A 72,089-nucleotide genomic window follows, 5' to 3' on the forward strand; every position below is an offset into this window, starting at 1 on the left:
AAGGAAAGCTCTTCCGATAGCAACATGTCATTTATAGAAAGTGAAGTCACTTTTCTTTCCTAATTCGTTAATTGTTATTTATTCTATAAATATGACATTTTTTCATGCATTTAAATCACACAACTCATTTTATATATGAACATAAGACCTTGGAATCATGAACATAATTCTCTTAACGCAAGAGCTCTTTTTCAATACTTAATTTATTTGTTTTCAATATTTTCTTCTTTTTGTTTTGTAGTCCAATGATATCCTTTAATCCCATGTTTTACTTACAAGTGCAACGATTCATTATAGTCCCACACCTACAATGAATCAACTAAGTAATTTAAAAAACTAAGGAAATGATTTGACTGAATTGGGCATGAAGTCTTTATAAGCCAAGATTTATGGGTTATTCTCATTACTCGTTCATTTACATTATATAAGGAGTCATTATAAGCCAATCTTTTTCTTTGTTTGCATAAGCCAATAACTATTAAAACTTCATACTTATCAAACAGTGAAAAATTGATATACTTATGCTTTTGCTTACATAGTTCACTTTGAACTTACATTTCTTCTTATTTCTTTCTTACTTTCTTAAAGAAATCTTTAACATTAAGATCATGTGAGCTAATATGAATTCCAGTGTCTACCAATACCGACAAGGGGTGGTTCATCGATCAAAGTAAATCTAGATCATGTGAGTTAATGATGTACCGTGGTTTCACGATATTTTCAATGCTTTTTTCTTTAAGTTTAGTGTGTGTGTAAGGCCTTTTTATATTGGTTTTAACGTAGTTTTCTCTTTGTTTGCAAGAAATCTATCCTTAAGGAGAACGTGGAAGAATTGTGCTGAAAATTGCAGAAGTGACGACCTACAGAGCCATCAACGGTTTGTCGTGACCTCGATGGTCCGTAGGTGGACACCGTCATACGAAGAAAAAGTCTGCAAAAGGAATTTGGGAATTCTGACTAAGAGTGGGGCTACAGAGGCTCTCGACAGACCATCCTTCACATCCATCAATGTTCACAGAAAGTAGCCCCAGTACGCATCTTCAAAAAATTCTTAGTACGGAGAAACGAAATCCATCAATGGACCGTTGTGCACGCAATGGACCATCATCCATGTCTATCGATGGTAATAGGAAGTTGCTGAAGAAAGCAGCAAAATAAGAAGTCAAGTATGGAACGACGGAGGGCCTCGACGGTCCGTCGTGACTTCGACGGTCCGTCGCTCCAGTCGTCGACTTAGAAGCATTTTAGGGTAGATTTTCCTTAAATATTTTTACCTTTTATGTTAAGACTTTGTCTATTATAAATACTTGTAAAAACCTCGTTTTGGGGTTACACTATTTTCGGTATTTTTAGATTTTATTGTTCTAGTTGTGAATTTGTGATTTTGGGAAATTATTCTATTTTTTGGAAATCGTTTGTTGCAAACTTATTGATTAATTCAAGTAATTTTGTGGATTTTCTTCTATATCATCAAAGAAAGTACACAAATTCTTATCAACTCAATATGAATTGTGCGATGGTTAACATGGGTAACTAAATCCATAGCTAGGATTGTGGGAACCATGGGTAATTAACAAGGTAAAAACTAGCTAAAATAATAATCTTAGAATAGTATTTTTCATATATTGATAATTCTTTCATTTAGAAGTCTTTTTAACGAGTGCATGGGTTAGAACTCGCCTTGTTGCTACTTACCGACACAAGGAGGTAGAAAATAAGAAAAGAATTATCAACATAGATTTATTATATAGTATCTAATAGGCTAATGTCGATTGGTGCGAAGTAAAAACTAAGACATACATCAATTATGATGCTTAATATGAGGTAAAGGTAAAGTTTATTAAAGCATACACACGTAGCCGGACCAAGGTTCAGGGTGAAATTTGCTAGTTGCCGGACCAAGGAATTAGGGATATATAACTTACCACTTTGTATGCAAGATACAAGGAATGGATTGTTATAGCTAGAATTACCGTGTTATGAACCTGTGGGGAATACTTAAGCCCTAGTTACTCTCATTACTTGATAAAACTCAAATCTTTAAACCTGTCACTTGTTTATTTAGAAATATCTAATTACATTAAATGCTTAAAAAAACCTGTTTGTTACATGTTTTTGGAAAGGACTTGACAAAATAGAAGTAATAATAGGTTTAAGTTAAGTCTAAATCATTTTCCTCGTGGGATCGACCCCAACCTCATAGTTGGGTTCTCTACTTGATACGACCGCTTATACTTCTTTTCGAGAATTAAACTTGAGATTATCAGTTAACATGAAATCCAGTGTCTGCCCCACATTGAGAAGGGGTGATTCACCGGCTAAAGTGAAACCAATTCCAGTGTCTTCTCCACACAAAAAAGAGATGGTTCACAAATAAAGTAAAACTGAATACTTTATTTGAGCATTAATCGACATAGATCATGTGAGCTAAACATGAAATTCAGTGTCTGGCCCCACACTGAAAAGGGGTGGCTCACCTGCCAAAGTGAAATCGAATACTACCTAGCTCTCTTAGGTGGAATCCACTAGCTAGTTCCTATGCTGGCAACATAGTTCAAAGACTAGGAGATTTCGGAGACTACTTATCCACGTTGGTGCTAGCCTTGTCTCATGAGGCTTACATGTGCTTGCACAAGCTCATTTGTAGTCTATCGGAAATAGGGAGAACTAGGGAGATGGACATTCGAAACAACCATTGGGAATAAGCCTAGTTTCAGATTTCTTGAATTCAAAACGTGTAAAAAGACTCTTGGGGAAAGGAATCCAAGAGAGAAAACTCATACCTAACTGTAGAATTGGATCTACAAAGATTACCTTTTACTTTGCACGAAAACCTTGTAGAATCCCTTTGAAATTGCCTAAGGAGAATTAAGAGAAATTTTCTATTTTTGTCACGTTTGTTTACTATTTTTCATTCGTCGTTTCTAGGTTTTAGGAACTGATATTGACTAATTCAACATAGGCTAATTGAGTTAATTAAATAAATCAATTAGCTAATTACCAAAACACTTCACCTAAATTGACTAAAAATAGGAGAGCATTTGACTTAGACAAATCTGAAATTTTTCTAAGGGTTTCGGCTTTGACATTGAATTTTCATTAATTAATTAAATTGATAATTTAAATTAATTATGTGACCTATGTTAATTACTAAAGTACCCCTAAGTCATTAGTACCATAATCAACCCCTTTGGACCATCCTAGGTTAGGTACTAGGATATTTCTTGAGTTAGTTACTAGGCTAGTGTCACCCGGTTAGGTCTTAGGATTTGGGCACACTAGTAAGTTAATTTCGGTTAGTCCTAGCTTACTTATCTAGTTAGGTAAGTTGTTTAGATCCTAGAGGTTGTTAGGAAGCTAGGACCCACATGGCTTTACCCGTGTGTGCGCTTGCCACGTAACCGCCCTAACCGAATTTGGTTGGGCTTGGTTGCTTGTCTATTGGCGCGTTAGCACATGTTCTTGCACATGTGTTGCTGAACATTTCTTTTCCAAGGACCCTCACTATGTATTTAGGCACTGTGTAATAAACATGACCATTTTAAATGATCATGTGCCATGGTACCTAGGCTTGACACTTGGATGACTCGTACCTAATGTGCTACGAATTCAATCTTTTAGCGTAGGATATTCATTGCAGGTACATTTCCTAAACAAGCTTGGACTAGCTAAATTGAAAATCAAGGTGAATTTTAAGTTACTTGTTAATACATAGAAATTGGGTAACACCCTTAAACCAATATTCTATAACATGCCCAATATTACTCAATATTGGGCATTGGGATGCCTTTGTACCCCAATGCATATTCATAAAACCTAATAGGATCTTCAGTAGACAAGTACATTTTCTGGAATGTTACAATTAAAGAAACACATTAACGTCTGGAAACCAGCAAAATTGAACTAGTTAAGGTCCCTGTGTTTGTTGAATGTTTGAAAGGGTCATATGAAATCCAAAACTTGTAAAAGACTTTAAATAGGTAAAATGTAGTATATAAGGTTAAAAAGTACAGTCACTACACCCCAAGGACTACCGTAAGGGTCCAAGGACCCGAACATGGGCGAGCAGTCTGCCAAAGCAGCATGCGCGCAGACAGGATGTTTTTGGCTACTGCACAACGTGCAGCCATCACGCAGGGATCCAAACTTGGCCTCGCGATGAGGGGCCTACACGTGGTCCACTACCTCAAACCGTACTTCAAAAATAAATTTTCAGAGTAACCCCGCGACGCAGCCACTTCCTAGATTCGTAAAAGATGTATTTTAAACATTTTGATTTCACAAAAACACCCATCTAAGTGAAGTGTATTTTGGGTAAATTAATGGGTGACTCTATAATGTATAAGGGTCATTGTTAGGTCAATTTTCACACCCAAATCAAGTATCAAAAGTAGAAAATTAAAATCACTCTCATGCCTTTCAAATTCTCTCTTCCCCTAAACCTCCATTGAAGACCATTAGAGCTTCAAGAAGAAGATCAAGCCTTCGAGTTTCCAACCCAATTTTGTGGATTTATCATCTGTAAGGTATGGTTTCTTTCACTGTTGGGATTCCTTTTCCCAAGAGGTCCCTCAAAAAGATGGTTTCTGAATCCTCCAAATCTAGGTTTTTCTTCTACACATGGGTCTTCTTTGGAAAATGAAATTATGAATCAATTATGATGAATTGTGATGAATTAATGTTGTTTAATTATATATTGATAGTTAATTTATTATTTCCTATTAGAATTCCCTAGACCCATGTCTCCCCCCCCCCACCCCAGTTTTATGAAAAGTTGAATTAGTAGGGTTAATTGTGAAGATGATGAACTAGTAGATTGACTGCATTATTGTTAATTTTGTAATTAGTTCTTTAATTTACCTTGTTTATGTAATTGATTATGTATTATTGGTAATGCAAGTATGAATGTTCTTAAAATGGCAATGACGTATGTTGATTGGTTCTTCTTGAATTCAATTACGAAGTATGAGTTAATTTGATAGCAATGCTTCGATGCCAATTGTGTGGTTGTGATATTGATGTTAGGTATTCCTCATCCTTAACGCTAAGACATGGAATTAGACATGAATTATGGATATATATTATGATATGAATATTATAGGATTGAAAGTAGTTCATCACTATTATAATAAAGTGTTAAGTGAAAGGTTTACTCACTTGTAAAGTGTTGTCGAAAGTGAAAGGATTGTCCTCACTTGTGATGACCTCTGAGCTAGATATGCTAAGATGTTTATAAATGGGTCTAGAAAAGACTAATGTGAACTTGTATGATGAAATAATATGATTACTAAATCGAATAATTTCCTAGCACTGAAATGGCATGTAAATGAGATAAAGGTCTCACATTTAGTATGTCCGGCCTCCCACATGGGTTTCCTCACGTTAGTAAGTTTGGATTCCCTAGTTATGTGTTGTCTCATGAGATGGAAACCTCTATTAATAGTTTACATACTTAACTTATTCATTTACTTTTCTAATAGGGAGATAAGTGCAATAACCAACACGAGACCGTGTGAGATACATCGAATCTGTTGTTCTACTCCCACACCGAAAAGAAAGGGTTAACACTTGCCTAAGGTGTAACCATTCAGAGGTAGCTAGCTAGGTGAATCCACTAAGCTAGAGTCCTATGTCGGCACATAGTTAAGGGTAAAAGAGATTGTTGATGGAAACCTCCACATTAATAAGTTAAGGTTTCCACCAACAATCTCTTTTACCCTTAACTATGTGCCGACATAGGACTCTATCTTGGTGGATTCACCTAGCTAGCTACCTCTGAATGGTTACACCTTATGCAAGTGTTAACCCTTTCTTTTCGGTGTGGGAGTAGAACAACAGATTCGATGTATCTCACATGATCTCATGTTGGTTATTGCACTTATCTCCCTAATATAAAAGTAAATGAATAACTTAAGTATGTAAACTATTAATAGGGTTGTCTTAAAGGCTACCACATAGGGTAAGGGAGTATGGGACTTCTCTTGTTCATTGCACATATGGGATCCTAAGGGATGGTTCTAGAAGTGTTCTTTTATGATTATGATTATGATTATGATTATAATATATGAGTAGTATTGATATAAGAAACATGTTATATATTAGAATATGTTGTATGTATGAAGTAGGTTGCCTAATGTGATACTTAGCTTTTGATAGGATTATGGGGCTTTATTCTTGGCATTGCACAAGTGTTGCTTGAGTTACTTATAAGTTGATATGATTATGAGGTTCCTTAATATGTCTATTGAATTTTTGGACATTATGCATGGCTTTGACTAAATTATGCCTTTTCTCATGCATTAATGATTTTTATGCATAGGGACAATACTTAGTACATGTGTTTTGTAATAACCCATATTTCTCCCTTTTCCCCTAAATATTTTAGATTTGGGCCATTTAGGAGATTTGTGGTCATTGAAGAAGAAAACTTGGCTCTTGCCTAAGTCAATTGATGAGTCCTCTTGAGTTTTGAAGATAGAACCACTCGTCAAGCCTTATTAGTGTTGTCTATGTTTTGATATAATTATTACATTCTCATGTTGAGACTTCATTGTAGCCTATATAGGCATATTGTAATAGACTAAGGGCTATACGCAAACTATTTAGACTCATTCTTTAGATTTTTAAATGTGAGACGAACTATTAGACTATGTTGTTGTTAAATGTTAAGTGAAAATCCAATGTAAGCTTCATAAGTGAGGGTTGAATGTAAACCCCATACGCGATATGCGAGAAGTGTAAGTATACTTTGTTATGTAGAAAAGTTTTAATTTTTTTGTATTTTCTTTACCTATGATGTGTTATGACGAACACTAAGGGCTTGTCTTAGTCCTCTTAGAGGACGACGACGCCGGTTGCGCTTAGGGGATACTTTGGGTCGTAGCAATGGTGTATCATATTGGGGTCGTGGTAGAGGTCGTTATTCCTCATCTAGAAAGTCAGGGTGGTGGTGGAGTAGGTCAAGGCTCATTCCATCGAAATCAGCCATAATAAGTCACCACATCCAGTATTTTTTCCCATAAAGGCTTTCATGGGCAGTCCTCATCAGGTATGATTGTTTCCTATCCTTCACCTTATCATTCACAATCTTTTATTTCATCTTCACCATTTAACTCTTAGAAGCACAACCTTTCTCTCCTGTTTGTCAAATTTGCGGGTTTCCTGGTCATTTGTCATTACAATGCACTAATAATTTATCCATGATTTTGTTGTCAATGATCTTCCTAATTATTTTGAGTCCACTATGTCTATTGACAAAGAAAATGACCATAGTTAGTATTTAGACTCAACTGTATCCACTCATATGACCCTTTCAGAAGGTAATTTCTTGATAAATCACCTTAAATTGGCTTTGATAATGTTTTGGTTAAAAATAGTATTTTTCTCAATATTGGTAACATTACATATGCTCAATTTCCATCTAAAACACGCCCCCTCCACTTATGCTCCATATTTCATGTTCCCCGTCTTCGTCATAATTTCCTTTCTGTCAAGAGGTTGTGTAAGGATAATAATTTTTTTATTTATATTTTTCAATTCTTATTTTGTTTCTATTAAGGACAAAGTTTAAGGTCATAATACACTAAGGGTAACATTTATCCATTACCCTCTTTATCATTGTATTCTTCTCATCAAGCTTTTGTTGCTCTACGTCAACCTGGTGATATTCAGCACTTAGTGGATCTCATACTTTAGATTGTCTTAGGAAAAATAATTCAATTATTTTGCTTAATTCCTTCAAGTAATCATTGTATACCTTTTCGATTAGTAGAATATAAACAATTATTATTGAATTCACTGGAACATTGTAGTTTTTTTCCTTTAGGTATTATTGATTCAGATGTTTGACAATCACCAGTTTTGTCAAACTTGGGATATAAATAGTGTTTTATTTTTATTTATGATTTCTCTAGATTTACGTGTCTTTACCCTATGAAAAATAAATATGTGGTTTTTGTAAATTTTTGTGCCTTTCAGAGGCTAGTGGAGAACAAATTTAACATCAAAATATGGACTTTTCAAAGTGGTAGAGGTGTTGAACTTGATAACATGACTATGCTTTCACACTTTTATAGCTCGAGTATTTCTTTTCATAAGTCTTTTTCGGAGATTCCTCAACAAAATGGGGTTGCTCAACAGAAACATACACACATTATTGAAATGGTGTCTACCTTTCTTTTAGGGGCTACTTTACCGTCTAATTTTTGGGTTGAAGTCACTTATCATGTTTTTTATACCATTAAAAGATTGTCAAGCCCTAATTTTCAAGGATTTTCTCATTTTCAAATACTTTTCCATCGCCCTCCTGGCAATAATTTTCTTCGAATCATTGGTTGTGAATGCTTTCCAAATATGTCATCTCGAGTATCTAACTATTTCCTTCACCATTCATTCCATTGTATTTTCCTTAGGTATGTTTCCAACTCTAAATGGTATTTCTGTCTAGATCCTAAAATAGGACGTGTATATGTAAGTTTTCATGTTGTCTTTCAAGAGTTAGTTTCATGTAACGCATTCAGTTGTTCTTGATAAATGTAAGACCCCAAAATGATATAGGGTTTCTAGAGCCTAACGTGTTCGTCTTAAGGTTCTAAGGTTCTAAAATGTCTTACAATATGGTTTAGACAAAGTGTGTAAAGTTTGAAGTGATTTGGAAGTCGAACGTCAAGGGACGACCAAAATGTTCGACGACTAGTAAGCTATGTGCCTCATGTGTAAATGCATGCTTATATTTGTGTCTCATGATATTTTAAAGTCTCTAAATGAGTTATGATGATGTTAAATGATTGTATATGAAGTTTTGTGAATTTTGGAGGTCAAACAACCAAGAACATCCAAGGCGTTCAAAAGATAGACATTAAGATGTTCAACGTGTGTCATGATGGGGCTTGGAAGGTTTGGACGTCTTATAGGTGTTTGTTTTTTATTAAATTTATATTTAAGGTGTATAACTTGTTAAGGTTCTTAATCACTTTGGAAACGTCTGGGTAAAACGTCTAAAGGGCCCCAAAAGAAGGACCCAAAGCTGCGTAAGACACTACCTTGGCATTGTCCATTGACGGACCCAACGACGGATTGTTGGTACCTCAACGTCCCGTCGAGCAGGTATGGTCGATGCATACATGAATTGGGAAGTTCTTAATCCAATTTTGGATAACTGTCAGGTGACGGAGGTGAGGCACGGCCCGTCATTGCCTCGACGCCCCATCCATAACCACGAGCGAGAAAGTGGCATGAGAGAATCATCGAATGTGGCCTGCAATTGATAGCATGTGTGCTGTTAATTAAAGGGGTGAATGGGAAATTCACCCCATATCCTAACCTGACTATAATAGGTTTATTTATCTTTTTTTTGGTGTATATAAGTCATCAAAATGTGATCACCCCATTCTAGAATCGTCTCACACGATTGAAGTCTTTCCCTCCAAAAATATTTCTCTTCAAACCTCCATTGTTTGTGAAGCTCAAGAACTGCTTGGAGCTGGGTTTTATATGGATGAATCATCAATTTTTAGAGGTTTTCAACTATACAAAGGTATGGTGATCTTAATCTCCAGTTATCTTTTCATCTAGAGAGCCATTCCCAAAAATTTCAAAGAAGAAAAAATATGATCAAAGTCCATCTTATTCAATCTGCCATGGGTTCTTTCTTAAACATATTTCAATGGCATAATATGAATGTATTGATGATTTTCTACCGATTTGGAAGTGGTTTTCAATCCAATTGCATGATGAACCCATGCTTCATCACCAAAATGATTTAGCCTTGCATGGGCTTAATGATCTTGATTTGTTATCGATTGAATTATAATTCTATTACGTTGAAATGGTGTATCTACTTTTATTTCCATCAATTTATCTGTGGATCCATGGATGAAGAATTGAACATGCCTAGCTTAGTATTCTATGAATTCACTAAAATGTGGCCCTTTTTATGAGTTAATGTTGAACTCAATTATGTTGTGGTTCTTGTTGCTACTGTTTTAGGTCAATATTATGGTTGAATTTTGGATATAAATCTTGTACGATCAAAATGAAGAAGGCTTGGTTCGAATTAATATAGGTTCTTCTAGTCTATAGAATTGTAACTTGTGATTTTAACGTTAGGTTAGTTGTTATTTGAATATATCTATAGCTTCTGCCTATAACGAAATATGAGGATGAAGCATATATGTTATGAACACAATATGGGTCAATTTATGATAAATTGAATAGGATTAACTGATGTAAACTTACCTTCCATGAAATCCTTACGTGAAGCATGTTTATGTCGACCTTAATGGAAATTGTAGTAGCGTCTCATCTAGATTATGATTTGATTAGCTACTGCATAGCATGTATTTTTATTGGTAGTAGATTATTGGTAGTATTGGCAAATTCTTCTATCCTATAGCGAATTGACAAGTCTAATGCCTATGTTGTAGCTTAATCTTGAAGTGCTTTAAGCATTATTTTTTTATGATTAAGTGTATTATTATATACTGACCTAGACTTATGCCTTTAATGAAATATAATTTACGATCAATGCAAGTGAATTGGATTAAATATGTATGTTCTTCCACTTCCTAGTACATGTGAGATGCCTTGTTTTATGTTATAGTATGATCTTGTAGCGACTTGTACATGGTTTATTCGATAATTAAACTACATTTAGCTACTTCCATATATATTAATTGTTGATGAACAAGGTCTATTGATCAATGATGATCAAAGGGTGAGAAATTGGTAAGAACGCTTATTTCTTCTACTTTCCTTATAGTATTGAAATTGAATAAACCTTTTATGGCATTTTGTGGTATTGTCCACTTATTTATCAATATATATATATATATATATATATGTTTACCATGGACATGAAGGAAAATTGATGAATATATGAGCATGTGCTTATGATGATACTATATGAAGCTTATGCCTACTTTCCTATTCTAGTTGTGATTTAGGTTGTACCACTATTGTGTAGGCATGTGTATATCCATGTTAGGATAAAGTACAGGTGCTGCTATTGATTAGTTAAAAATGGTTAATAATCCCTTACCTATGTACCCCTATGTCAATGCATGAATAGTACAAGTTAGGAGTCTAAAGTGTAATATGAAGTTGGCTTGTGTCCTATGTTATTGTGTGTTGTGTGGTTTATGATTGAAGGTATATTATGGTTTAATAGGGTATCTTCCTCAATATGTAGTTGATAGCCATTATATGATCATGTTGACCAATGTACACACACTCTCATTCACATGCATGCTACAATTAGTATAAGTCATGCTGTCTGAATGAAAGGTTATTCTCATATTCACTAATATATACTACTATGCATGTAAAGTATATGAATGTGAAGTATGTTATGTATTCCTTACTAGGATGTATTTATAGGTGTACTAGTATGGGCAAGGGTACATGACTTTGCCTATGCATTGCACATGTGTACCTTGATAAGATAGTTCTAGTTTTTGTTTCTATATGTATGAACATGTATGTATGAACTTGTGTGACATAATGTGTTATGTGAAAGTTTTGCTCACATATATGTATACACACACACATGTATCAAGATCTAGTCAAGAGAGGGGCCTTGAATGGTGTATTTATGTTTACCCTAAACTAGATGATGGTTTACATATATTCATGTGAATGGATTCTTTACATGATTTAGGTTGCTGAACTTCCATCTATGACCTATGAGTTGAGAATATGAGGGGATGACTCTCAAACCTATGATTTATGAAGTAAAAAAATATAATAAAGATTTTCAATGAAGGGAACTTAGCTTTGCACCGAGTGAGATTGAATATGAGTGTGTGTGCCTTCTTATGGTTGGAAGGTAGGTCACCATAAATCTCATGAGGTGGAGAACCACAATGCCTCAATGGTCATAAATCGGGTTTCTATAAGTGAATAACTACAATGCCTAATCTTGGCATAAAGAGGGTTTTCACATGTACCTCCAAGTTTGATAACTATGTCGCCACCATAGGATACTAGCTAAAGGATCCACCTAGAAATCTATGTCTCATTTGGATCTACTTAGGCCAGTAGACCTCCCTTTATCGGTGTGGGGTTTTAAGACACCGGATTCCATGTTTAGCATCACATGGTCTATGTTGGTTAAGGCTATAGTTTACCTATATTTATATGGAAAATGAAAGTTAAATAACTAGGACCCTAAATAGAATGACTTAAGAGAGGTTACTTAGGGTAGGATGAAGAAATGAACCCATCTAGACATTGCACAAGTTGCTCCTTAGGAAGTTCTATGAAGGTGTTCTAATGCATGTCACTATGTATGTGTTCCCTATGCATGACATTGTACTATTTTTCTACTTGTTATGATGATGTGCATGATATAAGTCTTTATGCATGATGTTAATCTTGTTAACTATATGATGAAGGTCTTGACTTAACTATGTTTATGTGGTATTATACTTCTATGATGGTATGTGTTGTCTTGTGTAGATCATATGCATGATTTTCCCTGTGGTCCTAAGGTTATGCATTGCACCAAGTATCCCCTAAAGGTTTACTTGGGAGACTAATGAATTAACAGAAATAGTTTAATGTAAATAGGAATGATCCCACTGTAAAGTGACCTCAAATTGGACTTAAATTCTATAAGTGCTTTTCTATGATGTTTGGACTTTTATTGTGTTTCTATAAAGAATGAAAATGATATATATGTTATTGATAATTATTTTATGATGATTTACTCAAAATTGCATGAAGTATGATTTCAAAGAAAATGTCCCTTTTAAATGCATGTTTTTGCATGGTTGTCATACTTAGTACATTCTTGTGCTAATCCCATTCTTCTCTACTTTTTACACAAACTGTAGGTTATGGATTCTTAAAGGATGTCTTGAATGGTCAAGAGCTTTATAGGTGATTTCTAAAGCTCAAGGAAAGGAATCCTTAAGTCTAAGGATGTCCTAATGTGTACTTCTTGTAAAGTCTATTAAATGTTGTATAGTTTTGTATCATGTTTTAAGGGTCGTGTCCCTAATTTATTCTAATGTTGTTGAGTCTAATATGGCAAAGAGACTTAAAGTTTATATATGTATATGACTTATATTTTATATGTAAATGAAGTAAAGTTTCTTGCATATGAGGTGCTATGAAAATTTTTAAATTTTCCGCTAAATTTTACTATGTTGATGCGATGAATGATAACTATGGGCTTGTAGAAGACCTCCGAGAGGTAAAGTATGCCATGTTGCCTCTAGAGGGTGCTCCCCAGTTGTGACAAATGTGGTATCAGAGCATGAGGTTTTTAAACGTTGATTAGGGTCCAGGAAGTCTCATATTGCCACGTCTAGTAGAGTCTTGTATCATTGGTGGTGAGTCGCGACGCATTAAATGGTACGAGAGGTTATAGGACGATAGATTTTCCCTTCTCAATCATTCTCATATCGTGCCATAGAAATTAACTCTATAAGATTCCTCTCTTATGTTTTCTTGTCTGGTGGTATTTTAGATGTGATTGCTTGGATAATATTGTCTCTATGCTTGAGGGATAAAAGGTGAGTTTAAATTGTTATCTTTGTTTTATGGTTTGAATGAGTATGTGCGAAGGTGACTTTTGGCTTATTTGATGATGTGATGCCAATAATGGCTATATATGAAACTTATGTGAAATAACATGTTACATTGAGAAATGTATGTCATGATATAGTTAAAGCATGTTAAAAGTTTTTATGGTTAAACTCAATTCTTTGGAATGTTTATATGACATTATATGTGGGTAGCCTAATACTAATATTTGAACTTGAGATGTACAGTGATTATTTATGGAAGTATGCTACCCTAAGAATATGTTTTTGAAAGTGTGCATTGTTTTCCTTTGTATATAAGTTGTACTTGATGAGTTGCTATTATAAATTGGAGTCCTTTGTAAAGACTTGATCCCAGTTGTCATGATAGTATGCATGCTTATTAAGGATGAGTTGGTAAAGCTTTATATCTTATATTGCCTTGCTTGTCCCCTCAATTGTCTAAATGTTGCATTTTTTGATATTTGGAAGCATGATCACTGTAAAGCTAGGCAACTTACTGTAACATTTTTGGAGAATCAACTAAATTGTTCTTTAATTTGATGTGGTTGAAATGTGTATAAAATTGATGCATATGAACATGATAATGAATGTGAAAAGGAGTTTTGCTATTTAGATTGAAGAATGAGAATCTTATGACATGATGAGTCGTAGAGTTATTTCTTAACTTCTTATTGTGTTATGAACCTCCTTGGTGTTTTCCTGAAATGATGTATGACCTTAGTATCTATTGCATTGTATGAAGACCTTATGTGAATTGAACAGTATGATCAAAATTGATGGTTGAGGATGATTTGCCTAAAATGATAAGGTTTAGAATGCCTTAGTGTTGCTAAATTGAATTAACGAAAATTCCCTCTAAAATAGTAATCACTTTAAGTGATGAAAATGAAGGTTGTGTAGTTAAGATCCTCTATAGGTTGGGTTAAGTTTCTCTTAATTGGGCTTACCCTAAGTGGGGGATTGTGATAGAGTAGTGAGGTTGTAGAAGTTGTCTACATTATCCTTCTATTCTTACTTGAATTGGAAAATAATGAATTCTTAGTAAGCTTGTTCATGAATATAGTCCTGCATAAAGTGTGAATTGCATGACCTTTATATGATTGGTATGAATTTATTTACATCATCTTGGAGACATGGTGAATTTTCCAAAGAGTATGAAAGGAATATTTTAATAAAGTCCATGTTTTCTCATGTTTACTTGCATTTTAATGTGCTAATTGTGCAATTAACTTCATGAGGTAAGACTAGGAACTTGGTAATAGTCACTTGTAGGGTAAATTGTTTAGCCTTGTAATGGAATTTGAGTCTCTTTTACAATGAAATATGTTGACTCTCTTGAAAATTAAGTGACTTGATGATTTGGAATGCAAAATTGTAGGTTCATTCTTAAAAGGTGAAAGCATGTTTAGCTAAGTGTCCATGTATGTGCCTATAATTTATGTTATTTTTCCAAACTGAGGTTTATTATAAGGGTGATTATTATGTTAAGAAAAGAAATTTCTTGAATGGCTTCCGATTTTGTTGTCATGTACTTGGTGAGACTTGACATTTAGACTTCACTAAGAATAAAAATATATGCAAGTCTTGGCTTGAAAGTTGAGATTTCTCATTTTTAAGAGGAAATTGACCTTGTACTCGCTAAGGTGTGAAACTCATGATACATGTAAGTCTGTTGAGGAGAAGGACATTTCTCCATGGAACCCACTAAGAATGGCATGATTGAGTATGACCTTAATGGGACTAGGTCTAACTAATGAAGATCTTTGTTGATTCAATTAACTCGAGTCTATGTGAATTTAAGTATGAGTGCCCAAATTTCTTCTTAAGTTTTGTTCAAATCTTCCTATGTGTGATTAAAAAGCCCTAAGTGTCATTCGAGAACGAATGTTCCCAAGTGGGGGATATTGTAAGACCCCAGAATGAGATAGGGTGTCTAGAGACTAACGTATTCTTATAAAGGTTATAAGGTTCTAACATGTCTAATAATATGGTTTAGAGGCAGTGTGTAAAGTTTGAAGTAATTTTGAAGTTGAACGTCAAGGGACGACAAAACGTTCGACGACTAGTCACCTATGTGCCTCATGTGTCTATGCATGCTTATATTTGTGTTTCATAGGATTTTGAAGCCTCTAAATGAGTTATAATGATGTTAAATGATTGTATATGAAGTTTTGTGAAGTTTGGAGGTTAAACGGCAAAAGAACATCCAAGGCGTTCAAAAGATAGCCCTTAAGATGTTCAACGTGTGTCATTATGGAGCTTGGACTGTTTGGACGTCTTATAGGCGTTTGTTTGGGATAAAATTTATATTTAAGCTGTATAAATTGATAAGTTTTGTAGTCAAATTGTAAACGTCCGGGTATGACTTCTAAAGGGCCCCACAAGAGGCCCAAAAAGAAGGACCCAAAGCTGCTTAAGACACTGCCTGGGCAGTGTCTATTGACGACCCAACGACAGATCGTTGGTTCCTCAACGTTCTGTCAAGCAGGTCTCATCGAGGGATACATGCCTTGGTAAGGTCTTAATCCAATTTTGGCTAAGTGTGGGGCGACGGAGGCCAGGCACGGTCCGTCATTGCCATCGTCAAAGGTGGCCTGCAAGTGGCAGCCTATGTGCTTTAATTAAAGGGGTGAATGGTAAATTGAACCCACGTCCTAACCTGACTATAATAAGTTTATTTAGATATTTTTTGGTGTATATAAATCATCAAAAACGTTATCACCACATTCTAGAATCCTCTACACAATTGAAGCCTTTCCCTCGACAAATATCCCTGCAAACCTCCATTGTTGGTGAAGCTCAAGAACTGCTTGAATCTGGGTTTTATATGGATGAATCATCAATTTTTAGAGGTTTTGAACTAGACAAAGGTATGGTGATCTTAATCTCTAGTTATCTTTTCCTCTAGAGAGCCATTCTCAAAGATTTCAAAGAAGAAAAAATATGATCAAAGTCCTTCTTCTTCAATCTGCCATGGGTTCTTTCTTGAACTGATTTCAAAGGCATAATATGAATGTATTGATGATTTTCTACTGATTTGGATGTAGTTTTCAATCCAATTGCATGATGAACCCATGTTTCATCACCAAAGGGACTTAGCCTTGCATGGGCTTTATGAACTTCATTTGTTACCGATTGAATTATGATTATATTGCGTTGAAGTGGTGTATCTACTGTTATTTAAATCAATTTATCTGTGGATCCATGGATGAAGAATTTAACATGCCTAGCTTAGTATTCTAGGAATTCACTGTAACGTGGCCCTTTTTATGAGTTAATGTTGAACTCAATTATGTTGTGGTTCTTGTAGCTACTGTTTTAGGTCAATATTATGGTTGAATTGTGGATATAAATCTTTTACGATCAAAATAATGAAGGCTTGGTTTGAATTAATCTAGGATCTTCTAGTCTATGGAATTGTAACTTGTGATTTTTATGTTAGGTTAGTTGTTATATGAATATATCTATAGCTGCTTCCTATAACGAAATATAAGGATGAAGTATATATGTTATGAACACAATATCGGTCAATTTATGATAAATTGAATAGGGTTAACCGATGTAAACTTACCTTCCATGAACTCCTTATGTGAAGCATGTTTATGTCGACCTTAATGGCAATTGTAGTAGCGTCTCATCTAGACTATGATTTCATTAGCTACTGCCTAGCATGTATTTTTATTGGTAGTATATTATTGGTGATCAAGGCCTTAGGGAATTGATAGTATTGGCAAATTCCTCTATCCTCTAGCGAATTGACAAGTCTAATGTCTATGTTGTAGCTTGATCTTGAAGTGATTTAAGCAAGATTTTTTATGATTAAGTGTATTATCATATACTTCCCTAGACTACTGCCTTTAATGAAATATAATTGATGATCAATTCAAGTGAATTGGATTAAATATCTATGTTCTTCTACTTCCTAGTACATGTGAGATGCCTTGTATTATGTTATAGTATGATCTTGTAGCTGCTTATACATGGTTTATTCTATGATTAAAGTACATTTACCTACTTCCATATATATTAATTGTTGATGAACAAGGTCTATTGATCAATGATGATCAAAGGGTGAGAAATTTGTAAGAATGCTTATCTCTTGTACTTTCTGTATAATGAAATTGATGAAGCCTTGTATAGCATTGTGTGGTATGGTCCACTTATGGTGGAAATGTTTACTTTCTTGTCAATATATATATGTGTTGACCATGGTCATGAAGGTAAATTGATGAATATATGAGCAGTGTGCATATGATGATCTATGTGAAGCTTATGCAAACTTTCCTATTCTAGTTGTGATTTAGGTTGTATGGTCATTGTGTAAGCATGTGTATATCCATGTTAGGGTGAAGTATAGGTGCTTCCATTGATGAGTTAAAAATGGTTGATAATCTCTTACCTATGTACCCTATATAAATGTATGAATAGCACAAGTTAGGAGTCTTAAATGTAATATGAAGTTGGCTTGTGTCCTATGCTATTGTGTTGTGTGGTTTATGTTTGAAGGTATATTATGGTCTAAGAGGGTGGCCGCCTCAATATGTTGCTGACAGCCATTATGTGATCATGTTTACCAATGTACACACACTCTCACTCACATGCATGCTACAAGTAGTATAGGTCATGGTGTCTAAATGAAAGGTTGTTCTCATATTCACTAATGTCTACTACTATGCATGTAGAGTATATGTATGTAAAGTATGTTATGTATTCCTTACTAGGATGAATTGATAGGTGTACTAGTATGGTCAAGGATATGGGACTTTGCCTATGCATTGCACATGTGTACCTTGATAGAATAGTTCTAGTTTTTGTTTCCATATGTATGAATATGTATGTATGAACTTATGTGACTTAATGTGTTATTTAAAAGGTTTGCTCACATATATGTATACAATATGTATACACACACACATGTATCAAGATCTAGTCAAGAGAGGGGCCCTGAATGGTGTATTCATGTGTACCCTAAACTAGATGATGCTTTACATATGCTATGTTCATGTGAGTGGATTCTTTACATGACTTAGGTTGATAATCTTCCATATATGACCTATAAGTTAAGAACATGATGGGATGAGTCTCCTAAAATTATGATTTATAGAGTAAAAAAATATAACAAAGGGTTTCATTGAAGGGAACTTAGCTTAGCACCGAGTGAGCTTGAATATGAGTGTGTGTCCCTTCCTATGGTAGGAAGGTAGTTCACCATAAATCTCATGAGGTGGATAACCACAATGCCTCAATGGGCATAAATAGGATTTACATAAGTGAATAACTACAATGCCTAATCTTGGCATAAAGAAGGTTTTCACATGTACCTCCAAGTTCCATAACTATGTTGCCACCATAGGATACTAGCTAGTGGATCCACCTAGAAAGCTATGTCTCATTAGATTCTACTTTGGCCGGTAGACCACCCTTTATCGGTGTGGAGTTTTATGACACCGGATTCTATGTTTAGCATCACATGGTATATGTCAGTTAAGGCTATAGTTTTCCTAAAGTAAAGTGGACAATGGAAGTTAAATGACTAGGACCCTAAATAGAATAACTTAAGGGAGGTTACTTAGAATAGGTGGAAGTAATTAACTCATCTAGACAAGTAGCTCCTTAGGAAGTTCTAGGTAGGTGTTCTAATGCATGTCACTATGTATGTGTTCCATATGCATGACATTGTAGTATTTGTCTACTTGTTATGAAGATGTGCATGATATGAGTCTTTATGCATGATGTAGATCTTGTTGACTATATGATGAAGCTCTTGACTTAACTATGTCTATGTAGTATTATACTTCTATGATGGCATGTGTTGTCTTGTGTAGATGATATGAATAATTTTCCTTGTGGTCCTAAGGTGATACATTGTATCAAGTATCCCTAAAGGATTACTTGGGAGACTAATGAATTAAAAGAAATAGTTCACTGTAAAGAGGAATGAGCTCACTGCAAAGTGACCTTAAATTGGACTTAAATTCTAGACGTGTTTTTCTATGATGTTTGGCCTTCGATTGTGTTTCTAGGAAGTATGAAAATGATATATATGTTTTTGATAAAGGTTTTATGATGATTTACTAAAAATTGCATGAAGTATGATTTCAAATAAAATGTCCCTTTCAAAAGCATGTTTTCGCATGGTTGCCATACTTAGTAATTTCTTGTGCTAATCCCATTATTCTCTACTTTTTACACAAAGTGTAGGTTATGAATGCTTAAAGAATGTATTGAATGGTGAAGAGATTGATAGGTGATTTTCCAAGCTAAGTCCAAGGATGTTCTAATGTATACTTATTGTAAAGTCTATTTAATATTTTATAGTTTTGTATTATGTTTTAAGGGTCGTGTCCCTAATGTATTCTAATGTTGTTGAGTCTAATATGGCAAAGAGACTTAGAGACTATATATGTATTATGACTTATATTTTATATGTAAATGAAATAAAGTTTCAAGCATATGAGGTGCTATGAAAAGTTTTAAATTTTCTGCCAAATTTACTATGTCGATGCGATGAATGATAACTATGAGCTTGTATAAGACCTCCGAAAGGTCAAGTACGTCATATTACTTCTAGGGGGTGCTCCCCGGTTGTGACAATAAATATCATCTACTCAATCTAGATCTTTTGTGACCTCTTCTAGCATTCCAGTGAATCAACCTTCTCTGTTTGTTCCTTGTTCAACCTCTACCACTGTAAAACCATATGTTGATCCAATTAGTGAGTCACACTCTGAAGATCTTTCACTGTCCATACCTCTCTCTTTGCGCTCTATTGCTTCTTCTACTTCCACTTCCGTTAATACATCTCATATGCAAACTCGCTCAAAATCTAGAATTTCTAAGCCTAAGAAAATGTTGTCATTGAGTTCTAATTTTCATGATACGGAGCTCTCTTGTCTGTCACAGGCAGTCAAAAATCATAAGTGGCAACAAGCTATGGCAAATGAGTTTAATGCTCTTTTGACAAATTAAACTTTGGTTCTTGTTCCTCTTCAACCTAGCATGAAAGTGGTTGGTTGCAAGTGGGTTTATTAATTTAACATAATTCTAATTGGTCTATTGATCATTAAAAAGCTCAACTTAAAGCACAATGATTTCATCAGCAGCCCGACATTGATTACCACGAGACATTTGATTTAATCATGTTGTTCATGCTACTAGCGTTCGTATTTTACGTTCTTTGGATATTTCTTTTTCTAGGCCTATTCATCAGTTTTATGTTAAAAATATATCTTTGCATGGTTTTCTTAATGAGGAAGTCTTCATGAAACACCCTTGTGGCTTCATTCATCCAAAACTTCCTCATCATGTCTACAAATGAGCTAAAGTTATTTATGTCTAAAACAGGCCCCGCGTGTATTGTTTCATCACTTTAGTACATCCTTCTTTCTCATGGTTTTATTTGTAGGAAATATGATGTTTCAATGTTTATTCATCGTTCCTAAGCAGGTATTCTTATTTTGTTACTTTATGTTGACGATATTATTCTCAATGACAATCATTCAACCCTTTTTGATAAGTTCATTTCCCCTTTCCCGTCAGTTTGCTCTGAAAGACGTAGGTGATTTTGCATTATTTTTTTGGTGTTTAAGTTGTTTGCTCATCTCATGGTTTCCATTTATCTAAGCAGAAATACATCTCTGATTCACTTCTTAAGTATCACACACATACATGTAAGTTTGTATGTACCCCTATTGCTTCTCGTACTAGTGTTTCTCTCATTCATGGTGAATTTCTTTTCAAATCCTAGTGAATATATGAGCATGTCGGGTGATCTTCAATATTTGACTATGACTCGTTCAAATATTTCCTATGTTGTCAATGTTGTATCTCAATTCATGCATGATTTGCCTGCCACTCATTTGCATTGTGTGAAGCATAGTTTCAGGTATTTACAGGTATGGACCGTTCATGCGTGCCTCATCTTCAATTTCAATGGTGGTTTCTTACTTTTGTTGGGCTAGATTTCTTGATAGTTAGCATTCTACTACTGGGTTTGTTTTCTTCGTGGGTTTCAATCTTATTTCAATCTCGCACTGATTGAGAGGGGCATAGTCCTATATTCCTAGTCTAGTACTTGTAGGAGTTAGGTTATATTTATTGCCGGAAAAATGAGCTCATATATTGGTGATTTGCCCAAACGGGCCATATTTTAATGGGTTGGGTGAGTGATTTTCACATGGATAAAATATGGGTTGATACCCATATTTGACCCATAAAAATATGGATACCTATGGGTAAAATATGAATTAGCAAAATGAGTTAAGCTTCTAACTTTTATTCGCTCAAAATTCATGATATCACTAAAAATAGTGTAACTTCTCTTCCTTTTTTATGTTATTCTATAGAACTAACTATTCTTCTCTCTAATTGAAAAGGTGAAATCTTTGAACCTCCAAAAAGTATATAATTTAAATGTATATTTCTTTTGTCAGTTATAGTTATATTTATTTATTTAATTAATTTTATATTGGATAATCAATAATAGTGTAAATAAGCTAATCATGTATTAGTATTCGCATTGCTTAAAGTGCATTAAGCATGTATTAGTCCAAAAATGTGAATATTCATTTAGTTTGAAATTAGATAGAGTTTCATCTTGTTATTACATAAATTTATTTTATAATGAAAAGTTATAGGATTTTGTTTTATTTTTCTAATACAATAAAACTAAATGAAGCATGTTTAATACTTTCATCTAAAAAATAACTAAAATATCTTCTCCATATTAAATTCTTAAGAAAAGTACTCCCTCTAATGTTCAGCAATACTGGCCGCAATTTTTAGCATCACCAAAAATTTTCATTACTTATTCTTTGATATCTTTTTATTGACATGTTGGATAGCATATTAATCGTCTATAAAGAAAATATAAATGTTCTATAATTCAAAAAGAGAGTAAAACCAAATATAAAATGTATGATGCTAAAATATCAGTCCCACAAGGCTTAAGTTTAATTTTACGCTTCTCCTTCCTTGATGGTTCACTATCTTGAATAGTCGTTTCACCGCCTTCATTTGCATCCTTTGGATCATTGCCATACACATGGTGATTTGGGTCCTCTAATTTATTGGTGGTATCAGGGTTCTCAATGATCAGTGGCACAGGAGATGAGGTAAAGTTTGAGACATCCTCAAATTTATCAATGACATTCTCAAGTCATGACAAACTTGATATTTGTAGAGTATGTGGAGTCACGTATGACATAATATTTGTTTCTGACGGTTGATATGTCATATTTGATGCCTGAGTGAATTCATGAGTGCAACCTCATGAAATGAAACCAATATTATAATTGGATGTTGCTTGCTCATCTTCTGAGGATGCTTGGGCATTTTGTGTGGCCTGATCCATTCATGTGTTTGACCTCTTTCAACAACATATTATCTTCTACCAACACCACCACATTTTCCTCGCCTACGAACTAAAGAATGCAACTGGACAGGTAGTATCGTATCTCTTCAATAATCAGCTGACACAAGAACCATATCAGCCTCATGGACATATTTTCAAACAATAAGAATCTTGATCTCGCACCATTTTAAAACATGTATAAGGCCTCAAATGTTGGATTATCACTAGGTGTTTTAACTTCATCATCCATCAAATAAATATGTTGGATCGTCACTAAGTGTTTTAACTTTATCATCCATCGAATGAATATGACGCACCTAAATAAATTAAAATGACAGTTATTTAATGAAAAAAGTAAAAAAGTGAAGATTTGCATTTCCGTATGTATCCATGAACCACTATTGTTCAAAATGGTAAAGATTTATATTTCCTTAGACTAAAAGTTAATCCATTAATCTGATGATTTAGATCGGATGGTTACTTGAACAATGAATTCACTACTAACTGAAATCTGTAAAAGACAACTAGTAATAGAAATGGTACATAATAAAAGTACTTACTACTCTATAATCATCCTTGCGGGTGGCCATTACTGTCTAGCTTTTCTTGTGCAACATGTTGTTTCCATTCATTCATAAAAAAGAAAACACCTAAATCTCCTCATTAGTAGGCCCACTCCACTACTCTCACTCTTTTAATTTTCATATATATATATATATATATATATACATATTGCCTTAGAATTTTTCTCAACACTTAGCAGTGAACCAAGAACAATGAAAAACATGGCAGAAACAATACTAAAAAAAATAAATGATACACTAAAATCAATAAAGACAAATTTTGAAATTTAAGCTAATGAGGTGGCACATACCATAGTTTCATATGTCGTCGAATTAGGTACATAACCTTGTCGATTTTGAGGGCATGAATTAGGATTATCAATAACAAGACGATTAATGCGCCTGAACCAAATAAGATATGGATCATCATAGAGAAGTGATTAATTATTAACCGGTGCATCACAACTAAATTGGAGGCGTTGGTTCAAAAATGATAACCATTGTGCATGTTCGAACTCCCCCGACGATCATGGCGAAAGTGGTTGAAATCAAATGAAAAGGGAGTTGGTATAGCTTGTTGTAGTTCAAATTGCCTCATAACATGATTTGGCAAATGAATCTCGACCACATCCCAACAAAAGATTAAAACTCTAACTCTCCATATGTCTCGTCCAGTGTGATAATAGAGAGGATGACTCTCAATTAAGTCATGGGAATACGGTTTACAAATAAACTACATGAAATAGGAAAAGAGCAAAGTAAGTCTTTACATTTACAATATTTATAAATAAGTAAAAATTACATTGCACCTTCAAAATAGAGTTAAGTGCATCTCTATAAACTTCCAACACATGCTTGATAGTATTCGTCCATCTAAGATGCTTGATACGTTATCACTTGTGTGAACCTCCCACGTATCCCAAGTGAATTGGTTGAGGTTTTTTCCCTCTGTATTTTGTACTCTCATATTTATACTGGATTGCTCATCTCCTTTGTGGATGTAGGTCGATTGACCGAACCACGTTAAACCTTTGTGTCGTTTGGTATATTTATCGTTGTGTTCTTACTCATGATCTTTCGAGGTTTGCTTTGCTAGCTTCCGCGTTTACACCTGCTTATTTCCGGTCCTAACAAGTAACCCCCCCCCCTCCAGCCAAGGGGCCAAATGGACTTCAATTGGGGGATCTCTTGGCAGTCTTCATGTCTGCCGCTCTTCTATAAAACTCATGCTTATCTACGATCACCACTTTCATAAGCATATCAGAAGGATAGTCATCAGTGTGTATCTTCTCAACCTCAAATAATTTCTCTTCTAGGGCCATTCTAATCCAATGATATTTTATACTAATATGCTTGGACTTAGAATGAAAGGTAGAGTGCTTGGTAATATAAATAACACTTTGATTATCACAAAATAAGACAAACTTTGATTGTTCAAAATCAATATCTTTGATTTACTCCTTCATCCAAAGAAATTCCTTGGCACATTCAATAATGGAAATATATTCGGCTTCTGTGGTAGATAGAGCTATGCACTTCTGAAGTCTTAATTGCCAAGAAATAGCTCCCCCTCCAAAAGTGATCAAATAGCCAGAAGTGGATTTTGAATTATCAAGATTTCCTCCCAAATTAGAGTCCATGTAGCATACTAGTTCAGACTTGCCACTACCAAAGCACAACTCCATATCTGACGTACCCTTCAAATATCGTAGTATCCATTTCACTGCACCCCAATGTTCTTTTCCAGGATTGGAAATAAATCTGCTAACGATACCAACAGCATGTGCAATATCTGGTCTAGTACAAATCATAGCATACATCAAACTACCAACCGCGGAAGAATATGTAATACTCGACGTCTCATTCTTCTCTTTATTAGTCGATGGACTTTGAGTCGTACTCAACTTAAAGTGTTTAGCAAGAGCTTTACTAACCAGTTTTGTCTCTGTCATGTTGAACCTCTTGAGTACTTTCTCAATATACTCCTTTTGGGATAGAGATAACTTTTTCTTGTGTCTATCTCGATAGATTTGTGTTCCTAGGATCTTCTTTGTTGGCCCCAAGTCCTTCATCGAAAACAAATTACTTAACTCTTTCTTAAGAACTGCAATTCTAGATTTATTTTTGCCAACAATCAGCATATCATCCACATAAAGTAGTAAGATAATAAAATCATCATAAGAGAACTTCTGAAAGAATACACATTGATCAGAAGAAGTTTTCTTGTATCCTTTATTTTCAATGACAGATTCAAACGTTAAGTACCACAGCCTTGGAGCGTGTTTCAAACCATACAAACTCTTTCTCAATTTGCAAACATGGATTTCATTCCCATTAACTACAAAACCTTCACGTTGCTCCATGTAGATCTCCTCTTCTAAATCACCATGAAGAAAGGCAGTCTTGACATCCATCTGCTCAACCTCTAAATCTAGACTTGCGGCTAAGGCTAGAACCATACGAATAGATGACATTTTCACAACAGGAGAGAAAATTCTATCAAAGTCAATCCCCTTTCTTTTACCAAAACCTTTGACGACTAACCTAGACTTGTATTAGGTTCAAATGTATGTTGATCTTGCTTTAATTTAAATATCCATTTATTTGTTAAAGCTTTCTTACCTTTCGCTAACTCCATTAGCTCATATGTGTCGTTCTCGTGAAGTGACTTCCTCTAGTCTTCCATGGCTTCTACCCACCTATATCTATGAGTATCTAGCATGACCTCATCATAACATTCAGGTTCTCCCATGTCAGTGAAGAGGATATACTCATTAAGAGAATAACGTGTTGAGCTTCGCTTTTCTCTAGTAGATCTTTTACACGAGGTTTTTGGAGCATCCGAAGCGGTCATCCCAACATGAGTTGGTTGATTATCAACCACAACATCATCAGTAGGAACAATTATATGTTTTACACTCTCATCATTATCTTGATCATTACCTTGGGTTCCCTCATGTGCAGAAGATGTATCAATAATAAGAATTGGATCAATATCAACTAAGATCTCATCAGTATGAGAATCTAGTTTCTCAGTCTTGTCAATATCTTCAATAGTTTGATCTTCAAAGAACACAACATCATGGCTTCTAATGAGTTTCTTATCAATTGTATCATAAAAGTGATATTCAAACTCATCTTGACCATAACCAATGAAGATACATTGCTTAGTTTTAACATCCAATTTTGACCACTCATCTTTTGGAACATGCACACAAGTTTTACACCCAAAAACTTTCAAGTGATCATAACAAACATCTTTATCAAACCAAACTCTGTTTGGAACATCACCATCCAAAGCAAAAACAGGAGACAAATTGATAACATAAGCAACAGTGGTAAGTGCTTCAGCCCAAAAAGAATTCGGAAGTTTAGCCTCTGAAAGCACACATCTAAATCTCTCAACTAAAGTTCTGTTCATTCTCTATGCCATACCATTTAATTGAGGAGTCGTTGGAGGAGCCTTCTGATGACGTATTCCTTGCGATTTGCAGTAGTTATCAAAAGGACCAATATACTCACCACCATTATCAGTGCGGATACATTTTAATTTCTTTCCCGTTTTTCTCTCAGATAAGGCTTGAAACTATTTAAACACATCAAGCACTTGATCTTTGGATTTTAAAGATATACCCAAATCTTGCGAGAATGATCATCAATGAAAGTATCAAAGTAAGTGCACGACCTTTTGACTTCACTTTGAAAGGACCATACAAATCTGAGTGTACTAGCTCCAATCGCTCATATTTTCTTGAAGGAGGATGACTGTGAAAAGAAACTCTATTCTGTTTTCCTGCTAAGCAATGAAGACATCTTTTCACCTTTGTTTGTTTCATACCAGCAAGCAAATTTTTCTTAGCCAAACATGTGATTCCCCTCTCGCTCATATGACTAAGCCTCTTGTGCCACAATTCTGATAGAGTCTCGCTCTCCACCAAATTTATCGAGTCACCAAAAATTGATCCTTGTGTCACGTATAAATTTGAATGTTTTCTTCCTCGAGCTAAAATCAGTGAGACTTTGGTGAGCTCCATTGGCCATTGCACAAGTCATTATGATAGCCATAATCATCTAGTTGTCCTATAGAGATAAAATTTAAGGGAATGTCTGGAGCATTCTTGACATTCTGAAGGGCCAACGTTGAACCAATATTGGTTTTTAAACAAACAGTGCCAACACCAAACACGTTAACCTCGCCAGCATTATCCATCTTTAACACCTCAGAGTTAACAGAAGTATAAGATGAAAAGAAGTCTTTTCTTTGTGTGACATGTGATGTGGCTTAAGAATCTACTATCCAACTTGTATCTTGAGATACAAAATTGATGACGTCTTTATCACAAGCAAAGAGAAGGCCATCTTGGACAATAACAACAACATTATTTTCATTGTTTTATTCTTTCATCCCTTCTTTAAGATCTTGCTTCAATTGTTTACAAAATCTTTTAATATGTCCTTTCTTTCAACAATGATAACATATAATATTTGGATTCTTGAATTTTGACTTGCTTCTGCTTTTACCTCTACTCCTCGGATCTCTTGTCTTATGTCTCCCTCTTTCTTCTGTATATAGAACATCTCAATGTGAAGATGTGCATTGAGATTTTATTCTAACCTCTTCATTCAACACACCACTCATTGCATATTCCATAGTTACCTTTACACCAGTGGCACAATTTGTAACAAACACGTAGAGTTTCCCAAGAATCTGATAGAGTATTAAAAAGCCAAAGTCCTTGTGTTTCATCATCAAAATTCACACCCATTCCTGATAGCTGATCAAGAATACCCTGAAAATCATTTATATGATCAAAAATAGGACTTCCCTCCTTGTATATAAAGGTAATCAATTGCTTTAGCAAGAACAAATTGTTATTGCCTGTTTTTGAAGCCTAAAGCGTCTCCAACTTTTCCCACAATGTTCTAGCATGTGTCTCATTCACAATGTGGTTGCGAACATTATCTTCAACGTTGTATTATATATCCACATACTTATTGGTGATCAAAATTCTCAATTTTCAGTGGTCACATTCTCGGATTTATGAGCAGAAAAAATCGGAAGATGCATCTTCTTCACGAACAATAGATCTTTCATCTTGCTTTTCCATATGTTGTAGTTTCTTCTGTTTAGACATACCATCTTTATAATATTCCCCTCCATATAGATAACCTTTGCTCTGATACCAATTATTGTGACGAAAAGATGAAACTGAAAATCGCAATAAAGAACACCAAGTTTAACGTGGAAAAACCTTTCAAACCGAAGGTAACCACCACGGAATCGACAAGATCCGATTTGCTTCACTATATCAATAAGAGGGTTACAAATATTCTTCTAATGGCTACACAACAAGTGTTAAAAGAGAACAAACAATAGCTACACCAACAAATGATAAATAGAAAGAAACACCACCAAAAACCAGCTTCTATTCGGGACCTAAAATAGAATCTTGATGACCTCCGAATCCGATCTCCACCGTTCAAATCAACCATCAAGATGTCAGGAACATTCAAACCAATTTTCAGCCTGATTCAACGGTTAGTTAATCTGAAAACACGATCTCAATGTTGCTGGTCGGAGAAAAAGACTGCAGCAAAAGAACCCTTTTCCTTCTCTTTTTTCTCTTGTTGAAAGTTCTCTCAAAAAACCTCTCTTATGTTCTAATGTATTTCAAAGACAATATCATTGAGCAATTAATTATTCTCTCAAAACCATCCTCTATTTATAGAGTTGTGTTTTTCCTTATAAAGCGAAAACCAACTACAAATAGGATTAAAATTCCAATTCTATTCCTAATAGAATTGGAAACCAAATAAAGCGAATAATTTCAATCCTTTTTTCGAGTAGGATTAGGCCATGGGCCTTTGGCTGGAACATGGGCAATAGCCCAACAAAAACCTTCTCTAAGCGAGGGGAAGAAATATGAAACTAGGTTGGGGTAAGCTGAAGAAAGTACGGTAAATGGAGTAAATTGAGTTTAAGATAGAAGGACCAAAATTATAGGGTTTTAATATAATAACTCTAAAACGTTACCAACAGTAACATATTTCTACTTGAACTCTAAAACATCACTTTATTTCAACTTTAACGCCGTCCCCCGTTAGTTTTGGTCTGTTCCAATTTAGCAGAGTTAAAACATGGCCTAATACGTTATTATCAACAACATTTATAGTAGTTTTTTAAAGTTTAAAAAAATATATTATTGTCATAAATTGATTTAAATAATAAGTTATTTTGGTCAAAAATTTGAGCATAATTAAGTCACATCATTAATTTCTGAGTTGTTTATGTTCATGCTTTATTGAGGAAGAAGAAACAAAAATAGTATATTTGATCCAAAATTTTAATTAAGAAGTATTAAAACTTGTTTGGGTGTAAAAAATGGTTTTGCAAAATTAGAGTTAACAGAAAGCATTAATAAACATTTCTTAAACGGTAATTGGTATAGATGAAGCAAATTTTTAATGAATGACATAAATATGAATCATTTCTAAAAGTTCAATGACATATTTGAGTGTTTATTGATGTTTTTTACCACCCCTCCTCGTACAAGCCACCCCCCCCCCCTACTATTCTTTCTTTAATGAATGAACATCTTTTCCCTATTTAATTATCCTCTTTTATATGAATAATATGAGTATTATTCATTTTTTACTTAAAAATATGAGTGATTATCCATATAAATACCACCCTAAATACATATCAATTTCTCTTTATTTTGTATATGTGAGTTATAACTAATTGTCTGACAAATTAATTAGAGTGCATACAAAAGTCGTTATAATTAACATGTCATAAAAAAGAAAAAAATAATACAAGGGCACAGGGACCTAGCACTAAGAGTCAAATAGGTGATTTTGCTGCAATCTAAAGGCATGTCATTTAATTTTTGTCATAGCTACTGCCAACTTGTGTTACGCCTCCTGGTTGTCACAGCCCACATGAGTGATAATGATAGCTTACAGTTACATGAAATGGAGTACTCTTCTATTTGAAGACACTTTTTTTAGTGATACTGAAATTGTATTGTATGCTTAGTTTAAATAAAATGTATGTTACTTAAATTTTATTGTATTATATCAATGAAATTTATTATTAGATAACGATGAAAAGATCTATTTTATGTAACAAATTATTCGATGTGATCGCATCGTTATTTAAATATTTTCTTTTTATATTGTATTTATTATTATTGATTAAATAATGTGATAGACCTTTATATTTATATGAGTTTATATTGTGGACCCTTCTACTTTAACTCTTGCCCACTAAGCTCTTAAATTCAATGAAAAACAACATTTTAAACCTCTTAGCTTTAAAAACTCAAAAATAATGACATATCATTATTAACGTTAAAGTTCAAATGATACATCCTCATCCAAGTCGGATTTAAATGACACTTCACTTAATTGTATTTTTCGTTAAAAAAAATAAAGAAAAAAATCTTGGCTTTTCACTTCATTCGTCCTTTATTCTCCCTTTGACCCCCTCTCTCACCATTTTACATTACATATCGCCATCACAACTTTTCATCCTTTTCATTGTCACCACTTTACTAAATAACTTACACAATAAAAACAATGTGAATTAAATGAGAATTTTCGTGGAGATTAGTATGAAAGTTTGCAGAAACTTATTTTTCTATAAATTTTCATACTAATTCTCAGAAAAATCTTCATGTAATACACAATTCTTTTGTAGTGTTAAGTCACTTGTAACCCTTAAAGTTGTCTATGTAATTCACTTGGACACATTAACAGACCTTGTTTCCTATTAAACTTCATTCTTAAAAAATAAATACATATTGAACATTTTTCGGATACTTAGTCTAAAGAGAAAGTGCATGTAATACACATGTGTATGAGGCGGCAAAATGACAATTCAAATGAAGAAACATGAAATTTTAATTTAAAATAATCATAAAAATGAATTTTGAATATAACAAAAATCCAAAAAGATGATACTTTGAACTAAAAAAAATAAATTATACACCCCCCTAACCCATCTTCGCACTCCACCCTCCGCAAACCTCTCCATTTCTTCTATTTTCTTAACATAACTATCTTGTCCACCATTGTTAACTTCCATTTAGAAAAGTTATTGGTTTTAACATATAATATCTAGGGAAATTTTCATAAATAGCCACTATAATTAAAGTTCTTATTCAATTTAGATAAAGTTTCATAATTACATACAGTACCTAGTAGTTACAGCTGTAATAGCTTATACAAAAGGAATTTAAATTTTGTAAAAGTAAATGGCGGTAATCTCAGAGGGAAAAATCCTTAATTTACGCTCATTATAAATCATACCTGTTCTATAACAGAATTGAGTACCTTCCTTCTGCAACAGAATTAAGTACCTCCTATCCTAAATCACCGTCGGCAACTCAATTTTCTTCTGAGATCGTCAGTCGACGTCGACTTTACCGCTGATTACACAACAGGTAAATAACACAATGAATCGATTCGGTTTAGGTATATAGTTTCATCTCTTTTCTGTTTGATGCTCTGGAGATTCGATTAAATCGATTGATATTTAGATCGAAGAAACTGCTTCAATTGTATGAACTGTTTAGCCGAAATTCAAATCTTAATCAGTTATCGAAGCTTTGATTTAATGTATGCTTCAATTGTTTCCTGTGGAGTTAGTTCGTATAGAGTGATTTAGATTTGTAAAATTGTATAAATTAGTTTTAATTTAATTGCGATTTGAATATGTATAATTCACTGATAGTTGTAGTTTATGTGTAGTTAGTGACTGTATAAGTTAGTGTTTGTATAAATGTGAACTTTTATATCTGTAGATGTATAACTTAGTTTGTATAAAGTGATTCAGATTTGTAAAATTGTATAAATTAGTTTTAGTTGAATTGCGACTTGAGTATGTATAATTCATTGATAGTTGTAGTTTATGTGGAGTTAGTGACTGTATAAATTAGTGTTTCTATAAATGTAGACTTTTATATCTATAGTTGTATAACTAAACTGTTTTAGTGATTAATTGTATAAAGTTAAGTTATGTATAAATTTATACATAATAATCTGTTTTAACTTATTTTTGTATATGGCAAGTTTTTCTGTGAACAGAATATGTTCACAATGTCAATGATATAGGTAGAAATTATGTAGTTTCAATATGGTTGGGTTGTTTTGAAGTTCAAGAGTTTAGGACCAGATGAGTTCTGCTCGAATTTATACACAACGACAACGGTGTTGATTATGAATTTCCAATATACCTATTGCTAGATAAAACAGAGTGGGTGGTCCCTGGATATATAATGACTGATTTAGTTCTACCTCCAGTGTCAAAAAAATCCTCCTGGAAGGCCAAGAAAAAAGTCTCGCGACAAATTAGCAAGTGAGATGTTTGAATCTAAGGGGACAAATACTTGCAGTACATGTGGAATTGCAGGTCACAATAGGTGTTCTTGTAAAAATCAGCCTTGCAAAGCCTACAAAAGATTCAATTTTAAATGTGTATGATGATTTTATACATTTAATATTGCATGTGCTTTTGCCATTTGAATATTATTTTAGTTGTATTGATACATGATCATAGATGCTATTTCAATTTATCTCTACAGTTGTTTAATTGAGTTATTTCAATGGTTAATTGTATAAAATAGTTGAAAGAATTAAAATGTGTTAATTATTGTATAAATTAGTTGGTATAAAGTGATTTTAATTTGTAAAATTGTATAAAGTAGTTTAAGTTGTGAATATGTATAATTCATTGATAGTTATAGTTTATGTGGAGTTAGTGTTTGTATTAATTAATGTTCACATAAATGTAGACTTGATATTTGCATTTTTGTTTGTATTTTGATATACAACCTGCAGATAATATTTGATATTTTTGAAATTACTTTGTATAAAAAATTGGCAAATTTGAAAATCAAAAGGTGATATTTGCAGGATTAGCGAGTCCTGTAAATACTTCAATTGGATTATATAATTGCGTATGACAATAAACTAATAAGCAAACTAAAAAGACAACTGATACAAATTTTGGTTGTATCTACAGTAATAATTGCATTTGTATAATGATTTCTCAATTAAGTTGAATAATTATTCAAAAATTATTGTATAACATGTCAAACTATTCATTTGTATAAATTAATATATATCAGTTATATTCACGAAAAAACTGTATATTATGTGAAACATCATCAAATAAAATCGCAAAACTTTATTCATTAAACAAAATAATAGAGTCAATAAAATGTTGTTCCCATCAAATTGGAAGTGTTACTGCTAATACAGAATTCCAAACAAACATAAATGATACAATAAAACTAAGTGACTATGATACGTTCACTACTATCTACATCAACGTTTGATCTAATTGGCTTGTCTGGTACCTTACTGTCACTGACCGCCCCAGCTTGATTAGAGACAATTGATTCATTACTCCAACATTGATATAGTATTGCATGTGTGGCGTGTAAAGTGGATCTTCCTTGAGAAGAAATTGTACTCCCTAATAAATAAATATAAATGTATTATACAATTTCAAATGTATAGTTATAGAACACGAATAGCAAAAACAGTATAAAATATAGAACTATACAAAGTGAATATCTATATACAAATACGGACTTATACAAAGTGAATATCTATATACATATACAAACTTATACAAAATGAATATCTACATACAAATACAAAGTAATACAAAGTCAATATCGATATACAAATACATATTGTACAAAGTGAATATCTACATACAAATAAAAAAATTAAACAAAGTAAATATCTATATACAAATACAAAGTTATACAACTATGAATACAACTATGAAACAAAAAGAATTATACAATTTGAAAATAAGTATAACACATGTATCAAAATAATTACAACAACAATTGAAATATAGAATCTCATTTTTGCATATAAAGATATGACTATATTCAAACAGTTAAAGATATGCATACAACTTTAGATCTGAACTTCAAACATATATACTTTACCCCAATTCTTTTAAAATGTAGTTGTTCAACTGAATCAGATTGGGCATCTTCTTTATTAATTGTAAATGCAATATTTATTACTTTACGCTTTTTCATTGAAATCAAAATTTTAACTAATTTGTCTTGTTTATTGCTTGTAGATGCAATCTCTTTTACTTTACGCTTCTTCTTTGAAGTCAAAACATGAACAAATTTGTCTTTTTTATGTTTATCCACTTTTTTGGTCTTCCCTTTTGATTTTGCAACATGCATGACTTCTTGCATCTTCAATGGGGTATTACCAGACTTTGACATACTCTCTTGTTGATAAATTCGAGATTTAACAATGGATCCTGAAGTTTCTTCAAAATCCTGAGTTATCTCAAAGAAATAGAAGGAAAATCACACAAAAATTGTTGATTCAGTTGTATACCTCTAGTGATTCTCTTACAAGGTGTTTCTTCTTCATCCATGATTTTGGATCTATAAAAATCATAAAACTAAAAAGGAACAGAAAAATTCGCAGTAATATACAATAAAAAATAATGAAATAAGCATGAAATCGGAAAAACAATTACCTGAAAAATCTGAGAGTATAAATTGAGAGGGAGAGGTTCAAATTTTGAATTTAAGGTGAAAGATTTAAATATTTTTTTTTGCAGAGACACACAAATAGCGTGTGAACTGGGATAAAAAGGGGGGAAAAGGCACGCTTATACTAACAACCATAATTATGACCAAAAATAATTTGCGGATGGTAAATAAAGCAAACAATAGCTACTTTAAGTAATTTATTGATATAAGTTTGTTTTTCCATGTAATTTCTCCTATTATCTATGACTCTATTCTTTTTATTTCTCTTTATGTCTTCTTTCTTATTTTCATTTAAATTGATAGTGTTTTCTTAAAAAGATTTGCTTTTTTATTTTAAATTTCTTTTTGTTCGATTTGCGAGGAAGGGGTGTGTGGGGGAAAGGTTGAGAGGGAGAGAGAAAATATTTAAACAATAATCTCAATATTTTCAGCAAAGAAGACATAGATGATTTGGTAATCACCATTTTATTTGGTAAAGAAGTGGTGATCACTATCTTTTATTCTCGGAAGTGACGATAAGATGATTTTTTTTTTAAAAAAAGGAAATTTGTGGGGGAAAATGGTGATGTATTGTACCGAAGAAGTGATTGCAGTAGGTGTGTGGTTTTAAATTAGAGGGGGAAAATTTTTTTTAAAAAAAACTAATGAGAAATAAAAAGAAAAAACTGAAAAGGAAAAAATATCAAAATATTAATTTCACATGTTTATCAAGATGTGAATTTTATTTTTTGTGTCACATCTACATAAAATGTCCAAATAGTTCACATTCGAGAGGATAGAGGTGTTCAATCGGTACTAGCTTTAGTTAAGGTGTCTAAGTGAATTATGCGAATAACTTTAAGCGGTCGAAAATGACTTTAAACCTTAATCAATCATACAAATCACCATTCTTTTCTATATTTTCATCTTTGATAACTTTCAGTCATTTTTTTTAACACTTTGCCCCTCATTTGAAACACCATAAACCTCTTTCCTCCATTAATTACAACAAATTATCACAAAAATATCTTAATATATCATAATATTTGTGTTTAGTTAATAAAATAGTTAAGTAGAATGATTCATAACATAAACTCATACAAATACAGGGTTCATCAGATTATTCCATCTTTACTATTTAATAATCACATTTCATTTTTTATCCTACATTTTCATAGTATTTAGTTCTATAATATACCTTGTTTTTTGATAAATTTATTATTTAAATTATGGATATGTGACATATAACGATGGACAATATATCTAAATATTATATTCATTTAAACAATATTATATGATATGATACAATATAACATAATATATTATGAAAATATCTACCTAAACTAGCCATTTTGATGCTCAGATTAGGTAAATGGATGATTTTATTTCGAAACAAGTTTGTGCCACCTAAAAATATTGGCAAACCACCACAATATAACTTCTCAGTTTAATTTCAGAATTCATCAATTAAATCTCATTTAACTCCCCATAAGATTCAAATGCTAATCCATTAAATGACTAATTATTTGATTTTGACTATTTTCTTAAGATTTTTTCTTTAACTTATTCTATTTGACGGATATAAAATTTATGTGTCGATTTTTACACATAAAACTAAAATTTTTTATAAAAGCGTATCATCAATTTTCAAACGACATATGAATTTTATTAACAAACTATTATTTTGTCAATATATACTGTTATTATATAATTTACTAGACATATTTACTCATAAAAGAATCTTGTTTTATATAAAGCAATATAATAAACAATATACATTGTTAATAATAATTATACCAAGCCTAAGAGTATAAGAATATTTAATGAACTAGAGAAGTTATTTATTAAGTCAATATGAAATACTATCTCGACTTGATCCTATTAATACATATAAGATGTACTAGCATAAGAAGTTAAAATTATTATATATTCATAATCAAGATAAATTATATGTAACTAGTATACAATTATATCGATATCTTTGTCTAATTTTCATATTAGATTTACAAATATAAACTTTATATTTCTAAGAACCAATGATGTAATCTTGTGTATAAGTTTAATTTTATAAACTAAATCATTCACTATATAAGTGGACACATAGATGAACGTATACTCTATAAAAGAATCTATTAAAATTTTCTGATTGTTGTTCAGAAGAAAAATTGGAGATGAATCCAAACATATAAAGAAAATGAAAATTTTCTGATTTTTGTTGATTAATTTTGAGAAGTGCATTAGTATGTTTAATTAAAAATAAAAGGTTTAGAATATTTGAGAGGGAGTAGTCAGTCACCATAGCTATGAGAAAATGGCCGTCTTGATAAATTTGTGTATTACATTGAGCTTAACATGAAAGAAAATAATGTATATAATAATACAATATGTCTCATATAAATATTTTTAATGAATCGCTGTATAACAGTATTTAGCTGTTAATTTACCTAGTTAGGAACCTCTGAATCTGAGATTACTCAAATCAGTAAGAACTAAACTACGAGATTTATATTAAAAATGTGTTTGAGTGATGGCGATTCATAACTCGGTATGAACGATGTATTCTTCCCTTGGTTCGACAAGTCGAGCATCCATTTTCTGCTTAATTTTCTTGTCAGATGAGTTGAGACATTCTGCTGATGGATGAATATAACCATAACCAATCCCTGTGGCGGAGTTGCAGTAGACCTCAGCAGTACCATCTCTGGTCTCTAAGTTGATGTTGTTCAGAACAATATGGCTGCAGGGCACGTTGTCGCTACATGCAAATTTGATTGCCTTTTGGCTCTTTGAAGTACCACTAACATTCCGGTAAACTATCTCACTAATCTCAACTGCAGATGTCTATCATGTAAAGAAAAAATGACACTGTCACATCGACTTTCCCAACTATTGGAAGGAATCTTATTTATTTCCTTCGCCAAGTAATACGTTATCAATTGAAAACATGAAAATTGAGAAGAATACCTGATTCTGGCAGGACTTCGGTGAGTCACAATAGAATTGGTCAATGATGATAGGATTGGAAACATCTTGCATCCTTACATTTTGGAAGCGCACTGCACGCACATAACCTGATCCTCCCTAAGAAAACAACTTTTTGTCATTCTCTTACTAAGATGAAATGAAAATTATTTCTTGAGTTATCAGACAAAATCTAGGTGCCATTGAGAACTGGGAAAGCTTTTTCCTCGCAGGGGTTCAGAATGTTGTATAATTAAATCGATCTTTTCCATGTAAAGTACACGGAGACTGTAGATATTTGATAATTAAAAGGAGAGCTGTAGTAAAATCAACTAAAATGTATTAATTTTCAAACAATCCTGTAGGTAATACCATATATAGGGATAAATTTAGTGCAACACAATGCAAAAAATGGCATACCTGCCATGTCTTGATCCGCAGACCGTTTGTGGTACCTCTGAGAAACGCATTATCAAGTACAATCCCAGTAACTATACCAACAGAGTTGTCCTTACCAAGGCTCCCAATGCTGATTAGGCATCATTCATGCAACAGAATCAGTTTAGAAGACAACTTGAGAATGATATTTTCACTTATTCTTCCATAATTTGACATTCGAATTTATTTTTACTCTTAAATGCCTTCTGCAAAGCTTCAAAAGGTAATTTTAAAGGGCAATGAGAACGGGAAATTGAACTACCTGATTCCATGGCCAGGTCCACAGTAAATTCTCTTCATCTTGATATGAGAACTAGCATTGACAATAGAGACACAATCATCACCTAATAAGAAAGGAAGGGAATCAGTTTTTATTGATCATAAAGCATATTCATGATGCCAATAAAGGCACGTCCATTATAACAGTGCATGTGCCAGTTTATTTAAGAAAAACAGAGAGCATGGAAGGTGGGCTCGTACGTGTTTTCAAGCTAGGTATTTTATATAGTAAAGTGAGAGATGCACAGAGCTCAAGCCAAGGTTTATATGGTAGGTAAGAGTGCCTTATTTGAGAGGCACATTTAAGAAAGCAATGCAGTTGCACACTAAATGTTATTTTCAAAAGAGATTCTTTTCTGCAGTCTGTCTTATCCCATACACGAGATCACATAATATTGCAACTTTTGTTCTTGAGGTCAATATCAGTCAAATAAGGAGATCTGAATGTAGATAACATGGGAGATGTCAAGACCTGTTCCAATTTTGGAATTCTGGAGTACAACATTTGTAGATTCAGTTATATGGATTCCATCAGTATTAGGACTGTCTTCAGGAGCAGACACCGTAACACCAGCTATTCTTATAGAGTCTGATCGAGAAATGGCAAAATTCATTTGTTGGCCATTTTGGATTGTTAGGTCCCTCACCTTTATACCTGAGCTTCCATATATAGTTAAAGCCTGCAATTTAGAATCCTGTGTGAGTTGATCTCACAATGCTGATAAGGGTTAAACATGAGATCCTCATGATAGTCCACTTACAGTTGGTGCTGCTACGCATGGCTGTTATCGGAAGAAAATCCAAAACAAGAAAAAACAAGAAAGAGAAAGACTATAATCTTTATCTGTCAAAACAAAAAAGAACATATAAGTAGTCCATGCGTTAGTTACATTAGTCTTGTTCTTCTTGCATGAAGCTGCCCACCATTTGCTGCCTGATCCATCAACAACACCTCCTCCTTGGAACAGAGCTCCAGTCAAGTTAAAGAAGCCAAGCCAAATTCGTCCATTCTTTGCAAAATTCCAGTTCTTAGGATCATCTGGTGCTACTATAGTTCCTTCAATCTGTTTAATCACATTTCCAGTTTATGACAATAGTAAGGAACACTTGAGCTGTCTTAATAGATGCTACAAGGGAAACAATAACAATTTCAACCAAGTATAGTATGTATAAGTTTCTCTAGAGTAAATACTAGTAAAATGGAGGACAAAAACTGAAACAAGACGTGAAATAGAAGCAATAAGTGTAACCTGGACTCTCAGTATGCCCACACAAGGCCCTCGGAACCTTGTTGCATTTACTAGATAACTTCGTCCTGCAGGGACCAAGAGGACTGATTTTGGTGTTGAACAAGCTTGCTTCCATGCATCAACAAAAGCCTGAGATAGTACAATTGACAAAGTGGGAGAAAGTACTTACAAATTGCACAGATAAAACAACAACAACACAGATAATCTACAACTCAAGAAAAAGATAGCATTGGTAGTCTATGTTGTCCACTCCACTAGAAGAGGAGACTAATCAGTAAAACTAGAATCCTGTAAGCAATAAGTATGAAAGACAACCTCGATTATGAATGGAGTAAATACAGGATGGTCATATTTCTACTTGCCGAACACTTTTTCAATCTTTTTCTTTTAACCATCACTTTTTCAATCCATTAATCTAGTGTAATAAAAAACAGGTAGAAGTCGATCCGCAAATCTTTGTGTCGAGTATTTCAGTTTTAAAATGAATTACCTTGGTGTCATCTGAAGTTCCATCACCAACTGCACCAAAGCTATCAACATTGACAAGAATCTTGTTGCCGCGATCAATTCCCCATCTGGGGAGGTCAAACAACTCTGCTTCGTCACTGTCTTCTACATCCAAATCATCAAGCTCTGACAGGATGACATCATCCAAAAAGTTGTTTTTTGCAGCTCCAAGAGCCCCCATTAACCAAACAAGAAACAAGAAGAAGAGTATCTTAACCATGATTTAGGGGTTTCTGGTATTCGTTCTGTATTTCTAGATTTTACATAAATCAAAGGAGGCCATAGAGTATTAATTTATATGGATGTATTAGTGCTGAAAATGGATGATTTAGTGGGGTTATATGGCTTGGCTTGAAAGTAGATAAAGGTGTTTAATTTTCTACAATCCCACACTTTAAGTGTAAGAATATCACTTTAGAGATTGTTGCTTTACTCCTCAGCCATGGTTCAACATACTATTCATAAGTAAAATGCTTCTCTAGATTCTTTCTCACCCATACAACAACAAATGTTACAGCACCGATCTTCAAAGGTTCCCCTTTTAGACAGTCAAATTACCGTTACAGTAGTTTTACTTCATCAATAAATGTGGAAATCTTGAAAAAGATGAAGGGCACTAGAAAAAAGTTACTTGGTAAATGGAGAGACCAAACAACGCATATACATTTCTTCTGAAACTTGTATTGTATTTTGGTATTAGAGTTGGTTAACAAGCAGCACAGTGTCCTTGCTTCAAAAGTATAGAGGCAGACAAAGTCTCTCCATTCTGGTAGATATATTTTTTTAAAGAAAAAGTATATCCAGCATGTCCTGCAGACCAAACAGCCATGATGTCCTTTTTTCCCTCTTTTTGTTTGAGTGTATATTTAATGGAACTCATGTACCCGAATTAAACTATAGCCAATATCTCTGCTCATCTTCCTTGCCACTGCAACCTCTCGAATGTATACGGCAGCCTCAAATTCTCCAATTTCAGAATAAAAATTTGAGGCCTGTAACCAAAAAGAAGGATCCTCTGGCTCAAGATCCATCAACCTTTTAGCTGCTCTTCTTCCAACATGTTCATTTTGATGAATCCTGCAACTTCGCAAAAGTGAGCTCCACATGACAGAATCTCCTTCCGATGAACCATGCATTAGCAGCTCTTCTGCCTCATTGACTAGACCTGCACGACCTAGAAGATCAACCATACATGAATAGTGCCGCCTGTCTGGATAGACATCATGGAGAGTCCTCATAGAATCAAAAATCCTTTTCCCCTCTTCGACTAGACCTGAATGGTTGCATCCCAACAGTATACACAAGAATGTTACTTTATCTGGTTTTAGACCCTTTTGGATCATTTCTTCAAACACTGCAAGGCATTCATATCCCATTCCTTTCTGAGCATATGCATTAATTATTGAAGTGAAACCGAAAATATTAGGTGAGCGAAGTGCTTCAAAAATCTGCTGAGAGAATCTAATCTGTCCAGATCTTGAATATGCATCAATCAGAGAACATAAGACCATACTATCAGAATCAAAACCTGATTTTATTGCACAACAATGGAACAAACAACAGTTATCCAAGCTAGGAGAGGAATACAATGATAATGCCTTAATTGTTGAGGACAAACTCACTTCATCAAACATAATATTTTCACAAACCATCTGACTGAAAAGCTCAAATACATCGTGTAGGAAACCAAGATGCAGCAAAGATGTCATCATTGAATTACAACATTCGAGACTTCTCTCACGTGAACACCGGAATACAGTTATTGAACTTTGAATGTCATCATTTTTCCCATACATATCAATCAAAGCTGACTGAATGAGGACACTTTCACAATCAAAACCCAGTTTTATAACAAAATTATGTATTTGTTTTCCAAATAGCAGTTCCTTTCCGCGACTTGATAAATTCAACAATGCCACAAATGACATAGAAGAGGGATTTTTGTCCCACAATCTCATCTCTTCTAAGGCTCGAACAGCTTCACGTAACAAATCATTAGCAGCATAAACTGAAACCATTGAATTCCATGAAATGACATCCTGAGGTGGAATGCATTCAAATGCTTTATCAGCATCAACCAAAATACCACAAGCAGAGTAAAAATCCACTAATACATTAGCTAAAAAAATATTTGATCCTAACCATCCTGTCTTAATCACATGTGAGTGCAACTGCCTTCCCTCATCAACAAGTATCTCTTTACAACAACCATTAATCAAATAACAAAACGTCAGCCCATTAGGCTCGACATTCTCCATCTTCATATCACTATACAATCTTAAGAACTCACTCAACCGACCCAATTCACAAATTCCGCCTAAAACCAAGTTCCATATGGGTAAAGTTCGTTTAGGTAAGTCATAAAACAATTTAAAAGAAAAATCTGTAAACCCCATTTTTATATACATATTAATAAGTGAACTAGCAACATATAAGTTCATACTACATCCCAAAACAACAACTCTGCTGTGAATCTCAACCCCTTGTTTGAACAAACCTACATTTGCAGATATGGTCAATATAGAGGAGAAAGTAGATGAATTCTCTATAATACCGTTAGAAACCATTTTATTATACAAGTGCAGTGATTTTCTTGGGAACCCATTATGACTATATCCAGAAATCATGATATTCCATGTAACAACATCACGTTTAGTCATTTCATCAAACATATGGCGTGCAGAGGTTAAAGACCCATACTTTACAACATCATGTAATGTTTTGTTAGTTGAGGAAACATCATAGTTGCTTAGAGAGTTAAAGTGAAGAGGTAGAGTGCATTGTTGGCAATTGTGAGAATTGGTTGTTACATATCTGCTTCTGGCAAAAGACGCCATAGTAAGTTTCGTCCGCATTGATAACCAAGTTAAGGCGCTAAATACGGAACAAAATAATAATCATACAAGTCGTAGGGAGATTTCAAGGGCCATTAGGCATTAGTCGCCTTGGAAATTGGTGCACCTCAATTTTGAAGTTGGCTTTCTTGGAACTTTTTTTTATTGAAGGTGACAAAAGAAAATATTAAAACAAAGAAAACGTGATACCAGATTCAATTATTGCTTTGAGGTGATAATTTTAATATTAGTGTTATTAATAGTACTACTTTTAACTCTCAAGTTTTCTTATCAGCGCAAAGGTTTTTCGAGACAATGAATTAAGTGAGATAGAGAAGTTTTAAAATTAGGAATAGGTGACTCAAGTCTTAATTGATGTGTAGGGGTGATAATTTTTAAATTGGAAAAGAATCTAAAATATCCTTGAAGTATCAAAAATAGTATAAAATTACTCTTCATCAATCTATTGACTCCAAAATAACCTTCTCATCCACCTATTGGTTCCAAAATATTTTACCCATCCACTTCTGAGTTCAAAATTGACCACTTATTTAACGACTATATACTTAAACTATTTAAATAAAAATTTTAATACATGACGTTCAACAACTGTTATAATTTATAATTAATATAATTTATAAATCTATCTACTATTCACCCATTACTAATTAAATCACCCAATTAATAAACCCGCCCCATTATTAATGAAACAACAGAAAACTTTTGTCAATGATTGTTTCTAAAAAATTGAGGTGAAAATATCATACATTCAAGTCATCAATCAAAACATATTATAATTCAAGTGTCTAAACTAAAATTACCGATAAACTTAAAAGTATGACTATCTTTATGTTAATTATTCATTTCTCTCAATGATTTGATGTTACTTTATGAATAAATTTTATAAAAAAAATATATATTAAAGTATTTAAAACAAATAATAAATATTTATAAAATTATATTTAAAAAGTGCATAAATTAATTAGGGATGTACTACTTCTTTACCTTTAATCATAAAATTTGAATTCAAACTTGAAAGGGAATCCTATTGAGAGTGTCCTAATAAGCGGCTCAACCTAAATTTAATTGGGCTTTAATTCGAACTAAATAATTTTGGATGTCATTTTAAGGAATCTGTAATTTCGTCATGTTTGAGTAGGGTTTAGGGAGATTTTGATATTATAATTTGTTTATTAATTGGGTGGAGTTTAATTAGTAATGGGTCGGTAGTGGGTTGATTTATAAATGATATTAATAAATTAAATTATATCTAATAGTCGAGCGCCAACTACTTAAAAAAATAATTAAATAGTTTAAATATAAAACCATTAAATAAGCGGTCAATTTTGAACCCAAAGGTGGATGTGGGTATTTTGGAGCCAATAGGTGGGTTAAATGGACATTTTGGAGCCAATAAATGGATGAAGGGTAATTGTGTACCATTTTCAATACTTCAAGGGTATTTTAGGCCTTTTTCTATTTTAAATTGAGAATTGAGGGGACGAATCTCATCTCCAAGTTATTTTTTATTTTATACTTTGACACGTCTTATATAACACCCTCATAATAAGAAACGAAGGGGAATAGGGCACCCACAACTCACCGCTACTTTTTCCTTTTTCTCTCTCTCTCCGCTATTCTTTCATTGTTGTTGATCTCCTATTGCTGCTCTTATTCTTGTTCATCCTCATTCTTTTTTTTTTCTTGTTCATCATTATTTGTATTCTTATTGTTCATTTTTTTCTTCTATTGTTTGTCGTTACATTCATATTGTTGGTATTACTGCTATTGGATAAAATTTGACTTCTACATTATTAGGCATTATTTCATAGGTGATTTTGGTAAGGAAATTAATGATTTTTAGTCTAATATTTCATCTGGGTATTTGGACGGTTTCTTTAATAATTTACAATCAACTATCTAATGGTTAAGTCATTTGTTGTAGCAAATGGCTTACCTGTTGGATATGTATATTACAATACCCGATCAAGCTAGGATAGAACCAGAAGTTTGTCCCAACACATAACTCATTTATTCCAATAGATGAGTCATTTGTTGCACCAGATGACTCATTTGTTTAAACATATGACTTACTTGTTGAATGCATATTGCCGTACCAGGTCAAGCTGGGACGAGACCAAAAGTTTAAAGTTTATCTCAACAGACAAGTCAGTTATTGCAACAGATGAGTCATCTGATACATCAAATTACTCACAATTGCAACAAATGTCTTACATGTCGGATACATGTTATAGTACCAGGTCAATTAGGACACAATAATAAGTTTGTCAAACATGTAAGTCATATATTGCAACATAAGAGTTATCTGTTATAACAGATGAATCAACTGTTATAAAAATTGACTTACATGTTGAATAAGTGTCAGGTTCTAGACATGCATCCAACAAGTGAGTCATTAATTGGAACAAGTGAGTCATCTATTGCAACGAATGACCTACTTGTTGCAACCTTGTTTGGAGAGTAATTGTGAATATGAATTTTTAAACTGTACGTAGCCACTCAGCTTTACTGTATAATCATTCTTAAATATTTATATTGTTAGGTAACGTTAATGGAAGAATCATTAATAATAGGTGTTGATTGTTGCGGTGAATTTATAAAGAAGAACAATCAATTTATTTAGCGGGGAAAGGATGGTGACATGTTAGAGTCAATATTTGATGACAATTCGAAGGGGCATTTTGTATGATGATTTTGTGAACTCAATCATTACCTATTGTGCACTAAAATTCAACCAAACGATCGTTCATTAGTTACATGCACAAGTCTTTTGAAAATCAGAGGGTCCTACCTTTTAATATACGCAATAACTTCATTTGTGTGCTTATCTGAGTAATGCAGCTAAGCCCATTTTAAGAAAGTGTTGAAGAATCAAATAAAGAATGAAAATGTTGAACAAGACCAACAAATCATGTTAAATTATGAATTGAATGGGATGAACATGAATATGTCAGATGATGAGAATGAACATGATGCAGAGGAGAATCAAACACCTACACCTATTGTTAACATAGTGGCCAGTTCTCAATAAAAACAGTTGTCAATCTTCAACATGATGAAATAAGTTTTACATAAAAAGGACATTCAAGAACAAATAAGAACTAGTCAGTTCATTGCGTATTGCTTGCTTGAAACAAGATCTTAGACTCGTGAAGATGATTAAATCACGTAGTGTGTATTATTATAAATATTTGCATCTAGAGTGAAAGTGATGGTTAAGGGTTGAAAAAATTCATAAATCTTAACAGATTTTGTATTAGAACTTATTAAAGGTGTTACATATTCAGTTCGGAGTGTATTGCGAGTCATAATTCACATGCCATAACAAAGGTTTTTAGTAAATACTTCAAAAATAGCTTCCCTGATGGTAAAAGTCCATCTACCAGAGATATGAAAAATAAACTATATATATATAATTTGATTGTAAAGTGAGTTATTAAAATATATATAAGGACATGAAAATTGCAAAGTCTTTGATTACGGAAACACATGATCAAGGATATGGATTTCTTGATACATACCATTATATGCTTGAGTCTGCAAATCAGGGAAGTAAGACTTCATTGCAGGTTCATGAAAATGGAAATGTTAAGTACTTCTTAAATAGAATATCTGGCTTGGATTTAAGGTTTTCAACAATTGAGAAAAGTCATGATTGTCAATGTGTTATTCTTAAGAGAAAGTATGAAGGAGTTTTGTTATCGACGACAATGCATGATGCGGAGAATCATATTTTTTTGGTGGCTTTTTGTTTAGTGATAAAGAATGTGATGCCTCGTATGGATAATTTCTTTTGAAAAAATTAGAAGTTATGTAGATGATATTGATGAGGTCTGCACAATTTTTTATAGACATTCAAGTATCTAAAAGATGGTTTCAATTTTGTGTCCATCAGCTCATTATGATTGTTGCATGAGGCACCTTGAATAAAATATTCGAAATAATTTTTCAAAATTCAAATGTCATATTTAATTTTTATAATGCAGCGAAAGAGGATAATACAGTTGAGTTCTATGAACATTTCAATCAAATAAGGGACATGGTAACCAATGCAGCCGAACATCTCAAATTAGTTGGATTTCATAGATGGAGCAGGACATTTCCCGAGGAAATAGGTACAATATTATATATTGAGTATCTTGTTTGAATTTATTATGATTATACATCTTATTAAGTCATTTTTTTTGTATAGGTATAGTAAATTGACAGCAAAATATTGTTAAATCCGTGAATGCAATATTTGAAGTTAAAAGAGAAATTCTTTTCATCACTTTATTTCATAAAATAAAAAAGAGATTTGCAAAATTATTTCACAAGAGGCGTATGGAGTTGATCAACTCACAAAACATACTTGTTTCTTCAGTAGAAAAAATAAGTATCAAAGTAAAGCAATTTGAAAAAACAAGTTATTGGCCCATGAAATAGCCAATTACAAGTCAGTATCAACGGTGATGATGATGTTGCCACGGTCGATCTTCAAAGAAGAATGTGTATATGTAGAGTTTTTGACTTGAACGAAATATATTATCTACATGCCATAGTAGAACTTTGAGACTAATATGATGCACAATTCAAAATTAGATTTATGAGTATTCAACATATTATTCGATGGAAAAATACGTAATTGCATATTGTGAGTAAATTAAGCTGGTGCATCTTGAAGATTCTTGAATTGTTTCTTTGGAGTTTTTGGAGAGAAAAATATATTCTTCATATGTTGACCTAAAAAAATTGGGAAGAAGGAGAATAGATAGGAGGCGTAGAGTCAGACAATCATTTTCAACAGGAAAAAAGAAGTGTTCCATATGTAAAATATTGATCACAAAAGAATTACATGTCTGATTCGAAATGCTCCATAATTATTGTAGTAGTGAAATAACTTTATCATTTACTTACTTAGAATTTGATAAATTTAACTCATTTTGATCGATTATGTTTGTTCATATTTATTATATAAAAGGGAAAATGCACAAGTACCCCCTCAACTTATGTCCGAAATTCTAGAGACACACTTATACTATACTAAGGTCCTAATACTCCCCCGAACTTATTTTATAAGTAATTTTTTACTCATTTTCGGCCCACATGGCACTAGGTTGATAAATATTAACCAGCGTTGGACCCACAAGATAGTGCCATGTAGGCCGAAAAGGGGTAGACAATTATTAATAAAATAAGTTCAGGGAGGGTACATGACCTTAGTATATTATAAGTGTGTCTTTAAGATTTTGGGCATATGTTGAGAGAATACTTGTGCATTATCCCTATATAAATATATTGGCTATGCTCATTTGTTGTAAGAGATTTTTCGTATGTTGCATCAGATACATTATCTCCTGCATCATCTATCGATCAGTTGTTGCAACAAATATAGAAATTTAGTACAAACAAATGTTAATTTGTATTATCAGTTGCAATAAATGATTTATCCTCTAAAAATAACCAAGCATATATGCTTATATGATGCAGTGTTGTTGCAGCGGATGATTCATCTGTTGCAATGGATGAGAATATATGCTTGATATTTTCAATCGACTCTCTATACATTTGATGTGAAATGCTTCATTAATACATTATAAGCAATAAATAAAGTTATTTAATTATAATTATTTTTACAATCTCAATAAATTATAGAGTAATTACATGATCAACTAATTATATTTGACTTAAATAAACGGTTGTATTGAATAATTTGATACTAAATGATTTCTTAACCCAATATTAGTGAAAAATAAAGTTTATTTAATTATATTTATCTTTCAATTAATAAGTTAGATTACCATGTTAATGCATTATAGAGCAATTAGATGATCGAAATAATTGTATTTGTATTAAATAAAGTGATCAATTGCTAATTTGATATGAAATGCTTTATTAACTCATAATTAGTGATAAATAAAGTTATTTAATTGTAATTATCTTTCAATTTATAAGTTCAGTTATATTTTGAATACATTATAGAGTAATTACATGGTTAATTAATTGTATTTGGCTTAAATAAAGTGATCAATTGATTTATTTGATATGAAATTTTTCATCAATCTATAATCAGTGATAAATAAAGTTATTTAGTTATAATTACCTTTTAATTAATAAGTTCAATTGCATATTCAATACAGTAAAGAGTAATTACATAATCGACTAACTGTATTTTGTCTTAATTCTTAAATAAAGTGATCAAATGATTAATTGGATATGAAATGCTTCATTAACTCATAATTAGTAATAAGTAAATTTATTTAATTTAGTTAACTTTTTGTTAATAAGTTCAATTACAATCTCAATGCATGATAGAATAATCACATGATCAACTAGTTTTATTTGTCTTAAATAAAGTGATCAATTGATTAATTTGATATGAAATGCTTTATTAATCCATATTAGTAATAAATAAAGGTATTTAATTATAATTACCACTCAATTAATAAGTTCAATTAGAATCTCAATGCATTCTAGAGTAATTACATGATTAATTAACTGAATTTGTATTAATATAGTAATCAATTGATCAATTTAATATGAAATGATAAATTAATCCATAATCCATAATTAATAAAGTTATTTAATTATAATTACCTTTCAACTAACTGTAACCTAATGCAACAGATTATAACCTGTTGTGACATATATTCATATTTTCTTGATTATTTCAACATATGACTTATTTATTGCAACATGTTATAATCTATTGCAATAAATATAAATTTTTTCCAATATATGTGTCATCTGTTGCAACAAGTAACTGATAAACTATTACAATAGATCATAAATTTCTCAACAGATGAGCATTGCCATGCTCCGAGCCTACACCCTGGGTGTGACCGACACTCGATGACCATTGCTGGCCTAGAGCGTACTCTTGGTCTGACTTACATAACTTAGCGGAAGACTATATGCATATTTATAAGGATTAAACGCACTTACTCAAATAACTTAATAATATATTTGGAATGTTTTTAAAAAATTAACATTCAACTTAGCCAAAATGGCAACACAAGTCTTTAACATAGAATGATAATGTAAAGACTAATAAACTACTAACTGTATATCTATGAAGCGTCTAATACAAAGAGGGATGTTGGGACAATACCCCAAATCATCATAATACTAAAATAGTGAAAACAAAATAAAAGGAGTTCTCCAGAAAGCAAGGAGGCTCACCAACAAACTTTGAGTGCTCAAGCTGGATCAACAAGGCGATGGATGCTGATCCTGGTTACCTGCGTCTGCATCATAAGATGATGCAGTCCAACTGACATCAATCACTGAATGTATGAGTATGCGAGTTGGAATGCTAACAAACATAGTCTTGGTAGAGGTTATCAAATAAATACTTATCTAGTTCTTCTCATCTCATATATACTAAACTAAACTCATTTCATTATAAAACATTTTAAAGTAGGTGTAACATACATAAAAACTTATTCAAATACATGATGTCAACTCTGTGTATAAAAAATAATACAACATAACTCTGAATATATGTAAAATACAATAATTGATGTATATAAAAGTACAATAACTTGTGTAGGAGATTTTCTAACCGAAAATCATCACTATGAGACTAAGTGATGGTACAATTATTTACCTCACGTTGCCAAGGACCATTATATACCTTGCCATCGGTATAGAACCTGAACTCACTAAGTGGATCCACTAGTCTATGTTAAAAAGCATTGAGGAATCATCTAAAAACTATGATCCTATCTCTGTCCACGATGGATACATCATTTATGGGGCTTGAGTTAATATGAACTCGCATCTCCATATCGGTTCACAATCACACTCCCAAAATATACTTGGCTCATATGTTTTTAAAACAACTTCTTCTCTAGTTTGAAATAATTTCTCAAACTTAGCTTAAGCGTCTCTTGGAAATCATAGTTTCCTTTTTACTGAAAAACTAGCTCAATGGATCTTATCTCGGTTTCCTTTCTTATTTAAATGTGAAAAACATATTTATACTTCTTTGGGAATACTTAGTCCCCATATACTTCTTTGAAAATAAGACTTCACTTTACTCTGAACTGAACTCAAACTTAAGTCTTAAAACGAAGTTAAAACGTTTGTAAAAGACTAACGGAACTTGAAATTAACTCCTTCTCCTTATATTTTACTCTTTACTAAACTTGATCTTTAAGTGTTTATAAAAAGTTAAAAGCATTTGGAACTTGAAAAGACTCTAAGAACTTTGTAGACTTGACTCTTAACTATCCTTGAATTTGAAGTTATGGATTCACGGTTGAAACTCATCTTTCTATATGATTTCTATATGTTTCGAAGTCATTTAGAGCAACTAAAAACATTAGGATGTTCTAAAACACTTAATAAAGTTTAAGTAATCTTAATTACAAAAACTAGGCGAAAAACGTTGATTCGGGCGCTTCTAGGGCGCGCTGTGCCAGAACTTAAGTTCAGAGACCCTATTTTGGCGCACTGCAAGCGCGCCTCCAAGTCCCTCTAGCGCAGATGGGACGCACCGTGTCTGGCCCTCTCCTGATATGCTTAATGTATTTTTCAACTCGTTTTCTGATCCCAAATCATTTTAACTCAATTCCTTCTCTCACTTTCACTTAAGATTTATGTACCCACATCATATATACAAGGATCTAACCCAATGAATTGAAGAACAACACCAAAATCGTCAAGAAAACTCCTAAATCTCATCTCATATTCTAGAACGAAAGCAATTCAAGAACAACATTCAAGAACATTCAAAATCCATTCATTTTGGGATAAAATCTCGCTAAATCAGATATGCTTGACATGTGGGTGAACAAAATCAACATTAGTATAGACTCACCTACCTGATCGAAGCAAATCCTTGGTTAAACCATGATTGACCTATATCAATCTTGGCGAATCTTACCCTTTTGTCTTCTTCTTTTGTCTTCTCCTTTCTCCTTAGCCTTAACGTGAAAATTCCCAACTTCTAAGATTGACTAAGTTCTGATTTAACCCATATTAAACTCCTAAAATGTTTTAAAATTAATAGGGTAGTGAAAAGACTAAAATACCCTTCAAAAATCAAGGAATTAGACATTTTCTTAATGAAATAGCCCAACTTCCAAAAGGGCATAACTCACTCATACAAACTCGGAATTGCGCAAACTTGGCGACGTTGAAAAAATACTTCCAAGAGCTTTCCAACCATATTCAGAACTACAAAAAAATCATTCTGGTCTAGGAGTGATTACCATTTAAAGTTGACAAAAAATCACTTTATAAGTGACCTAAAAATTTCTAGATTTCCTTTTACTTTCTAAAAGTAACTTTTTCCAGATTTTACACTTCCTTCTAGTTCTTTCTAGTTGCGAGATCTTACAATCTATCCCCCTTAGGAAAATTCTTCCTCGCATCAGGTTATTCTTATTATGCTAAGGGCAGTGACATCAAGTTCAATCACCCAATCAAGCAAATGCAACAACAACATGCTTAATCATAACTTAGAAAGTACTAAAAAGCGAATTTGTACATTGCTCTGCATTTTCTCCAGAATCAAAGAGACGTGAGCATCTCTTACTCATATTCTCTTCATATTCCCAAGTAGCTCTCAACAAATTCCTTTCTCCAAAGGACTTTGACAAATGCAACTTCTTTTGTTCTCAACATGCGAACTTGGCGATTTAGAATTTGCACTGGAATCTACTCATAAGACAATTTATCTTTGATCCCAAAATTTTCAGTTGGATTGACCAATGAAGTATCACCTAAACACTTCTTCAATATGGAGACATGAAATATCGGATGAACCACCGCTAACTCTTGAAGTCTCATTACCTCTTTGATATATAATCTAGCATAATCTTCTGTCGAATAGGTAGGCCTTACCGACAAGAAGTGGGCTGACTTTGTCTTTCGATTGACAATCACCCTGTCATGACCGGGGAGCAGGCCCTAAACGTAACTGGTGTCGTCGTCCTCAGAGAGGACCTGCACAAGCCCTTAGCATTTGTCATAACATATCATAGGTTAAAATTTTGAAAAATTATAATTTTTTACCTAATGAGGTATACATAGACCTCTCACATATGATACATGGAGTTTACATAGACTCCTCGCATATTGAAGCTTACATAGGATTCTTGTTTAGGCAACAGAACCAATATATATGAAATATTCTGATAACATTGTCTCACATTAAATAATCTAAATAGTATTACAACATTTGGGCATAACTTATACTTCAATACCAAGAGCCATATATAGGCTTACATAAATAGTCTCAAAGATAAAGGAATGAAATAGTGTAATTAGACATAGCAACTTCATAGATATAATATCGAAATGGTAACCTCCCCGAACATTGAGGACCTACCAATAACTTGGGGAAATGCCCAAGTCTTCTTGCAATTGGACTTCTAAACTAAGTATAAAAACATATGCAAGTAAAATCATTCAAATCATGCTTAAAATGACATTTAGTTTAAAACCATGCTAAATCACTTTTAAAAGCCTTTATACACAATTAAGAACATATATAAGCCAATAGACATAACATCACTTAAGATAAGTCCATACTCAACACAAGACCAACAATATCATAAAGTCAAGTCAATATGGATATTATAAACATAAGGTCATTTCGTCATGAATGACATTATATTAAGATCACATAAGCATCAATAACTCCAACATAATGTCATAACAACAATTCATGTACAAGAGTTCATAACATCACAATATATAAGACCCTTAATCACAACCATTTCTCAACCCTACAAGTGCAATGCTTATGTGAAGCCCCATAACTCCACATAATCAAATAAACCAAGCAAAGGACTATAAGCAATGTATACATTTCATTCATTTTCATATCATGCATGTTCTTCACCATATATATAACAATTTATACCAATATTATGTTCACCAATGAAACTAACATCATATAGGACCATCAACACGTCAAGTCATCACATACATTTCATTTATATCATAAGTGAATAAGAACAACCTCCTAGGACTCCCTTAAAGGTCAACTTGTGCAATGTATAAGTAGAGTCCCATACCCCTACCTACACTAAATAGAACCCCTTAAGTCACCCTTATTAGTGTTCACTTCATTACTTTCATTTTACTTTTGGGAAAAATTGCCTTAACCGACAATAGACCATGTGAGCTAAACATGGAATCCGATGTAATGAAACCCCAAGCAGAACCAAAAACATGAACATAGAATTCTAGGTGGATCTACTAGGTAGTATTTATATGGAGGAAACATAGTTAAGGAACTAGGAGATATGCTTTGAACCCTTTACATGACTATAAGCATTGGATTCCTTATCTCATGAGAACATTTGGTGAATCTCCCTTTCATTGGGGAGTCAACACATCTCATTGTCAAGTTCACTCGATCCTAAGCTAAAGTCCCTTTGTGAAATATCTTTAAGCCTATATTAATTATCATATCTTAGTATAGGCCATACGAGACTTACCCCTTGTACATAATATCATTAGCTCATTATGTATTGCATGAGAATTTTCTTTCATAATAACCCTTCATTGTAATATCAACACATCACAATCATATCATAGTAAGCATGCAGGTGGTTTATATTCAACCTTGTATTATCATACCCTTAACATGATATGACAATTCACATATTCAAGACATTTCATCATAATCATTGTATCATCATCTTCTTAATCTAATCACATATAATACTTTAATTGAACATCATGATCAAGTATAAACCATCATCATTGAAGTAAAGAACTCAAGATCATAAATGTCTTACCAATTAGCCTCCAAAACCTTCTTAAAGATCATACCCTAAATTCATCACAATTAACCAATGATCCACTCATCATCATCTTAATATAATAAATTAAACAATAAGATAATCAATTTCAACAACCCTAATCATCTAAAAGTCCTATTCATAGTTAGGGTTAAGGAAAGGGTTCATCCATGAATTCATCCAAGAAGTAGATCCAATCTCAAAAATACATGGTAATAGGCAGTCCATGAATGAACTATCTTAGTTAAAAACAAGTCTAACAATTATACATTAATCAATTCCAATCTATTCATAAGCGAGATCCAAGATTTAGGGAATTGGGGAAAAGAAACGGATCCCACAAAATTCCCATTAATAACCATCAATTACTCAACAGTATACACTTAATTAACCATTGGTAATCACAATTTGTCATAATTAATCATCAATTTCAAGTTTAGAAGAAAACCCATTTGTAGAGAAAAACCCTTGTAATTGGATGATACATAAATCAACTTTGAATGGACTTCTTGGGGAAAGGAATCAAAAGAGTGAAAGAATACATACCTTATAGAGACTTTAGACAAAAATTTCTATAGAAACTTGGGGGATTAGGTCTTCGTCCGAGCTTCTTGGTTCCTTCAATGGAGGTAATAAAGGATGTGAGTTTTATGGCATGATGAGTTGTAGAATTTATTCTAAATTCTTGTTGTTTTTTAATTCTTTGAATTATGTGAAATTGATGTTTTCCTAGATTTTTGTTCTTTATAATGTGTTATATGGTATGTTCATGAGCTGTTAAGTTTAATATCTATTCTTGGAAGTGTTTGGAGAGTGGCAAGTGTCATTCGACGATAAAAAATTGTCCAAGTAGGGAGATTGTAATACCTCAAAAATGATTTAGGTGAAGCTATAACCTAACATATTTATAATGAGGGTAGAAGGTACTAAAATGGACTATAATGTTGTATTGAGGCAGTGTCTAAAGATTTAGGTGCATTGGAAGTCAAACATGAAGGGACGACTAAGACGTTTGACGACTAAGTCACCTACGTGCCTCATGTTTGGTTATGTGATTATATGTGTGTATAATGATATTATTATGTATTTATATAATTTATTATAGTGTTTATAAGCAGTGTATCAAGTTTCATGACGTTTGGAGGTCAAACGTCAAAGAACGTCCATGACGTGCGAAAGGTTTTCCCTGAAATGACCTTGTGTGTCTAGGCATGTTTCATTGAGTTTTTTTGTGTTAGTTTCGGATGATATTGATGTGGGAGGTACTAAAACTCATTTAAAAACATATCTGGGTCAGAAACGTTCAGGCAAACATCCACAAGGACCAACCAAGGGTCCTTGAGGAAGGACCCCTTCCTTAAGCCAAGACTGCCCACAACAGTTCCAAACTACGGAGGTAGTAGATGATCGTTTTCCATTCGTCGCCCCGTATATGGGATCCATTGGTAAGAACTTAGTCCTGGAAGAAGTCCATGCCAAGGACAAGCCTCAATCCAAAACCACGGATTGGAGTTGTCTATGAGGGCTGCCAATTTTGCAGTTTTACTGTAATGCTAGGGGTGAAGCAGTAATTTCACTCCACATACAAAATAAGAATTTGGGAGGTTACTTAGGTGTAATTAGGGTATTTTGAATATGTTTATAAGTCTTAAAGACTTAGAAGAATTTGTTCTTCAAAAATCAAAACCCAAAAGCTCAAAAGAGCTCTCTAAAACTCCATTGAAGCTTGAAAGGAGATTGAAGCTTGAAGGTCGATTTCTCCACCAATTTTTCTAAAATTTCGGGGATTAGAATAATTAAGGTATTATTTTTGATCCTTGAAACTCTATTAATCAAGGATCCAATCTTCAAAGTGATTTTTAAAGGCTAATCAAAAGATGAGTTTTCTAAATGGAAATCTATCCATGGGATCTTGCATTAAAGGTTTTAAATCATTGAATATTAATTTAATTATTGTTAATTTTATTATTTTAACTCAATTAAACTATGAATTCATGTAATTGATGCACCCTAGTTATTTACTACTTTATGGGTTACTTGATATTAACTTAATGCTTATGAATTCTAGAGTAATTTTGTATGGGCTATCGAATAATGTAAGAATTGTATTAAATCGATGTATAGGTGGTATTATATTGATAAATCTATATTTAATTGACCTAGATTCATTGAGTATTATACTTTATGTATTGAATTGTTGATTATGGCCATGAGTAAGGGCCTTATGGTATTGAATTGGATGAGTTAGCTATGGATTGAAGTTGTAAGAATGGATTGGTGGTACGCTGTAATAATTCAATTTATTTTATATTAATTAGAATTGAATTATGTTGTGATTGGTATGGTCCACATATGGTGGCGGTGCTATGTGATTTACTTGCAATTGATGTGGCCTCGTCGATGTTACTTTATGTATTATGATGATCATGACTTTGTATGAAAATTAGCTGATGTATTATGATGATTTTAGATGATTATGTTAAGTATAGTCATATTCATATACTTGTGATTAGGTGAAAGTGTATGTTCTTCTATTGATATCGTTAGGTGATCATGTTAGACAATGACTATGTATTTGCATCTGTAGTCTTATAGTTGATGCATGATTGTTCCTACTTGACTATATGAGTTTATGATTGTTATATTGATTATGTTATAGTAGTGTATAGGATGACCTAAAGATGATGTTGTTATGTCTATGTGCTTCTAAAGTGATATGTTATAAGTGAAGTATGTTATGTCTTGTTTTGGTAGACTTGTGTCCCTTACTTTCTATATGTATGAATGTGAAGATGAAATGTCTTGACTTAGGATGATAAAGACTCTTAGCCTTGAATGTATAAAAACATGTGACCTTGAATGATGTTAAGAGGGTCTTTTATGTGATACGTTGAACCTAGTGGTAAGGTTATGAACATTGAAGTCGAAAACCAAAATGGTATCCTTCATGTAATGAATGATGGATTTAAGGTTGGTTAGATGGAATGACATCAGATCTTCTTTAGGAAAGTCATGATGAGATATCTTGTTGCCATTGTAAGGTAGCCCTAGAGGACCTCTTTTGTAGGGTGAATGTGAGTGGGTTATGAACTTGATATGGAACCCCTTTGTATGATCCTTTAAAGTAAATTACTCTATGAGGACAAAGGTTATCACTGCGGGAGCATGGTAAGGGAAGTATCGCTAGTGAAGAACGATATACTAGAGTACAAAGTAGGCACTTCATATTGCTTAACCATGTGCCTACATAGGATGTGTCCAAGTTCTACCATTGGCAAGTAGAACACCCTGTATCGGAGTAGGCTTCAATTCCTGATTCCAGGATTTGCTACTATGGTCTATGTAGGTTATTGCCTATTCTCATTATATGGGATACCTACTAGCATTAGACAAGTTCTATGAAGTCTAGGTGGTAGTATGAGACACTATCTAGAGATTGCACAATAGGCTTTGAAGGTATTAGTTAGAGTCCCTAAGTCTTCTGCAAGACCATTACTTGAATGTTCTTATGCGATGAATGTCTATTAAGTGACGACTCTAGTTAGGGAAGTTGGTTGATGATGTCAACATGATCCAAACTTAGGTAGTCTTAAGGATTATTTAGGTAATCTTGGAGATGTCATCTTCTTGATTTCATTAAGTAAGTCTTTTGATAACCTTTAGAATGGAGAATGTCATATTATATGTATGTTCTTGTATTAATTGAGAAGGATCTTATCCTAGGTAATATATAGGATCTCTTAAGTGTGTGTGTAAGGAATTGTTTGGGCGTTCGCTTCCCAAATTACTCAAGTGAACCTTAGAATCATCTTTGGTAAGAGGATCTCATGTTGATGTGGTTAATGTATTGTAAGCGTGTATATCTCATTATAGGTGGTCTTAAGGATTATTTAGGTGTGCCTAGAGAGGGTTTATTGATGGTCTCTCTTTGCCTCACTTAAGTGAGTCTTAGAATAGCTTTTAGTGAGGGAATTACATGGTAAAAAGTCTCCAAGGTGGAGTTATGGAACTTCATTGTAACAGTGAATTAAGTCACTATAAAGTAACATAGGTTCACTGTAATGTTTTCTAAAATGTGATAAATTGACTAAGTGTTATCTTATGTATTTCTAAGGTGTTAAATGTTGTTCTTATTCCTATATTATGATATTTGAATCAAAAAGAGCATATTTCCATCATATGTTCATTTTTATGATTTTTATGCATTATACCATAATTAGTACATGTGTTTGTACTAATTCCATGCTTTTACCTATCTCTAAAGTGATTCGTAGGTGAAGGTGATTTTGGGAGATAATCTTGGATTAGAAGATCGTTCAAGCAAGTTGAAGTATGTCCTCATTTGACTCGAGAGCATAGATGTCTTTAGTTTCTTTCATTTAATTATTGTAATGGACCAAGTATTTCTATGTTCGTATTATAGGGTCCGTGTCCCAAACATTCTTGAGTCTAACATTTGATGAAATTAGACTTATTATTTCATACGGATTTTATATGAAAGATGTTTTAAGATATTCGTGTGAAAAGTCTTAATTCCGCACTATATGTTTATATGCGATGAACAGTACATAAGGGCTTGTACAAGACCTTCGAGAAGTCAAGTACGCAAGTCTACAATACGAGATTGATACTATCTTCTAGGGTGTGGTATCGAGATTTGACATCAGCCATGGTGTCTTTGTGGTTTATGGAAAGGACACAATCACGATAAACTCGCTCAACTAGATATACTCCCTTGCAGGTGCAAAACACAGAAGGGTTCACATAGTTTCTCAAGAATAACTTCAAAATTATTTGCAATATAAGGGGTTACAAATGATAAACTTACTTTTGGGTCTAGAAAAGCATAAACATCAAAAGCAAAGACTTTGATCATACCAGTGACAACATATGGAGAGTTCTCTTGCTCTTGGAGAGTCGTGATTGCTTAGAGACGATTTGCTCCTCTGCCAGTACCTGAAGTAGCTTCTCTAGGTTCAACCATCTATGGTGGAGAAACTAATAAAGATTAGACTCTCTTGCCCAGATTTCCACCACCCTGCTTATTCTCAGGACACTCTTTCATGAAGTGACCCTATTGATCGCACTCGTAGCAGCCTGTATTCCCATTACGACACTTACCCGAGTGGTGCCTAAAAAACCTAACACATACAGGAGCCAACTACTCCTTGGGAAATACCTTGAGATTTTGTTGGCCTAGACGTGATGTTCTACAAATTCGGGCTATCATGCTCACCTTTATTTATGGGTATAGGTTCACTAGCAGATGATGACGCAGTTCTCTTTTGCTTATGAAAATACTAATGATTCACATTACTCTTCTACCGCTCAGACTCATCCCTTGTTTTAGCTTTCTTATATTTGAACTCCTCCTCTCTCTCAGCTTCTCCTCCTAAACCTGCTGCACATAAACCTTCAACCGCGAAATGACCATGTCTCCAATAAGCATTGCTGCCCGACCCTCTTTGCTTGATAGATTACCTAACCCAGAAAAAAACAAACTCATTCTAGTCCTCATATCTTTTACCATCTTCGGAGCATAATGGGATAGTTTGATGAATTTCAACCCATACTCATGCACACCTAAAGGCTTATGATTAAGTGTCCTAAACTCACGTACCTTGGACTCTTTCAGTTCTCTAGGAAAGAAAACCCCCAAGAAGGCCTCCTAAAAACAAGACATCTCACATATGGCTCATCCTCATCTCTACCTTATTTCTACTAATCAAACTAGGTTCTAGCAACACCCCTGCATCTAGCTCAACTCTTCTTATTAGCAACATACATCACATTGAAAACCTTTTTCAATTCCTTAGTGAAGGTCTATAGGTCCTCCATAATGCTTGAACCAGTGAAACATGGGGGATTCATTCTCAAGAGCTCATGAAATCTCGAAGTGTTACACTCCTCTTGTCAAGATCCTCTTTTCTACCCAACCTTGTTAGTCACCGCTTGGCTCAACATCCTGAAAGCCTTGCGAAATTTTGCATTGGTGACTTCTTCTTGAGGTTGCACGTTTGGTGCATTAAATACCCCTTGCTCTTGTGATTCGACATCCCTACTCACTGGATGACCTTTAACGGCTCTTCATCGCGGAATGGCTATATAAAAACACGCACAATAACAAATTAGAGAAAAACGTTTTAGCAATAAACTCTAACGCACGAAAGGTATATGAAAGAGATGAGGAATTTTATAAATATTGAAGTCTCCTTATTATAGATGTGGCGCACTTCACACCAATAACTAGAAATGTATAGACACAGCTTCATAGACTCCCTAGGACTCTTGAACTCTTTCCCTTGATACCATGTTTAAAGTATGTGTAATATAAAGACAAACTTGTTTAAATACATGATGTAAACTCTATGTATATTAAAAAATACAACATAACTCTGAATGTATGTAAAATACAATAACTGATGTATATGAAAATATTATAACTTCTGGTTGAGATTCTCTAACCGAAAACCATCACTATGAGCCTTAGTAATAGTACAATGTTTTACCTCACTTTACCAAGGAACATTGTATACATTACCATTGGTATAGAACCTGAACTCACAAAGTGGATCCACTAGTTTATGCTAAAAAGCATTGAGGAATCATCAAAAGAGTATGATCCTTTCTATGATGATGATGACTACATGGTTTATGGGGGATTGAGTTAATATGAACTTTCAATCCCATATCGGTGCTAAAAGCTCATCTATTTTTAAAAATTTTCTTCTCTCGTTTCAGATAAATGCTCAAACTTAGCTTGAAAAGCTTTCTTGGAAATCACAGTTTCCGTTTTACTGAAAAACTAGCTTAATGTCTCCTTTGGAAATTTCAGTTTTTATTTTTTTTAAATGTGAAGACATGTTTATACATCTTTCGGAATACTAAGTTCTTATATATATATATATATATATATATATATTTTTTTTTTTTTTAAAACAAAAGACTTCACTTTACTCTGAGCTGAACTCAAACTTAAGTCTTAAAAATAGTTAGAATGTTTCTAAAAGACTTACGAAACTTGAAATGAACTCCATCTCCTTATTTTTACTCTTTACTAAACTTGATCTTTAAGTCTTTAAACAAATTTAAATGTATTTGATAAAGACGTATTGAAAAGACTCTAAGACTACACTTGGTTCTTAACTATCCTTGAATTTGAAGTTAGGGAGTCAAGTTTAAAATCATGTTTCTGGATGAGTTCTATATGCTCAGAAGTCATTTAGAGTATTTAAAATAATTAGGATATTCTAAACACTTAAGAAAGACTAAAACTTACTGAATCACAAAAATTGGATGAAAAATGTCGATTCAGGCGCATCATGGGCACGCCTTGATAGGCCTCAAATTCAGAGACCCCATTATGGCATACTGCAGGCATGCCGCCCCAGGACCTTTGGCATAGATGGGGCACGGCATGCCTGGCCCTTTCAGATATGCCTGACAAATTTTCAACTTGTTTTTTGCTCCCAAATCATTTAAATCAATTTCTTCAATAACTTTCACTTAAGTTTTATGTATCCACATCATATATACAAGTATTTAACCCAATGAATTCAAAAACAACACCTAAATCATCAAGAAAGCTCATAGAGCGAAAGCATATTCATGAACAACATTCAAGAACATTCTATGTCCAATCTTTTTTGGATAAAATCACGCTAAATCAAACATAATTGGCATGTGGGTGAACAAACCCAATGTTAAGATAAACTCACATACCTGGTCGAAGCAAATACTTGGCGAAATGATGATCAACCTAGAGCTATTTTGGTGAATCTTACCATTTTCTTCTTCTTTTCTCTTGTCCTTTGTCCTTAGACCTAGCCTGAAAATTCCCAACTTCTAAAACTAATTATGTTCTGATTTAACCCATATAAAACTCCTAAAAATGGACTTAATTAATAGGATAGTTAAAAGACTAAAATACCTTTTAAAATCCTGGTATTGGACATTTCCTAAATCCAACAACCCAACTTTCAAAGGGCATAACTCACTCATACGAAATCAAAATCGTGTAAGCCCGGCGACGTATCTAGAACCACACCTTAGTAATCCTTTGCTAGGAGTTATGTCCATTTGAAGTTGACCAAAAACTCACTTTTTAACTTACCTAAAAATTTCCAGATTTCCTTTTACTTTCAAAAGGTAACCATTTCCTTATTTTCACTTTCTTCTAGTTCTTTCTAGTTTCGAGATTTTACAAGCATATACAAAATATTATCATAAAAAAAACAAATTATGATTAAGAAAATATGATAAGTATTTATTATTTACAATCTATATCAGATTCTTCAACATACAAAATAGAATTTATGATAAAATAATTGAATATATGTTAAATATAAATATTGTCATCATCAATTATAAAATATGATTAATAAAATATGATAAGTTTTCATAAATCATAGTCTATACCAAATTCTTCAACTTACAAAATAGAATTCATGATAAAATAACTAGATATCAGTTAAATATAAAATATTGTCATAATTAATTACAAAATATCAAGTTCTTCATCTTACAAAATAGGACTTCAACATTCCATTCCTTCTACAACTGCTATGTCACGATTTGAGCTTCTATCCTATATGTGGTTGGCAGTCGAGATCTATTTCTGGTCTTTAGGCGAGCTCTCATGTTGGCTGACTATAAGCGAAAGACTATACAAGGCACAAATAAGCATCAAAGCTAAATAAGTGTTTAAAAATAAATTACTGAATCTCAAAACTAGATTGGATATACAGAGTATGAAACATAAGTTTTAAATAAAATATTTGAAACAAAATGGCTCTCTAAAGCCGTATATTTAAGAAGCCTCTACTATCAAGAAAGGATGTTAGAAAAAGATCCTCGACACCTCAAAACTACTCACTGGAATTAATTGTGAAGTCCTCTAGAATACATGAACCACTTAAGATTTACAATAGGATATGCAATAAAAGTAACATGACATAATATACTTTACGTGTGGGGAGTTTCTTTAAACGACATTCATTACCATGATCCTAGCAATGATACAATGTTTTGCCTCATGTTTCTGGGCCTATCCAATTCTAAGAGGCATAAGAGTTGCGTGAAGAATCAACACTATCCTATCCTACAATGCCACATAGTTCTATAAGACTTCAAAATCATAAAATATTGTAACACAACTCGGTGATCGATGCTACTCTCAAAATAATTAATATAACTTTATGCTCAATTCACCCATTACAAATAACTGACTTCTCACACACACACACACACACACACACACACACACACAAGTGAAAAGAATCCTCGTGTTTATTATATATTTTAAGACAACAAACAAGTGAAAAGAATCCAGAAATGGAAGAATGAAGTTTCTTAGGAGGATTCAAGCTTAGGTTCGAGGTAGGTGATGGTTTGATTTCATGTTTGTGGGATATATGTTGGTATTCAGTTTATTTTATTGAATGTATATATGTGAATGGAGTACTATTGATTAAACCTAATGTAATTTATTAGGAAAGAATGGTTGTATACCATAAAATCAAGATTTGATCGTATGATTATAAGAATGTACATTGTGATAGTTGATTGGATCAGGTGTCATGTTCTCACACACTAAATGATTCCTCTATAACACCTTTACAGAAACAACTTCCTTCTTTCTCAACTTATTAACTTGCTAGTCTAAGATATCAACAAGAACTTCCTCATAAGAAAATTTCATCAAACCCCCGACCCTCTTAAGGGGATTATAGATGCTGTATCTCCTACACACTTCTTACGCATAGAGACATGAAGTACCGGATTCATCAAAGCCAACTTACTTAAATATTCTGATTACTAGGAAACCTAACCAAAACGTCTCAAAATTATGTATAGGACTATATATCGGGGACTAAGTTTCCCCTTCTTTTCAAATTCATCACACCCTTCATGGGTGAGATTTGTAAGTATATCAAATAATTAACATCAGGGGAACTCTATAACCTTTCTATTCAAGCATCCTATCTCCTCCTTAAGATAAAGCCTCAACTAATTCATTAAGTACCGTTTATTTTCAAGTCAACCATAATTGGATCAAGCCCTTACTTTACTTTCACATCCTCATGAAAGACGGTTCGGACCCATTGTGAACCATGATACTACCTTTAGTGGAGTAATATAATTGAAAACATAATCAGGCAAACCTATGAATATCCCAAACCAACTCTTTCTTATCATCATCATATGAGCAACACTTTCCATAGATCACCTTCTAAGAGAATCCTCTACCACATTAGCTTTAGCGGGGTGCTAACAAACACTCATGTTGTAATCCTTCTGTAATTCTGGACATCCCATTTGGTGAAGATTCATATCCTTTTAACTAAACACGTTTTTTGAACTATTGTATTTGGTAAACACATCAACATGAACCCTATATAAATAAGGCCTTCAAATCTTTATGGCAAAAATAACTGCCGCTAATTCAAGGTCAGGGATAGGATAATTCTTCTCATATACTTTAAAATTGATTTGAAGCATAGGAAATCACCTTACCATCTTTCATAAGCACACATCCCAACCCAATTCTATTGACATCAAAATATCCACAAATCCATCCGTACCTTCCGGTAAAGTCAATACTCGAGCGAATGTAAGTCTATCCTTCAACTCTTGGAAATTTTCTCACAAGGTTCCGACCAAATGAACTTAGCCTTCTTTGAGTGAAATTGAAGAAAATCCCTCAGCAAATATTGTTGGAAGTAGTTAGAGGTCTTTACCAATTCTTGAACGCATCCATCTTCTTATGATCTACCTCAAAACCATTAATATACTCAATATGACCAAGAAAATTATGAACCTTAACCAAAATTCACAGTTGCTAAACTTTGAAAAAAGTTTAGGGTCCTTAATAACATGTAATTCAATTGTAGAATGGTCAACATGCTCATTCTCACTTCTAGAATAGATCAAAATGTCATCAATAAACACAATCACAAACATGTGAAGGTATTGTCTAAACACGCTATTCATCAAGTCCATAAATGCCGCTGGAGCATTAGTCCACCCAAAATACATAAACACAAACTCATAGTGACCATACCGGGTCCTAAGAGTTGTGTTTGTAATATCGTCATCTCTCACACTTAATTGGTGGTTACCCGAACTAAGGTTAACCTTATAGAATTAATTAACCCCTTAAAGTTGGCTACACATAATCTACTTCCATCAACTAAATGAGGTGAAAAAATAAACCTTTAAACATCATTTTTTACTATATAAGGAATAACTAACACTAATGTATAAAACTTCCCTCATTCCACCTTAAGATAGGCTCATTCGGAAACTAACAACTTGACTACAAGGGTTCTTCAATCACTATAATGAAGCCAATCCATACCAAAAATAACATCAAAATCTAACAACACATTAGGGAGAATATCAAATATCATTGCCACCCAAAATGTCACAAATGACAAAGTAGCACCGGGATCTAATAAAAAATAAATAACTACTAGAAAAACGATCAATATAACGGTATCCATATCTGGAGAATAATATTGTTCACCTTTAGCTTGGGAACATAGAATATATCTTGCTTGAAAGCACTAGTACCTAAATAAATTATAGGAGCTTGCTTTCCTTTTCTTACTGTACTTATAACTATTGGGCAATCTCTAGTTTGTGGCCGATTTCATCACAACCATAGAAGCCATCCATGTCACACTTCCCATCGTGCATCTTTAAACACCTAGCACAAGTAGGAAATATGGATCAACCACTATTTCTTTGAGACTTAGCGTTAAAATTTAGGGGAACCTTAGAAGATTTTTTTCGTTAAACCTTTGTTTATACTTAGGACGACTTTGGTCATTCGATCTTTCTTGAGATGAATCATTGTCATCAAGCCTATACCTCTTTATTTTTCTAGACTTCTCTTCCTGTTTCTGTTATTTAATCCACTAAGAATAAATCACAAGAGAATCAATATTTATATCATTATCAAACATAGCAATACAACATTTTTTTACTATCAAGTCGGACACATCCGACACAAACTTTCCCATTTTGAACATATGGTTAGCCACTCATCAACGCTCATCCCACCATGACTAAGGTTAATAAACTCAAGTATCTTGTCCTCTCTCATCTCCAAAGGGCAAAACCTATCAAGAAACCAATTCTTAAACCTTTCCTATTGCATGGGGACCACTCCTATAGACCTTTCTCCTTCCATTGGTTAGACTACATTTGAGCGCCATTTTTTAATTAGTGGAGCCCAATTTTCCTTCTCCATGATTAATGTTGACCTTTCATCAAATTCTAAGTGTTAATGATCACTAGTCAGTATATAACCCCAACTAAATCAATTGGGATCAAATCTCACAGGGAGTGGTACGTGTTTAAAATGCAATAGCAAAGTGTGAATATGTCCAAAGCAGTAATAGGAATATATGTTATCGAATAAAAACATTTTTCAAATCATGAATGACATAAATTCAAATAAAGGTCGTTTTGGTTTAAAACTATCAGCTACAACAACAATGAATAGTATGAATAACAATGATATTTCGGCATGGGATGCGTTTTATTTGGCAGTTTTTTGGATGTTAAATACTATTGGATGGGTTACTTTTTATAGGCATTTGAGACATGTTCTTTGGATGTGATTCGATTATAGGCTAATATAGATCAATAGATAATTGCAACTATTAGAAAATAGATAAATATCAGTGAGTAAGCTAGACTATAGATGAAGTAAACTTTCTCTTGAAAAGTTTACCGCGAATGAAGTTGATTTCTCTCGAACATCTACAACCATAAAAAATAAGAATAACCTAAGCCTTAGTCCATTCACTCTCTCGAGCAAGCCAAAAACACAAAGGTAGAACTACATTTGCAACTACAATTCTTAAATTAAACCAGAATACTGATTAAACTCAATTTTAAAAAACATTTAAACTAAGAATTAGCAATATCCATAAGCTAAATAAACACATAATCACATAATCACACACCAAAAATTGGGTTTTAACTAGACATCATAAAAAGATAAACATCTCTACCTAATTGAATTTCCATCAATTGGGTAAGATTGATTTCATATTTACAAAGGTTCAAATTGAAGAATCGCAAAGACCCACATCCAATTTCTCAAAAGTGAAAAACTTCAATTCTTCAAAGCTAATGGAAAAGTAGAGATAACTTGTCACATACTCAGAATTCTAATTAAGATAAAAAATTTTGATAATAATTTAATATTAAACTAAATGTTCCTAAAATATATTTATAGTGTCCAAAAATATGTTGTGAAAAGCCATTTGGTGTAGTAAGGCTCTCCAATGAACTCGGTGATCCTCCCTTTGGTCAATGTCCTCGCCTTTCTGTCTTGGTCTTTAACCTCTTTAAGTACTGTAACTTTAGGTGATCCAATACTGCATTGCAAACCACTAGAGGACTTCTTCTTTCTCTCTCCAACTTGGTTTTATCCTTTAGAACATGGAAAACTGGAACTTTAGGATGTCAAATAGCCAATTGGTGACTTCACTCTTTCAGTTTGTTTCGTTCATTTTTGCAAATTAGTGTCCTTGCATTGTTCCTCAATCCATATACATGTAAATTAAAGTTTTAAATTAGTAATTGGCATAAAATAAGCATTTGAGGACATTAAATATTGTAAATAATGCGCTAAATGAGTCCAAATCTCGGATTTATCAACACCCCCAACTTAACATTTGCTTGTCTTCAAGTAAAACTGAAGTTCATCAGTTCAAAAAAGATGTCTTTAATATTGCTACACAAGAATCAATCATGAGTGCACACAATAATACTCATCTTTCACATGCAAGGATCAATTGTGCACTCAAAGTTTCAAGTTGTGACTCAACATTACCAACGATACTCAAGTGCACAATACTTGGTTCAAATATAAGTTCAAGCTCAACAAAGGTAATTACATACCCTCCACAAGGATGATTCCATATTCACACACACTTGTTTAATAATTTCCGAAATTAGAAAAAAACTCTCACACTCAAAAAGATGAACATATGCATGACTTCACCCATAGGTTTGCCCATATTTTCGAGCCAACATTTGGTTCAACTCACTTAGTATCAAAAAGGTCTTTTCAAGGCTTGTAATGAGACTGAGTGTAAAGGTATAGTGATTTAGGATTAGCGGTTGTTATCCTCTTGAAATGTGGTATGATAACTTTCCTTTATTTGCTTTAGCATTCTTACTTGCTCAAAATTCACCCTATTATTCAATTCCCATGATCTACCAGGTACCCCCTTTTGTTTTGCAATTTTCACTAATTTATCTCACAACTTTTTCACTATGTTTCTTTTTTATTTTGTATAGAGGGGTTCCATATTTTTCAAGTCCATGGATCAAAGCGGACTTGTTCACATTTGTTGATTTTCCTTCTCTTTTCACCACAACACCAACATAGGATTTTGGCCTAAGTTGGCTATTCAAACAAACCACATTCCATGAGGATTATAGGTGAATGTATAAAAGAGGGTTATAATTGTATGAAGCTTTCTCAATGAAAAAGGATAAGGCTTGAAGGGGTGCAAGAAAGGTTCACACACTCACAAGGTTGGCCATAAAAGAGGTACAATGTCAAATTGTCACACTCTTCAAAATTGTTGCATATGATCATTTCAAGAGCTTGTATCACTTAGTCAATCAGACAAATGCGAAAAATTCTAGGTGTCATCATCCATGGTCCACGGTAAACATATCACACGATACAATGACACCAATATTAAACAAGTCTCAAAATGTTTGCTAGTGTAAAATGTTCATCACAACAGACTCAATTCGATAATTGACTTGTCATAACGAGATGTAAAAAAGTTCACATACTGCCTATTCAGCTTTATTTGACCTCATCGTAGCCACACATTCATTTTTATCTGATTTGGAGCATTATACAAGCAATCAATATTGATCCTGAATGATACTCAAATTTTAGACGAGAACAACCACAATTAAATACATAAAAGGTGGCAAATTTTTTTAGAAGGGTCCAAAAACCATTTGCACTTAAAATAAGAAAGAACAAGCTTAAACATCCACATATATATTCCAAATCACAATTTGCAGCACAACAAAACCTATATATAAACAAAAGTAATACTCACAGTAGTTAAATATGGAAATACCTCATCCCACCACACATAACAAGTAATTTCTCTGCAAATGTAATATAATACTAAAACATCAATGAAATGAGACAAAAGAAAGTAAAAAAAAGTCTTGTCCAGATAGTTCTCTATCTGTCAGGGCATGAGTGCCCAGTGAAACACTCTGATCATGGGCATCAGCGCCCAGAGTCAAATAAGTAACAATAGGTATAGGAGGGTAAGCTATTGGTGTGTATTCCAATGAGATTTTATAGCAACATCTACCATGGCTTCGTCAACCTTCTTAAGGCCCTCATAAGAAGCCTCCACATCAACACCCAACTGCACTTCATCGGTCTCAGCCTCAGACTCTACAACAACTACCTCGTCGGTTTGAACATCATCTTTGGTGATAACCGGAGGCATACTTGGGTCAATTGGTATATCATAGATCTCTAGTTTCTCGAAAATGATTCACATGTCGGTGGACTTCTATAGGTCCACATCTCTCCTCAACTCACCAATAGTAGCTTTTTGAGTCGTTACCTCCTCAATAGCCCCTTGTCCACACTCGCACACAATTATATTTTCTCCAAATGCGTCAATATTAGAACTCAGATGTGTCACAACATTGTCAAGGGCCCTCGTGATCATGCCAGTAATCATTGCCTGAAGCCTGGAGGCATGCCTATCAGTGTAATGGGCTAGCTACCCTATCCGTATTAGTGCAGCCTTTGTGGGCGGGGGTCGGGCAACAATAGAACCTGATTTGGGAGGAAAGGAAGTAGTAGAGGTACTAGGAGTCATGGAAGTGGCAGATCTAGATTTACTTGAAGGCCCAGGGGCCAGAGTAGGCAAAGGTGCCTCTGCAGGTAATGCATCAGTGTTCACAACCCATGATTTATTTATCGGGGCTGTCTTTTTTTGCTCAGCCTCATCCTTTAAGTACTCTTCCTCAATCCTCTAGATGTCAGTACAGGATGTAGGAGTCACTTACACATCCTTTTTCTCATATCTAGACACCCGAGATCGTCTGCATAGCTCAATGATTAACACTAGAAAAGGGAGGAATGTTTGTCTCTGCTTGGTCCTATGGGAGTCTCTTATGCAATAATCATTCCCAGATTCAGCCTTGTCCCATCAATGATGAAACCAAGAAAATTTACTTTCCTGTGGCGTAGAAAACTAAGACAAGCTACTTTGGCATGGCGGAGAATTGACTTATTTTGGGATGGTTTTATAGTACTGTTGATAAATCCTTCCTCTCAATGGGTGCTCCAACCTCGATCCACTTAGAAGTATCGTCACATATAAGATGCACCAACCACTTTTTTTTTTCTAACGTCTCTGTTCTTATATTGTATTGGAAGTTATCCTCAATTTGTGTTGAAACCCCAGGACTGCATTTATAACATCGCTATCACTTTTCACCTCTTTACCCTTGAAAACCACATAGTTGACCGGCTTGAACTTGACGATGTTCTTATTTATTTGTGGCACTAGGTCTCCATAAGCAATGTAGAATTCCCAGACACAATTTGGAACATAAGGGCCTCGATTTTGAGTGAACAACTAGAACTTGTGGGACCTTAAGTAGCTTATGATCTCCGCATATCTATCTATGAATCCATCAATCAACAACATCTTTTCCTCTATTATGGTCCTCATCCACTCAGTCTTTAGTCTATATATAGACCGATCAGAAGAAACCTGTGCTAGAACGAGTGGATTAGTAGTGGTCTGGGTAGCCTCGATCCTAGACAGATCATTCAGCCTCTTGGAATGGAGTTCATCCCTCTTTGTTTACAGTAACTCATAATCCTTATGCTTAGAAGTGGTAGCATGAGGGTCGTGGTGGTCATCCTCACTCTTAGAAGTGGTGAGGTGAGTGGCATAAACTGTATCACTGTTAATAGTGCAGGATTAGGAGCCTTGCCTTTACCTTTTACCTTCCCACCCGTGGTAAGATTTTTGGT

General features: G+C 33.4%; 2 protein-coding genes across 4 annotated transcripts; both read right to left on the reverse strand.

Moving 5' to 3' along the window:
* Positions 1-37,292: 37,292 nt before the first annotated feature.
* On the reverse strand, positions 37,293-43,284 carry LOC101257654 (probable polygalacturonase At1g80170). Of its 3 annotated transcripts, none has more exons than XM_019213516.3 (9): positions 40,409-43,284; positions 39,919-40,047; positions 39,559-39,732; positions 39,430-39,450; positions 39,141-39,348; positions 38,652-38,733; positions 38,372-38,480; positions 37,955-38,071; positions 37,293-37,831 (listed from the first exon to the last, which is right to left on the reverse strand). In XM_019213516.3, exons 1-9 carry the CDS (start codon positions 40,643-40,645, stop codon positions 37,526-37,528), a joined length of 1,383 nt encoding a protein of 460 aa, XP_019069061.1. In that variant the 5' UTR covers positions 40,646-43,284; the 3' UTR covers positions 37,293-37,525. The 3 variants fall into 3 exon arrangements, with proteins under 3 accessions (XP_019069061.1, XP_019069062.1, XP_019069063.1); XM_019213518.3 differs by having other exon boundaries at positions 37,536-37,727; XM_019213517.3 differs by lacking the exon at positions 39,430-39,450.
* Positions 41,292-42,683, reverse strand: LOC109120124 (putative pentatricopeptide repeat-containing protein At3g13770, mitochondrial). The gene has a single exon (XM_019213519.3). It carries the CDS (start codon positions 42,681-42,683, stop codon positions 41,292-41,294), a length of 1,392 nt encoding a protein of 463 aa, XP_019069064.2.
* Positions 43,285-72,089: the final 28,805 nt, after the last annotated feature.

This window comes from Solanum lycopersicum, chromosome 4, assembly GCF_036512215.1.
Source record: "Solanum lycopersicum chromosome 4, SLM_r2.1".
Classification (NCBI taxonomy): domain Eukaryota; kingdom Viridiplantae; phylum Streptophyta; class Magnoliopsida; order Solanales; family Solanaceae; genus Solanum; species Solanum lycopersicum.

Excerpts from the sequence above, each read along its gene's own strand:
- LOC109120124 (XM_019213519.3), bottom strand. The coding sequence starts at position 42,683 with ATGGAGAATGTCGAGCCTAATGGGCTGACGTTTTGTTATTTGATTAAT.
- LOC101257654 (XM_019213516.3), bottom strand. The coding sequence starts at position 40,645 with ATGGTTAAGATACTCTTCTTCTTGTTTCTTGTTTGGTTAATGGGGGCT. Across the intron at positions 39,451-39,558 it reads GCAAGAAGAACAAGACTAAT|CCATGCGTAGCAGCACCAAC; the intron begins GTAACTAACGCA and ends TTCCGATAACAG. Across the intron at positions 38,734-39,140 it reads GAATTCCAAAATTGGAACAG|GTGATGATTGTGTCTCTATT; the intron begins GTCTTGACATCT and ends CTTTCTTATTAG.